This window comes from Antedon mediterranea, chromosome 9, assembly GCF_964355755.1.
Source record: "Antedon mediterranea chromosome 9, ecAntMedi1.1, whole genome shotgun sequence".
NCBI lineage: Eukaryota > Metazoa > Echinodermata > Crinoidea > Comatulida > Antedonidae > Antedon > Antedon mediterranea.
Genome location: NC_092678.1, coordinates 20,637,362 through 20,692,172, shown reverse-complemented (window position 1 = coordinate 20,692,172; position 54,811 = coordinate 20,637,362). Strand labels below are relative to the sequence as shown.

At 34.4% G+C, this 54,811-nt stretch overlaps 4 protein-coding genes across 8 annotated transcripts; all 4 read right to left on the bottom strand.

Annotated features, from left to right (window-relative positions):
- Positions 1-527: 527 nt before the first annotated feature.
- On the bottom strand, positions 528-8,452 carry LOC140058608 (interleukin-1 receptor-associated kinase 4-like). The gene is made up of 10 exons (XM_072104291.1): positions 8,265-8,452; positions 7,679-7,868; positions 5,653-5,798; positions 4,822-5,094; positions 4,132-4,277; positions 3,786-3,838; positions 3,393-3,617; positions 3,110-3,287; positions 2,181-2,405; positions 528-1,618 (listed from the first exon to the last, which is right to left on the bottom strand). The coding sequence occupies exons 2-10, from the start codon at positions 7,855-7,857 to the stop codon at positions 1,577-1,579; spliced, it is 1,467 nt and encodes a 488-aa protein (XP_071960392.1). The 5' UTR covers positions 7,858-7,868; positions 8,265-8,452; the 3' UTR covers positions 528-1,576.
- Positions 8,453-8,945: 493 nt separating this feature from the next.
- On the bottom strand, positions 8,946-12,348 carry LOC140059239 (uncharacterized). Of its 3 annotated transcripts, none has more exons than XM_072105104.1 (5): positions 12,151-12,348; positions 11,301-11,488; positions 10,500-10,645; positions 9,867-10,079; positions 8,946-9,276 (listed from the first exon to the last, which is right to left on the bottom strand). In XM_072105104.1, the coding sequence occupies exons 2-5, from the start codon at positions 11,477-11,479 to the stop codon at positions 9,200-9,202; spliced, it is 615 nt and encodes a 204-aa protein (XP_071961205.1). In that variant the 5' UTR covers positions 11,480-11,488; positions 12,151-12,348; the 3' UTR covers positions 8,946-9,199. The 3 variants fall into 3 exon arrangements, with proteins under 3 accessions (XP_071961205.1, XP_071961207.1, XP_071961206.1); XM_072105106.1 differs by having other exon boundaries at positions 12,155-12,348; XM_072105105.1 differs by lacking the exon at positions 12,151-12,348 and adding an exon at positions 12,069-12,147.
- Positions 12,349-13,433: 1,085 nt separating this feature from the next.
- Positions 13,434-46,273, bottom strand: LOC140059613 (uncharacterized). 3 transcript variants are annotated; one of them, XR_011847235.1, is made up of 25 exons: positions 46,124-46,273; positions 40,845-41,016; positions 35,239-35,353; positions 33,520-33,692; positions 32,354-32,541; positions 31,378-31,550; positions 29,030-29,118; positions 28,305-28,571; positions 27,593-27,713; positions 26,761-26,870; positions 26,011-26,224; positions 24,137-24,421; positions 23,544-23,644; positions 23,236-23,268; positions 21,959-22,202; positions 21,638-21,838; positions 21,173-21,293; positions 20,363-20,718; positions 19,922-19,993; positions 18,124-19,431; positions 17,270-17,556; positions 16,985-17,178; positions 16,415-16,533; positions 15,501-16,188; positions 13,434-15,374 (listed from the first exon to the last, which is right to left on the bottom strand). XR_011847235.1 is itself a non-coding variant. In XM_072105591.1 (24 exons), exons 2-24 carry the CDS (start codon positions 40,934-40,936, stop codon positions 15,829-15,831), a joined length of 5,223 nt encoding a protein of 1,740 aa, XP_071961692.1. In that variant the 5' UTR covers positions 40,937-41,016; positions 46,124-46,273; the 3' UTR covers positions 13,434-15,828. The 3 variants fall into 3 exon arrangements, 2 of the variants coding, with proteins under 2 accessions (XP_071961692.1, XP_071961693.1); XM_072105591.1 differs by having other exon boundaries at positions 13,434-16,188; XM_072105592.1 differs by lacking the exon at positions 19,922-19,993 and having other exon boundaries at positions 13,434-16,188.
- Positions 46,274-48,289: 2,016 nt separating this feature from the next.
- Positions 48,290-49,916, bottom strand: LOC140058308 (caveolin-3-like). Its single transcript, XM_072103871.1, has 2 exons — positions 49,731-49,916; positions 48,290-48,628 (listed from the first exon to the last, which is right to left on the bottom strand). Exons 1-2 carry the CDS (start codon positions 49,914-49,916, stop codon positions 48,290-48,292), a joined length of 525 nt encoding a protein of 174 aa, XP_071959972.1.
- Between the last annotated feature and the right edge of the window lie 4,895 nt (positions 49,917-54,811).

Below are 54,811 nucleotides of genomic sequence, written 5' to 3'. Positions count from 1 at the left end.
TATCGAAAAATAAAAAGGTCGAAATTTGGCCATTTTTTGATAAAATCTCTGTAGGCCTACTCTAGTTCTAGTACAGGGAAATTTTCGAAAAATTGCCATTTTTCGACCCTTTTATTTTATAACATAAATGGTTACTATAGCACAATAAACATGCGCAGAGTCAAATAATGGGTTCTGCGCATGTCAACTATGCTATAGTAACCAGTTTTATCGAAAAATAAAAAGGTCGAAATTTGGCCATTTTTTGATAAAATAGCTGTACTCTAGTACAGGGAAATTTTCGAAAAATAGCCATTTTTTCGACCATATTATTTTATGACATAAATGGTTACTATAGCACAATAAACATGCGCAGAGTCGAACAATGGGTTCTGCGCATGTCAACTATGCTATAGTAACCAGTTTTATCGAAAAATTAAATGGTCGAATTTGTTTGTTTTTTTCAATCCCTATACTATTCGAAAAATGTTTTTAAAATTCAATTTAAAGATGTATGACCATATTGCCTTATCATCATCTTGTAGAGCTATAGAAACCAGTTTTGTCAAACAATAAAATGATCGAACTTTGCTATTTTAAAAAATTCAATTATTATGCTGTATGTTACATCGTCTTATACTACTATAGAAACCAGTTATGTTGAAAAATATAATGGTCTAAAATTGGCTATTTAAAAAAAAAATTATTTTTTAAAAAAATTCAATTATTTTGCGATATTATTGCTGTATATGACCATATATTGCCTTATCATCATCTTATTATGCCATAGAAACCATGTTGAATTTTATCAAAAATTAAAAGGTCGATAATTGGTAATTAAATTTTTTTTTTAAATTTTGACATTGCTATTTTTCAACATAACTGGTTACTATATCATAATTGACATGCGCAGAACCAAAAAAGGGTTGAAATTTGGCCATTTTTTTTTTATTCATGAAAATATCTGTGATGGCCAAATTTCGACTTTCTATTTTTTGACATAACTGGTTTTGGATAAAAATCCCTTTAATATTAGTACACAGATATTTTTTTAAAATGGCCAAATTTCGACTTTCTATTTTTTGACATAACTGGTTACGATATCATTATTGACATGCGCAGAACACAATATATATGATATGATATAATATCAATTATGATTCAATTGGATTGATAAAATAAAATATATTATACATTTTTATATTTAGATTTTAAGATAAATTTACATACAGCATCCCACTTTTGGATTTGGTACCTCAATTAATTGTCCAGAATTGATTACAACATGGGACGGGGTTCACTGTATTCAGGATAATGAACCAGTTGATTCTACTCCACCTCTGTAGCTAATAATTTCCTTGCTAGTCATTTTATTTCATTTTATTTATTTCGTCTATTGAGTGACTCTCTTCCATTTGTTTGTGAATTTTAGGTTTAGCTACTGTTAAACTTAACCAAAAATATACTTTAGTTTAAAATGCTTTTCTTCTGAAGATTTGATGTGCTTACTGTTGGACAGGCAGACAGACATCCTAATGAGTTAATGAATCTAGATAGTTTAAACATCCCACATGTTATTGTCCTATTGAAGTTTCCATCATCCTTCGTATTTCGATATTTGTTTTATTTCACTCAATAGCTGTGTAAAGAAGATGAGAAAACTATATTAAATATTAAATATTAATCTGTTATGTTCATTATTATATTATATATAGATTACAGATAAAGGCCAATTTACACAGATGAGTGGTAACAGTAATTCAAATTCTATGTTATTCCTTATGGCCATTTACCCAAAGCGCGGAGCGGACGGGCGGTTTCCACTGAGGATAGATACAGATTCTACTAAAGACAAGCTCATTTTCATTTGTGAAATATAAGGGGGAGGGGTTTCCACCTCCGAAACTTACAAATAATGACCATCTTGGAAAGTCACAGTTTCAACACTACTAAAACAAACGTCAAGGAATGGTGTACAAGGAATTAAACAGTACTTTAAGGTATCCAGATTCTTTGCGTGGGTGCTGTGATGAGATTAGGCTGGGTAGGAAAACCTTAAAATAACCTTCAGACTGGGCTGTGGTCGTTGATGGTGGTGGTGTTACTGCTCAGCACAATTAGTACTGTAGAAGCTGGCTGGCAAGTTGAACTTTGACATTTGGCAAAGTTACATATACTTATAGACTTATATAAACACATACCCTTTCCATTGTTATCCTTTTAACTTTTCTATGCTCTAGACAGTCTTCCGCTAATTTGTAAAGGCTATCCAAATCTGCTGTACAATATTCCACTAAAGACTTATCTATAATGCTGTATAACTCGTCTCGACACACGTCGACTTTCGTTTGGCAATATGTTATGATGTCTTCTTGTGTCTCTGGCACCTCAGAGGCCGGAAGGCCGGTTATTAACTCGAGCAGAATCTAACGGAAGACAGACAATTAATATTATGAGTTTAAAGATAAACTGGTGTTTTTTAAAAGACCAGTATACCACTAAATGTACACAAAACCTGAAATAATGCATGGCGGCATTCAATACATATTTAATTCGAGCAGATCAGGGGGCCCAAGAAAAAAACAGCAATCACCCATCGGGGACCCAGAAAAACACACACTAATGACTCACCAGATAAACACACAACAATGCCCCACCAGGGGTCCCCAGAAAAACACATTAATGACCCACTGGGGGTCAGAAAACACACAAATGACCCACTAAGGACTCCAGAAGATCACAACAGAAATAGGTCTGTTTTTTGCTCTGGGTTGTTACTGTCCATGTGTGTACGTGCCCTGAATATTCACAATAGATGCAACATGATCAAATAGCAACCAAACATTACAACAATACTTTTGCAAGGTTATCGAATGCATGTACGAAAACGTGCAATTAATGGGAAGATCAAGATTTGTTGTAGAATTTATGCAGTGTCAAAAGGATATAAGTCGTATATAATCGACTATATATACAGACTACAACCTACATTCACTATACTTGTTCTGTTTCACGGATTGGAAGACGGCACCATGTTGTTAAATAATGAAAAACCATATACAGGATTGAACGGCGGCATCTTTGTTTTGTGAAACTAAACAAACGTGAACATAGCTTTAATCAAACCTACCACTCCATAGCTGTAGACGTCAACGGTGGGTGATACGTCTCCCTGGAAGGCTTCCCGACACATGTACACCGGACTACCAATGATCACCTTTGTCACATGTGTTTTGTTACCAATGTTTCGTACCAAACCAAAGTCAGCGACCTTCCCAACAAAATTCGCATCCAATAAGACATTTGCACTAGATAAAATACATTAACAACATATAAAAGATTAATGATAATAACAATCACCCATGCGGGAAAATATATTAAAACTCTCGGAGTAGAAAAGTTTATATACTAACCTTTTTATATCTCTATGGATAATGTGTTTACTGTGTAAATATTCTATTCCGAGAGCAATATCCGTAGCAATGGAAAGTCTTAACTTCCACGGGAGACATTTATCTGGTGTGGAGTTCCTAAGGCAGTCTTCCAGGGAACCATTTGGCATGAAGTGATACACAAGACAGTATGCAGGCCCATCAAATGAGTAACCCATTGGGGGAAGAATATTTTTGTGGCTAAGACTGAAAAAAAAAAGATAAGATAAGATAAAACTTTATTGTCATGACCACAAAACAAGGAGAACAAGAAATTGGTTAAAACAAGTGAGTGAGTGGCTAAACGGTTAAGACAATGGAACCGTAGTAGCCATAACATCGGCAATAATTTGGCATGATCCTTAATGAACATACCTTGATAAATGTTTTAATTCATTTTTGAACTGACTTTTATGCTTTTCTTCTTTCTGAAAATAAATTAAACAAACAAATTCGTCACACAATAAACACGGTACCTAGTAATGGTATTGTGGTATTTTGACTTTGAAAGATTTGAACTAATGATATTAGGGTTATCAGGTAAATAACGATGTAAAGTTGACACAACCACAGGAATGCTAGTATGGTCCGATGTGGCACCACCATGGACTGCTTTATACTGGATAGTGTAACAACCCGGGATCTAAACCCAGAACCTTGAGATTGACAAGCAAACATGTTAACCACTGACACACCAATATCACAATTAATTATTTCTTACTTCTTTTAAAACTTTAACTGCAACATCTTCGCCATTTTTTGGTAACCTTCCTAGATACACCGACCCAAAACCACCCTCTCCAAGTTTCCTTCTTTCATTAAAGTTAGATGTTATGGTTTTCAACGAAAAATAACAGATATCCATCACTAGAAAAATAATTTAGCACTCAGAAACAGAGCAAAAAAACAGAGGGTACGCTATTTAATATTCCAGACCATATTGCAGATTATTTATTTATTTTAGTTTAATCAATTTTCAGACACAAACATATATAACAAAAAACAGCAGTGCAGCACCCTGAAGATTGCCATGAGTGCAAAGCACTATCAAGATGGCTCTCCATATAGAAGTGAAACAATGAAAATACAAAGATATAAAAATTGAACAATCAATAAAATTTAATAAAAAATATATATACAGCAGTACTGTAGTCATGAGAAATAAAGTGGTGCAGTGGTTGAAAGAAAAAGGGAAAAATCTCTGTGCGGGCTGTATGACTGTCAAAGGCCTTTATGAAAAGGCCACAGTCTATGGCGTAATGAGTGCTTACTGGCAATTTTATTCTCTGCAAAATGTTGAATTTGTGCGATTTATATGGTGTTAATATCAATATTGATTGAACAAGTTGTACTGCACGTCAGTCTTGTGAATAAATTAAGTTTATATAAATTATATATATGTTACATATACCTCCTTCTTCACTTGCTTTAAGCATTATCTGTACAGTTTCGGACGATTTGACTACGGTTGTAGTCCCTTGCGGTTGTTCCGCTGTGCTTGATTGACTTGGAGTAAGCTGACTGGTAGTATTATCTATCTTCACATCTGCAATGCCCTTTTCAATGCTACTGGTTGTGACGTCGTCCACATCCTTGCCGATTGGTGGCTCTCCGTGCTCCCCGACAATCTCAAAGCTTGCATGGGGATTACTGGCTATTTCAACTGTCTTCGGTTCCAAATACTCTGAAATTAAAAAGTTGTTCAGTATACTAATAAATTATGTGTGGTGTAAACTTTGTCCAAATCAGGGTCAGAGTTCAATTACAATGGAGAGGAATCAGTTAAACGAAATGATCCGACCTAAATATCTGGAAGACTAGCTTTCTGGCATTCCTCAAGATGAACATTTTTAAATATAGAATAATAATGGCTTGCCTAACATTTTTCGGAGTTAGTTTTAGATTATCAAACGCAGATTCTCTGTACTGTACAGTATCTCAACATGATTTGTTCTGTATCATTGGCAAATACAGTGTCACATGTGCTTATACTATGCTAGTTAGGTTAGATTTATGACCTATGACACAGGCGTTTCTAAAAAAATATCACAGCATATTCTAAAAAATCAATCAAACATTTTAGATGATGTTTATTCACAAAAATATCACAATCATTATAAAAATCTACAAGATCAGGATTATACCTCGCTGGGCCATAGGGCACGTGTTGCCTACAGTATGACACTAAACAAAATGATACTATTCATTTAGTCCTTGCTGGGTCACCATATTTATACCTTACCAGGCATGATATCTGAGATCACATCATGTCTGCCAAGCTCAAAGAGAACCTCCAAAAGTTGTTCAACTGTTGTTTCTTGTGTTCCCCAATCTCGCAAAACTGCTTCTGTAATACTATTGCCTTTTCTCAATTCTAAGCGAAAATTTCTTAAAAGAGAAAAAAGGGCCATAGAAATTAATTTTAAACAAAACTTCATTCATATCAGTTAAAATAATTTTTTGTTGTTGAAATAACTAGGCTAACTTGTTGAGAAGAGATGTAAAAGTATTGAAATAACACAGCGATATCTTTCTAATGTGTTTTTTACACAGTATTATAAAACATTACTCTGGGAAAAACTAAGCGTGTGTTAAAACTTGTAACAATATAAACATAAACAAATATTTATCTAGTTATCGTCCATCGTTATTGTATTAGTGTGAATGGGCCTTTAAGCTTGACAGATGTGCACTGCAAATAATGGATCACCTGAATTGTAACTTGTGTTGCGTCAAGTAGGAACCAAGTGTTATTTGACAAATTTTGCGTACATAGGCTTTTACCTGTTTGTATTTCATTCTTCTTCAGATATTTCTGATGAGTGTATACAGTACTTCACACTAAATAGACCGGGCGCCCGGAAGATTTATTCATGTGAAAAGATACAAAAGGTTTGATGATGTAGTTAGGTGCGTATTAGGGTGAGATGCAATATTCGACATTGCTGCCGGGTCACAGCCTGTACATAGGGCCTGCTGGGATCATAACATAGGGGGGTAAAAATGCATTTATTTATGTGAAGCGATACAAGGATAAACTTTTTTGGATATCATTCGCAGTGGGCTACTAATTATGTTGAATTCGAACTATTATTTACTTTACTATTATGTTATGTTATGTTAAAAAATGTTGCAAATTTAAATTTCGTTGCCTTCTTTCATATAGACATATCACTATAGTGTCTAGTGTGTAATTAAAACAATATTTAAATCGAGTTATAATAATAATGTACAATAATAGGTACCGGTGTCGATCATTATGAGTGTAATTATTTAGTTTATCTGAAAAATATTCTTAAATTATATTATTTTGATCGAAATAATGATTTTGATATAAAATTGATTGTTCAAAATGTTACCCTAAAATACAAATCTGCTGTTAGTTAAGTGTTTGTTGGTGTTATTTATTATTCCAAAATAAAGATATATTTCAATTATAAAATAAAAGTCACTCGTTATCGTGAATGTGTTTGTATTATCGACATTGTTGATCACGAATGGAGCCTCGGGCATTTGAGCTGCTGTGTACCGGATAAAGTGAAAAAAACAACATTTTTTTTAAAAATGATTCATACTTCATGGATAAACACATTTTGGGCGAGTTCCTAAGAGTTTGATGTTTGATGATTTGGTACAGCAAACAACTGCTCTCTTTATTTATTGTTTTATCATTCTACTGTGTATTTATTGTCAGTCCGAGTCCGTATCACGTATTTCTAACTCAGCTGAACGCCATAAGACGACATACGCGCCGAGTATATAGCCGAATAGGGGGAAACTGCGGACCTTTAGGGCTGCTGTCTGAGCTTATGTACAGAATAAAGTTGCTGTCATTGGTGTTTTTGTCATCCCCAATATGTACTGCTGCCATTAAAAAAAGATTCAACCTTGTATCGCTTCACATGAATAAACCCATTTGGGCGTGACCCTCAAATGTTGCTGTTTGGCGCCCCGTACAGGATAAAGTTGCTGTCATTGGTGATGTAATCATTAGTAGCCCACTGCGAATGATATCCAAAAAAGTTTATCCTTGTATTGCTTCACATGAATAAATGCATTTTTACCCCCCTATGTTATGATCCCCACAGGCCCTATGTACAGGCTGTGACCCGGCAGCAATGTCGAATATTGCATCTCACCCTAATACGCACCTAACTACATCATCAAACCTTTTGTATCTTTTCACATGAATAAATCTTCCGGGCGCCCGGTCTAAAAGGATATAAAACGCTATATTATACACTACCAATAATTATTTTAAAACTCACTCAATATCATTCATTGAATATCTGTTGGAATTGGTTCTGGGGTCAATTATCGACCCTGCTAAAGCCTCCCAGTTGTTAGTGTTTGAGTCTATGTCCATATGCCGGCAGATGGTCCGGCGTGGACCAAACGGCATCTTCCGTATCAACATGTCCGGCAACAATTTATTTTTTAGAGGCATAATGACGTCGGCTAATAAAAATGATAAATCAAGATTTATTTTTTATCAAATTAAACTGATCATTTTAAAACAAAATGTCTGTTAATACATTTGAAGGAAAATGTATAATATAATTTAAAAATATAAGATGGTTCTCAGTTTAAATGAAAAATGAAGAGCAAATAAATGAATTTAACCTTAATGGATTTACAAAGAATATTACAAAATATTATTACATAGCCCGTACACAGGTAATGACAGCAAGCCTCGGAGAGTTAGGCCCGCTATTATTTTCAAAGCCCTGTGGTCGTGGGGAGGTATGATAGTTTTTTAGGGTACGAAAAATGTTTACAGCTGCTGTAGGCCTAGCTATACTGCTAGGCCTATGTATAGCCTGCCGCTACTACTACTTGAAATAAACAACTTACATGGAGAATGTAACACGCACAACGTATCTTCTGCTGGTTTCAACAGCGCATTAAAGAATGACAACCTTTGTTGGATCAACAAATATGATGAGTAGCTAGGCCTAAAGTAGCAGCATCATAAGCACCGCACATACTTAGTTTAGCGGACGTGTGTGAGGAAAAAACACAAACTTCCGGGTTTTATCCCTTTGTAAATAAAAAACAACTGTACAATGACGTAATCAATGTACGAAGGCCCAGAATTGACGTAATCATAATTTATTACATTTTCCATCCATACGGCAAGTGTCAGCATGACGCATGCGCGGATCAGTAAGCAAAGCACATGCTTTTCGATTGGTAAAAAGTTTACATAGTATAGGCCGCATTTTTTCCACAACAAATTTGGTAAATCTTTCCACCCACAATTTAAAATATATATATAAATATCCAATCTGCAGACAGTACTGTTTCGATCTTATTAGATCTTGTTGTGCGTAGCTCAGGTTTCAAGTTAAATGTACCGCAGAACTAACACAATATATAGGCTGAGCCAGTTATGCGGGACATTGTACACTGATTATGAACACAAAGAGTGCAAAAACTCAACGAACGTTCTTTGCAAAATACTATAATATTATTCACAACAAAATTCACTGTTTGAACAGAGTTCGAATCATAATATTCAACTTTATTGTCAGAAAACAAGTACTGTATATAAAAAATATAAAATGATCACAACAGGTTAAAAAATAGATTTACTTCAAAAAATGATATAAGCATTTACAAGCATAGATGGAATTCTAAGCCACTTTGTTATATACTAAAAATAATTAATTTTTAAACGATAAATATGAGGAAATCTGTGAGAAACAAAGATTGCTATTGTGTGCATGTCGGTTGATGATACTGCTTTAACTTGACACTGACGATTGCTTCGTACTAGGCATGGTTATTTAAATGCTCATGCTATAAGTTGCGCAATGTCCTTGCCACGTACTTTTCTTTCGTAGATTCTGTGTTTCCAGTTGCTCTGTAAATTTGATTTATTATAGAAATGAATATTTAATTATTTGTCTTTTAGAATGCTACTGAAAAAGTACACTATATTTAATTAAGACTTTTTGTAGTTACATTTACAATCAATAACATTAAACCTTTTCTTATCAAACAAACTCTGAATAAAATTAAAGATATTTTTTTGTGGTTGTGTATTTAAGTAAATCTACCATATGATTCATAATAGATGGCTCACTAATAAGTTTGATTACATGATTTGAAAGTTTTTTCTATACTACTTTATAATAATACTAATAATAAATTTTGAGGTAAATCCTACTTGTATTACTGAGTACAGTATTTGTTGTCTACCTGTTGACAGACCGTATTAGGTTGCTAGATCTTTTCAAATTTGGCCACAAGTTAAGCTTGGTTCCCACTAGAACGTAAAGCAAGGACGTAAACGCAACGCAAGCGTTTTAACCAATGACAAGCGAAGTTATGGACAGTTAGCAATCACAAGCGAATAAGCCATCGCTTGTGATTGGTCAATTCACTTGCGTTGCGTTACGTCCTTGCGTTGCGTCGCTAGTGGGAACCACCTTTACATCTACTATACAGTACCTTGTTTTGTGTCCATAGTTTGTATTTTTTCTGCCTTCACTGTGGCTGTTGTTACCATGCTCAAGGGGCTTTGAGTGTCACCGCTAATAGTCATCTCTTTCAGGCCTGCTTCAATGCTTGTAGTGTGGATCTTATTCCTGCCAACTTGAGGCTCACCTAGCAGATGATGTGGATTCTGCTTCACCAGTTGTTTTTGGGTTTTCTGGTTGTAATCTATACCGTATATATATATAAAAAATATTAAGAAAATAATCTCCAGAAAACTTTACAATATATACTGCAGTAGATTACTCCTGTTTCTTAGAGTACAAAGTATGGTCAACTCACTCGCAAGTAAAAACGAAACAGGCAACATTCCTTTTCATAATTGCACGTAACAAATTGCTAAAATCAAAACCCTTCCTATACAATACAATTCTGCCCTTGATATCTTTAAAATTAGAAATTATCTATTCTTAGTTTTCTGTTCTTTGTTAACAGTCCTCCATATTACTCTGTGTGTTGACATTTTGGAATTCTTTCAACCTTGCTAAATGTTATGATTTTCTAGCAAACATTATATAAAAAAGGCTATTCACAACCTGTTATACAAGATATTTTCACTCTTAGTACTCTAACCTTTATGTTACTTACCAGGCATAATTTCTGTAATCACATCTTTTCTGCCAATTTCTACGAGAACCTCAAACAGTTGCTGAACAGTTGTTTCTTGAGTTCCCCAGTTTGTCAACACTGCCCTTGTCATGCTCTTATCCCGTTTCAACTCCAAACCAAAATGTCTAATAAAAAAAACCTTGAAAGTTATTCAAGATATGTCTCTTCTTTGGTTGCAGTTTTAACACATTCAGTGGTTATGATAAAATCACAACATTAATTTATCATGATCATCAACATTAAAACATTGTTTTTCTTTTACTTGCAAATACTAGGCACTTACTTTTAATGAAAAATACAAATACCCAATTATCATTTGTTCATAGGCTTACAGTTAAAAGTGTTTAATAAATGTTTTTAATATCATAAAATGTTGTGCAACATTTTCCATTCATGCCTTTCAGATTGGTTTTTGAAATTGGAGATTTAAAACAGAAATGGTCATACTTAAGGATGTACTGAATAATGAAGATTATAAAATCAGACTTTGAATAAGCAATTTTGTAGTTTTAATAAAGTTAATCACTTTAATAGCAAAAAAAATCAAAACAAATGTTTCACTTATAAAATAATGGTTAAATTGAACAAAAAACTGAATTCTAGTCAATGGGGTTTTCAGGTAAATATGTTTTTTTTTGTGAATTCAATAACTATTGTAACATTAAAATGTCATATTTAACAAAAACATTAATGATATTAAGTTACGTAGTTGATTTTTTGACAAACCAACTCAACAAGCAAATGGTGTGCTCAAACATCAAATGAATTAGTGAAACTTACTGTATATCTAATAGTGAATATCTGTTTTCTTTTGTTTTTGGGTCTTTAATTGATCCTGCTAAAGCCTCCCAGTTGTTTTTGTCAGAACCTACATCCATCATGTCACAGATTATTTTCTGTGAAGAATATGGCATACATCTGATCAACATGTCCAGCGACAATGCGCTTTTTGAAGCCATGATGATTAGCTAAAATAAAAGAAACGTAAACTCTAATAAGCATTTTAAATTGTTAAAGTGACAGATCCAGGATTTTGAAATAGAGGATGGCTTTCCCCCCTTGAATCCACCTATACTCTAGTAGTCGAGCATAATACATTTTTACTAGAGTTAATTTTCAACCTTTTTTGGTGGAAATTCCATGGCATTTGAATAGTTAATATAATGTTTTCTTCAATTATATTTTAATAAAAGGCATGACTTTCTATGCCTGGTTAATATTTTAAGAAAATTTATTTGTACTGTACTATGAATAACTCTTATCATTAAGCATAATGGAACTATAAGTGTCTAATAATTGTATTTTTCTCCCCATGTTACACCACTGTAGCCAGCCCTATAGGAGTGCATGCAGTGTGATTGAAAACAAACCCTGAAAGTTATTCAAGATGTTTTTATACAATGAAATGAACATGGCTAGAAAAGTGCATAGGCCTACATGTTCTATGCTAAAGTATATTATACAGGTAGGCCTCAATTAATACATAATAATTTAATTAAGTTACGCATGTTATTAGAGAAACAAATTCTTTATCAAAAAATGCCTTACTTTTTACTCCCTACAATACAGTAAGCCTTCAAATCAACCTATTCTCATAAAGTTGAAATTACATAAAAAAATATCAAATTACCTACTTCAAAAAGTACCACCCTGATTGCTGCTGCAATTAAATGTGGGTAAAACCCGTAATGGGAAGAATATGAATGTGGTATATATAATTATATAAACACAATAGGCATATTAAGGATTTCCCCTCTAAAGGTGTATGATGTAATTAATGTATAAAGGCCCAAAGTGGACAATGTGGATAGTAAAAACAGAGGAAGTCATATTCCATTTAGAACTTTCATGTGTCTCCCTACACTTTTTTAGATCCCTAAGGTGTCCATTTTTTTTGCCTTTGATTTTTAAGTTATGCACAGATATTCAAAAATGATTTAACAAAACTTGGCAAACAAATTGTTTTTTTCACAGAATTAACTTTAAAACCTTTTGTTTTCCATAGGCTATTAAAAAAAACCGGTGAAATACATATAACAACACACCTGAGTGTATTCTCTTTCCATTTGATTGGTTAATCATATATCCTGCCTGTGACCTCCATCCACCCACATTTAATATATGTTGTGTAAATTATATATATATATATATGTGAGTGGAAAAAATAAATAAACAAAAACGAAACGAAAACGATATAATGGTACTAATGAATGATCAGATTGTTGAAAGTATTCAGAATTTTTCTTCTTGAAACATATCTGTATTGAAATATTGTTCTGTTTGACTCGTAAATATTTTCCCCTTTCAACTCAAACACTTGTTTAAATTTTATAACACACTTGATTGTATTCTTGCCATTTCATTGGTTAATTACGCATCATGTGCTGTTCATTATTTTGCACTAATGAACAATAAACGTATACTATTGAACATCCAGCTTGATTGATGTATTTTTAATGTTATTTATTGAGATGCCAAATAAATGAAAGAAAGAAAGCTTTTTGACAATGTTGACTGATCCATGTTTGAAAACCTGTAGCGCGTGAAGACCATAACTACCCTGGAGTCCAACGATGACAACGATTCAAGATGGATTCATTTGAATTGGTTATGTTAGGTATGTAATAAAACAAATATTTTCATCATTCTACTCATAAAGCGTGGTTCCCACTAGCGACGCAACGCAAAGACGTAACGCAACGCAAGTGAATTGATCAATCACAAGCGATGGCTTATTCGCTTGTGCTTGCCAACTGCCTATAACTTCGCTTGTCATTGGTTAAAACGCTTGCGTTGCGTTTACGTCCTTGCGTTACGTTCTAGTGGGAACCAAGCTTAAACAATTCATCATTTGTACAAGTATACAACTAAAATTGTTAAAGATTATACCACAAAACAAACACAACATACATGCCTAGTGCTATTGTATTTAATCAAGCTTAATTTTTAAATACATTTACAATTGGTTTTGGTATCAAATATTGAATAGGCTAACGGCCCAACTCATTCCTGTATTCTGACCTAACAGAATTTAATATTTAACCCCATATAAATGATACTATGTTTATGAAATTAAAATGCATGAAAAGACAATCTATCCAGTCACAGAACGATTAAATAAAAATATACATAAAATCATGAAATTAAACAAAGTATAATTGATTCAATTTCAAGTATTAGATGTTCAGATTAAATTAACACCTCTATTTAGGGGACAACCTCTATTAAAGGAACTTTTATTTTAACACCTCTATTAAAGTAACATTTTGTTAAGTCTCTGTTAATATGGTTCTAATCATTATGTTTGTAATCTGAACCATAAAATGCATGAATTATTGTTCTCATTTGAAGCCTAATTCTTTACTGACATTTCCTGCACCCAAAATATGGTTAAATATTCTTAAAATAAATTTCCCATTTTAATAAAATTGATTTCAGTTTTCCTATTATTATTATTCCCTAAACTTTTTCCATTAAATTTGTTTTTATCTTTATACTCTCTCCACTTTTTCCCACCCTTAAATATTTATCCCAACACCCTCTTTTCCCAACCCCAATCCCCCAGTCCCCTAAATTACCCACAAACCCCTACATCAAAGAGGCAATGGAACAATTAAAAAGACAATACAAACGAAGTTTATTTACAGGCAATCAGAATACAAAGGCTACAGCTATTCTTTTATTTATACTAACGTCACTACAACTATGCAATACAAAAATGGAATTTAGCTAACTATGCACAAACGGACTAAATTTATCATCATCATCCTATTTGAATACGCAATCATTATTCAACAAGACTTAAAATAGTAGATTTCTCCGCAAAGCTTTTTAACCGCACGCTTCACCAATCTGAATTGAACTCTAACCTGGCCGAAAAACGCTAACATTTACGCAAAAGCCTTATGCGAAGGAAAAATTAGCGTTGTACAAGATACTGTACATGAAACAACACTGGTTTGTTTGTAAAGTTGCTTCGTTCTTCAAAGATAAAATAAAATTCCCACAATTGTGACCATGGTTTAGTGTTATTTAAATATACATTTTTTTATTGCATATATACGAATTACGAATAGTTCACTCAATTTAACCTATCAAATAAAATCATTTAAAACTATGCACAAATAAATCTCTATAAAACTACAATGTAAAAGTTTATCTAAGATTCAACAAAAGAAAATTACAAAAACATGATGAAAATAATACTACAGAAATAAAAACATGAATACAAATTACACTAAAAACCTGATCACCAGTAACAGGGGAAAACAAATTATTTATACTAATTTATGAACAAATATAGTGTTAGTAGTACAGTACTGTATTACTGTATAAATACCGGTGCCAATCATTTATCATTGTTTTTATTGTGTATTAGATGGAAGTACAGCATTGCTGTTCAAATACCGGTGCCAATCTTAACAGTTTCAAATACTGTACAGTAACAACTTCCAGTTTTTAACACCATACTGTAAATTAAAAGTATTTAAACACCAGTATTGTACAGTATTATTATTGTACACATACTGGTGACAATCTTTAGCAAGGTCCAGTTTTTTTTACAGTATTATTGCTGTACACATACTAGTGGCGATCTTTGCAGTATCCAGTTTTGAAAGCCAGTATTACACAGTGCTACTACTGTACACATACTGGTGACAATCTTGGCAGTATCCAGTTTTGAAAGCCAGTATTACACAGTGCTACTACTGTACACATACTGGTGACAATCTTGGCAGTATCCAGTTTTGAAAGCCAGTATTGTACAGTATTATTACTGTACACATACTGGTGACAATCTTAGCAGTGTCCAGTTTTGTATAGTATTATTACTGTACAAATACTGGTGGCGATCTTAGTAGTATCCAGTTTTGAAAGCTAGTATTGTAAAGTATTATTACCTTACACGTACCAGTGACAATTTTAGCAGTGTCTAGTTTTGTACAGTATTATTATTACTGTACAAATACTGGTGACAACCTTAGCAGTATCCAGCTTTGAAAGCCTGTATTGTACAGTATTATTACTGTATACATACTGGTGACAACCTTAGCAGTATCCAGCTTTGAAAGCCTGTATTGTACAGTATTATTACTGTATACATACTGGTGACAACCTTAGCAGTATCCAGCTTTGAAAGCCTGTATTGTACAGTATTATTACTGTATACATACTGGTGACAACCTTAGCAGTATCCAGCTTTGAAAGCCTGTATTGTACAGTATTATTACTGTACATACAGGTGCCATTCTTAGTTGCGAGAATATTCTGGTCAGCTGCAGTGAGACAAAGATACACAAACCGTTTCCTACGATTTGTAATACCCACGTCGTGGAGAGTAACTATGGCCGTAGGCTTGCTTTGGAAACGGTGGCTTTGCGAGTTGAGGACGCTGTTGCTGTTGAAAGTTCACACCCTGAGGAGCAGCTGGTGGTGGCGGTACGTTTGACGTCTGCTGCGGATACAACTGATAACCATCACCATAGTACTGCTGTGAAGGGGGATGACCTGGGTGTTTTGGTGTGGGAGTGCCTTGCTCGTGGTAGCCCGGGTATGTGCTAGGCTGGGTCGAGTTGACTGGGCTTGGATGAGATGGCTTTACAGGAAAATTCAAGCTGGTCTGGTGGCCTCTGGGTGATGAGGATGATGCTGCGTGAAACTGTTGACCCTACAAAATAGAAAAAACATTACAATATACAAATATCATTCTGCTTATTACAAAAAGAAAGCTTTTTAAATTTCAACCAGCAGTATACATATCAGTCTTTTGAAACAGGACTTTTCCTTTAGTAGTTTTACACCGGGCAAGTACTAAACATACCAGCTTATGCCTTGGGCTAGTACAAAATCAACAAGCTCAAGCCCTGGGCTAGTGAGATAATACATTTACTAACCTGTTGTTGATACATTTGAATCACTGGATTGTTCCGCGTCGCAGCAGACGCCACTGGACTAGCTTGATAACTGTTATGTCTGCCAAATGGAGGTGTAGAATCTGCACTATTAAAGGCAACTGTATGATGACAAAATGTTTACAAATTAAAATGATGCAAAAACTCTGACAATACGCAGTTTTCACGATACGGAGAACATCTTCGATCGGTTCAATGCTGTGCAGCGAAATAACATAAATCAATTTTTATATGAAAAAAAATCATTTAGTGCTTTTAAGAAAATTTTACAGTGAAAATAATGTCCATACGACCGTCCGTTTAAGAAAAGAATAACTTGTCCTCCGAAAATATGTTCGCCGCGCTATGTTATTTCGTTTGGTTATGTCTCCCTGCACAGCATTAATTGAAGATGTCTTTTATATCGAGAAATAGGCGTAAGCCTATCATGATTATCACAAGCTACACTGAATACATAAAGAAAAACGCAATAAATACTGTATTTTGTCACTGTGGTGCAATATGTTTGTTTAGCCCTATCCGACTCACCCATTATTAAATAATCATTCTTACCTCTTGGATCTGCCTTCGTTTTTGGAGGAGGAGGGGGCGGTATGTGCAGCTGCAATGTAGGCTTCTTGTTTGGCGGTGGAGGCGGAGGCTCAGGTGAACGTGCACGCTTTAAACTGTGGTTAGGACCGATACGAGACATTTTCTCGCTCAACCCCTTATACTGACTAACAGCACTCTCTGCAGGTGCAGATGGCCTAAGTAAACAAGAAAAAAATATAGGAGTATTTATTTTGTCTAACTGATAAATTTCTGCTTAAAATCGTGTAATAGTTGAATGTTACCCACCTCTTGGTCTCAACCTCGCCGGTATCTTTCAATAACGATGTGAACGAAGAAATAGCCTTTTCGGCTTCCGTGCTTAAGCGTAGTCCCTTCCCCGTCATGTCCTTTTCCACTGGCGGAGGTGTATCAAACAGAGGTAAGGTGGGCAGTGTCGCTGGTGCCTTTACAGGTGTACTATCAGACGATTTGCTTAAAGATGACGTTATAGATTTGACCGGCGTTGAAGGCTCGGAGGATGTTTGCATCGGCTTTGTCGTTATCTTGCGTTTTCGATACTCACACAGTGACACCTGTAGTACAATAAAGTAATATTAAAACAAATGATGCTTCCGTTTCGAACATAACAGTGTGTTGCGATTGGTAATAAATAAAAAACTTGTTTGGTACTATGACAAGACCCGAACCCAGTCACTTGTTGTATGTAAGCATGTCAACTAATGTGCCACATCAACTACAAGCAAAAAGTTCAGATATCACAATAAAATATACAGTCTACAATCCTTATTAAACAGGGGTACAAAAATGTAAGTTAATCTCATTCGAACTGAATTTAGTAGTAATAGAATTCAATTTAAAATTATGAGATAAATTATTTTCTTTACCAAAGCATTGGCCCTACCCATCATTGCATGGACAGGCAAGAATTTGACTACTTTGGAAGATGTCAGTGTAATCTTGTAATACGCTAAACAAGGGGTAGACACCTTTAATTAATACAGTATAGAACATAGCCTCAAACTACAGAACTTCTATGTACGCAAATATTCTAATACAGTATAGAAAGTATAGACACAGAATTATACAGCTGTTTCTAACAGAGTTACTTATAAGACTTAGAACTCATAGTGTATACAAACCTTTTTCTTCACAGCAGGTACTGCTACTGGTGATTGGCCACCAGTTGGCAGTACACCATCCGTTGATGTCAGTCCACCAGCCTGCACCAATGGGGGAGTGTTAGAACTCCCTAGAGGTTGTGGCGATGTCTGTGCTAGCATTCCACTATTAATGGTTTGCTGGAGTCCTAGCATACCAGGAGTCTGTAAACCAGTGGTGGCTGGTGTTACTTGTCCAGCGTTTTGTTGTGGAGCACTGCCTGTAGAATGGAGTGCAGGTTGTGGTCCATGAACAGTTTCAGAAGGTACAGTTTGCGGTACAATAACACTTCCCGCGGGATTAGATACCGGAAGCGGCACACTGCCTGCAGTTAGGCCTGAAGACTGACCACTTGGCAATCTAGGTCCAGTACTAGCGTCCAGAGAAGCACCAGTTGTTGATAAAAGCTTACCACTATTCTCTTTCTCGCCTAAATTATTTGTTAGCATTTTATTTTCATTTTCTGTTGCATCCGACAAGCTATCGCGCCATCCAGCTGAAAATTGCGTCAGCAAGTTCTCCGAATCCCGCATTAAAAGGAGAGCACGTTTTTTAGGAGAAGCGTAACTCTGTGGTCCTATTTGGTCATCAAGAGAACTTCGTGCAGATTCCGTCCCAATCCTTTGTGCCGATTCAAAATTTAACGTCCTGATCGTATTGGGGCAGCTGACTGCACTGGAGCTGGACAAATGGCGTGCTCTTTGCGAAGCAATTGTAAAGTCTAATCCATGGATTGTTTTTCCAATGTTATCAGAGTTCAAATGGTCCTTTTCCATAAGATTCAGACTTTTAATGCTATTACTAGATTGTGCAAATTCTGATACAGAACTCCAAGACTGCTGGAGGTCCGATAAACCTGAAGCGGATCTACCAAGAGGATCAGTTTGTGAAGCATCTCCAGACGCTATTGAACACATGGTTGTGTGTGAAGAAGACGTCGATTTATCAAGTTCAACTTTGGCTACAGTCCTGCCTTCAGAGAGATCTGATGTCTCTAGTGTTATAGGTTCATTTGGCCTGTTTTGGTCATATTTGGAATGCATGTGGAGAGCTTCAGTTAAAGGCTTTTTCTCCGTAAGGAGTTCATTATTCACGGCAGACTCAAGCTGCGTTGTTGAGGGTTTGCCGTCAATTGGCACATTAACAACCTTATTCTCAGAGCTGCTAACAACTTTATTTTGGTCAATACTATATACACTATCAGAGTTAAAATAATTCAGATTTTCAGATATTTCCATCGGAGTTGTAACAGACAATCCACTATCTATTGACGAATTCTTCCGACAATCCTGAAATAAAAATTAGAATTTAATTAAAAAATATAGCTGACAACAGTTTAAAAAAAAAAAAAATTTTTACACAAACTCGCCAATTACACGATGGATAAACTATTTCATAATTTATCGTGCTTATAAACTAAGTCTCATTTGAGGCTTAGGGAGTGGAGTTAAAAGAGTTACAACCCTGGCACTAGGTCAGGATTACAATACTGGACCTTGGGATTGGAAGGCAAGTACGTTAACCACCAAGGTACAGCCCCACTATTGAACAAACTATAATTGTAAAATTATCAGCAGTAATAATACAGAAAAAAAAAATTTAAGGAAGGATTTTTCACTATTTATAAGCTAAGATGATGCCATGGACCCTAGATTATCAATTGTTATTGTTATTTATAGCAGATTTTTTGAATACAAATATGTTGGTGCATGATCATGAATCATATTAAATTGTTAGTAATTAATGTTAGAGAGAGAAAATTTAATTTGATCTGCTAACCTTTTTAGCTGGCAATGCAAGGGGGTGGGGCCTAAAAGGGTCACAGGCATCTTGAGTGGTAGATAGAATGAGCTAGAGACAAAAACAAGCACATTAAAACACAGCACACAATCAGTTATATAAACATAAGCTCAATCACATTAGTAGTTTTAACATGTATAGGTAATAGATAAATGTTATGATTACGGACAAAAAGCAAAAGATTAATGGGAGGCAACAAAATTGTGAAAATTTACAACTGGTTTCAGCTCAGAGGCATATACAAGCTAAGTTAATGTTTGGCTTTGTGAAATGGGTGCAAGGTTTTCGTTAAGGATTAAGGGGGCCTGTTGAAAAAGAGCGGAGACTTTTTGGTACGAAAGCATCTAGATTTGGATTAGATAACCGCGAAAAAACTGTCTGTGATTGAATTATGTCTCAGTGACGCAAATATGAACTTACTTGATGAGGTCGTTGACACACTTCCTGTAATTCACACTTTGGCTGTACGGTACCTTCAATTTCATTTACAACATCTAACTGGCTATTAATTTCTTTTGGCTCTTCCTTTGGTTCTCCTGAAACTGTTTCCGTCAATGAAGAAGATGAAACGGTCGTAAGCAGATTATCTGCCACGCTTATGTCGGGTTTGATATCGACGTTAAGCACTGCTGATGTAGAGGGTGGTACATAATCGGTTTCCGAGGATGGGTGCAAGGGGGAAGACGACGCTGATGTTGCGGCACTGCCAACTGTACCAGACTGCTCATCATTTACTGATATTCTTAGCCATCGTTTTTTCAATGGTGTGATTGTATCTAAAGAAAATTTATAAATTAAAATTATAGTATAAATCTACGATAGTTTAAAGCTAGGCCCAAGTGACTTTGGAGGGTACAAAGTGTGCCCTGGGATGCTATAAACTGCACCAACCCGGAGTGATCATTTTTAAACGAAATAATTTTTTTTAATCGTGTAATTGTATCCAAGAGAAATAAGAAAAATACCATAGTATAAATCTACGATAGTTTAAAGCTAGGCCCAAGTGACTTTGGAGGGTACAAAGTGTGCCCTAGGATGCTATAAACTGCACCAACCCGGAGTGATCATTTTTAAACGAAATAATTTTTTTTAATCGTGTAATTGTATCCAAGAGAAATAAGAAAAATACCATAGTATAAATCTATGATAGTTTAAAGCTAGGCCAAAGTGATTTCGGAGACTGCAAAGTGCCCCCTGGAAGGTTGGTGTACTTGTCTAAACACTACTTACCATTCTTAGGTGATATTGCTGAGCCTGCCACTATGCCACTAGGACTAAGTGCTCCACTGCCCACAGGCGAGTCACCTCCTCCCACTCCCCCAGCCTCGTTCATAGCTAGCCGAAGCCATCTCTACAATTAGAACAAAGGTGAATATTAAACTACATTGCTGAATAAATATGCAAGGTCAGTAATGTAGCCACCAAAAAAAAAAAGTGGTAACAATTTCTGTTTAAGCCACTGGGTTGTCAAAGGCCTCTGAAAAATTGGTCGGATTGAAACCTTACCAACCACAATTGTGGCTACAGCCCTGAATGTTGTTATGCTACACCTTACTTCTACAACCCAATTCTTCAGAAGTTTACAGAAAATTAACTTTACTAGCGTTCATTTGCCATGCAAACCTTTAATATAAAGTCTGTTGTTGGCACCTACCTAACTATAAAATTATTTTTAATGTTCTAAACAAATCGTACCTTTTTTGCAGACCCTAAACTTGCTTCCGGACCAGACTTGGCAGCGAGGGCAGATAGACTATTGGATCGCGCCAAATGAGAATGCGCATACGAATTCGGTGAGGCCGAGTCGACCATATCGACAAGATCCGTGGATATTGAAAGAGGATTATCCGCACAAGCTTCTTGGGCTTTCTCGTTTAACCATTCATTTAAAAACAACTGCAAGACAAAAAACAAATTTGTTTCATTGGTCTTTAAAAAAAAATGTAATACACTATATTATTGGATTTATTTCTCAAAAGTGAAGAATGGAAATAAATGGATAGTTTAATTGATTACCTTTTTAGTCTTTGGAAACTTAAAATGTTTGCTGTTGCAAGTAACCGGTGATATTAACGGTAACAGACGATCGTTGTTATTGTTATGTACAGTAGTGACGCCATGCGTCCTGGCTGGACTACTGATGCTTGGGAACAGTGGTGGCGTACTTGCTACAGGTGCGGCCGAGAAACTTGAAAACGACTGTTCCAAAGGTTTAATCTCTGTACTGATAATTGATGCAGCACTGTTGTTTCTTGTTCTCCTATAAAAAAATGTTTTATTGTTTACTCAACTTTTTACTTGTTTGTTACATTGGTTACTTCACTGTTTTTGATTGTATGTTTGTTAAATTGTTTCCTCCACTGTTTGTTTGTTACATTGTTTACTAAACTGTTTTTGTTTGTATGTTTGTTAAATTGTTTCCTCCACTGTGTGTTTGCTATATTGTTTTCTCCAGTTTTTGTTTGTATGTTTGTTAAATTGTTTCCTCCATTGTTTGTTTGCTATATTGTTTTCTCCAGTTTTTGTTTGTATGTTTGTTAAATTGTTTCCTCCATTGTTTGTTTGCTATATTGTTTTCTCCAGTTTTTGTTTGTTTGTTAAACTGTTTCCTCCATTGTTTGTTTGCTATATTGTTTTCTCCACTATTTTTGTTTGTTGGTTACATTGTTTTCTCCACTGTTTTTGTTTTATTCACTGTTTGTATGTGTTACTGTAAATCCATGGTTTTATTATTAAATTAAATTACCAAAATTTTTAAATACAGTAGAACCTCCATTTTACGTACGGTACGGGACCGAAAGGCGTACGTAAAACAAGGGATTCGTAAAATCAAGGTTGACCTTAAATTGACCCCAAATACGTAGAGATCGTAGGTAGCCGTATTTGCCTACTTCTGTACAGTATGCAGGTGGTCACTAGCTAGGCCTTGCCTAGAATATTCAGGCTAGGCTAGCAGGCCTAGCAAGATGTGAGGCCTAACTAGACAAGTACAGTATATACAGGCTGTACGATGTTTAAATAAAGTGTAAAATATAATTGTTATCTATCAATAAAAACAGTCGCTGCTTTAGGGGGAATGCACGTGCGTAGCTTGTCCCACAGACAACAACAACAGCAGAATAGACACAGCCATGATTGTGACTTTGTGTGCTTTGTTGTTGTTAAATTGCGCCCTCAATGTAAGAAAATGATGACGTCATCGGTTATTTTAAGCGTACGTAAAATCGAGGGAACGTAAAATCAGGGTACGTAAAACACAGGTTCTACTGTAATTAAATAAACATTTGACATACCTCCTTGGTGTGCTATTATACCTCTTCTTTCGTCTGAAATAAAATAATAATTCAAAGATAAAATTGGATACAAGACCTGTCTGTTTGCATACAATCAATGTATTTTGCTTAAGTATATTGCTGTTAAGCCCTGTCTAAACTATCAAAATAGTTTGACAAAAAAGTGTGATGTGCCCAAATACGGTAGTGACATGACATCATCATGTCAATATATGGGTACATCAAATTGTTTTTTGTCACATAAAGTTTGATAGTGTAGACAAGGCTTTAGTTGGTATAAAAAGACACTATACATATCAAAATGATACCTTTTGGGAGCTGGAAGTTTGGCTACTAAATTGATTGATTGTGTTTCTACTGTTTGTTGTGGTAGATTTGATTTAGCGATGTCATCTGTAGGTTGATCAACCTAGAAAAGACAAAAATATATATAAAGTTCTTACATTTACGTGATCTTACCTTTAAGTGAATCAGGAGATAATACTCGTATTTGACGGCTTCCGCTCTTGAATATGTTAATGTCATATGATTGTTTGAAATTATTTATAGTGGTACTGTCTATAGCGGTAGTGCGTTCCATTTGTCTATTTGTATCAAAAAATTTTCTCTTCCGTTGGTGTTGTGCCTCGATTTTGATGTTCTCGATAGTGTTTGAGAGAGTGGCCTCTGAGAAAGGTATCAAACCTTGAATTGTTATCACTACCACACCAATTAAAATGTTCAAACGATTGGGGCAACCCCTTCCCTCCCCAAAAGAAAGTGAAACACAATCTATCTATAAGTACACACCCATTGTACTTTGGTTACCCAGGTTTTAAACTACATTTAAAAACTGGGGTGGAGAAAAAAAAATGGGAAGGTTGGAGTGATGATTTTTAACCATCAAAGCAATCAAACTAACCTGTAAAATTAGATTACTATCTGTACTTTCTTCTTCCAATGTCTTTGTCTTCGCTTGACTGCTCTCGGTGTCTTTCGCAACCGCTAGCCTGTCCAGCGCCTGCTGCCGTCGCTTTTGGGTCCTTTCCATTTTCTCAAACGCTTTCATGATTGCCTCCATCTTGCGTTCCTCCCGCGTCAGCTTACGACTGCTTTCCGGTTGGTTCTCCTCCGTCTCGACATCCACGTCCGCCTGCGTCTCCTCTTCCGTCATCTTAGTTGGAGTGATGTCTTCAATAACCGAATTCTGAAATTTAAAATTTAATACACAGAAACATTAATTTTTACATTTTTTTAAATGAATTTAGCCACATGTGGCCAAGGATTACCAATAGTAAATTAATCACTGTCCTATCAGATAGACATCATCATGTCCATATATGGACACATTACATTTTTTTTTATCACAAACATTTTGATAGAGTAGACAGAGGTTAATAGCAATACAACTTATTTGTATAGAACTATACTTTATTAATGTACTAACAAATAGCTAATGAATTAACGCTTTTTACAACTTTTATATTTTACTCTACTCTACCTGTTTATTATTATTATTATCTCATTTTCTTACATATTCAGAATGTTTTGGCCTTTAGCATTGAAGCTAAGCTATGTGTCAATAGTTCATTAATAACTATACATATATGATTATTGCTTTCCGTTTCACGTCCACAAAATGAAAGTGAACGGACATAAAGATCACATGAGAAGCTCATATTGCAACACAGCTGAAATTCATTTTGAAAAATCAAAGGCCAAGTATTCACAATACAAATAGAACTGGATGTTTAAGCTGTTTTGAAAATAAAATTAATTTAGGATCTAGGTTATTATATAATATGGACACAAAAATAAGTATGGTATATACTCTATCTTTTTCAGTCATCCATTCAATCTTTTATTCAGATTCTCTGGTCCATAGAAAGTAAAATTACTTATAAATTAATTTTTAAAAAAAAGAAAACTGTACTTATTAGTACTACTACTCATCTCAGGATGGCATTCCACCTGGAGAGCATCTTTGACTGAAATAGTCGTTAAGACTAAAACATTTTTACTTGAATTAAGCCAACAAATAATTGATAACAAAGTATTGATTGTTTTTTTTCCTATTAGCATTTTGAAATAAAATTCTAAATCAATTTGGTGCTTCACAATACTACTGTTTCAGTAATTGACAAGTATTGTACTATTAAATAACGTTGCTATGGCAGCATAATATATTGCCATGGCAACACAGTAATATAATAAAGTACTATCTCAATATGCAGCCAACCTCTTTTAGGTGATAATTTTATTACGTGAAAACTCACCTATTTCAATAGTAATATTTTTCATATTGCGCTGTGAGACTCTGGTAAAGAGCGCTTTATAAATGTTCAATATTATTATTATTATAAGCCTAGTTTTGTGTTACAGTGGAACACCTATTAAGGGGACATCATCAGGACCAAATAAAGTGTAAATGGGCCACAGTGTAAACATGTCTTGCTCGTATTCTTTTCACAGGAAAGTGTCTGCTTAATAAGATATCCACTTCATTGTATAAAGGCTTGTCTACACTATCAAACTTTATGTGACAAAAAAATGTGACGTGCCTATATATGGACATGATGGTGTCATAACACAACCATATTTAAGCATATCACTACCATATTTAAGCATATCACTACCATATTTAAGCATATCACTACCATATTTAAGCATATCACTACCAATATTTAAGTATATCACTAGCATATTTAAGCATATCACTAGCATATTTAAGCATATCACTAGCATATTTAAACATATTACTAGCATATTTAAGCATATCAAGTTTCGGGCACTTGCCTGAAGTTGGTTTGACAGGGACACCCTCAGAGGAGAGACGGTCCTCCTACGTCCAGACACAGGAGCAGATTGGGTACCGCACGAGTTTGAATCATCCTTCTTTATATGGTTATTCTTTTGATTCTTCCGTTTGCCATCGCTATCATGTCGATGTTTTTGGTATTTCCGTATGGGGCAGTTCTTTTTACCACATGCACACTCTACAGGGAAAGGGCTGAAAAATGCAAAATATTTTAGAATATCTTAGATGTACACTTTAATTAATTTATTAAAAGAAATGAAACGGAGATGAAAAATACACATAAAAAGAACGACAATAAATGGAAAAAACAAATGGCAATAAAAGAACTGGAAGACAAAAAAAAGAGGATAGATATATAGGAATCAAGAGATTCCAAGTACTGCAAAACGGTAAAATAACTTCAGAAAATAGGAATTGGAAAATGCGCAAGGACTATCTCCAGCAGTGAACATTTTGCCTACAAATATTGGCTAGGTCAAAGGGCAATTATGGCCTAAGGTAACTACTTCATTAACAAATGACGCTTGGTGTTTATATGCAGCTCATCGAAAAAACTTTTGAGGGCACCAGCCTACAAGCTCATTTGTATTCCATTGAAATGTATTTATTCCGAGAACAATTTACCCAGACAATAATCAACTCACAAAAATTTTGCGCAACAGTGTACCTAATCATATCAAATAAAAGACTATCAATTTAAAGAATATGTGCTAGATGATATTTCTTACCATTCTTTATAATTAAAATCAAACGCTATTGTAACCTCAGAATCTTTAGATATTTCTTGACTGGAGACTAGAAACAGTCTGATCAGTTCACCCTCTGTCGTATGAAGAACCTACGACAAGTAAAAAGAATTAATAATTACAATTGAATATTCATTTATTACGTCATTCGTAAAATATATAGATATGCTATAGATCAAAAGGCCAAACTTTATAATTAAAAAAACAGTGACTAATTGAACAATAAACATTAATTAAAAGAAAAAAAGTTTTTGGTAATCACAACAAAAATTGTTGTGTGGATATAAACATAAAGTTTTCCAAAGCTTTAAAGCTCTTTAAAACTAGTTTTACAATAAAAGTGTGATGTGTCCAAATATGGTAGTGACATGACATCAGTATGTGCCGATATATAGACATTATGTCATATCACTACCGTATTTAGGTATATTACTACCATAAATTTGGGCACATTAAACTAGTTTGATAGTGTAGACAGAGCTTTACACTAGGTAATTTACTAGCACAACTATGTAGGACCAAGGCAATCCTAACAGCAGGATGCTGAGCTCCGGAGATCAAAGGGTTTATCTGTGGCTGTGACACGATTAATTCCACACCCTTAACAGACACCGCGGGCCATGGAAAAAATGTACATTGTACAGTAAATTGTACAGTAACTGTTGGTATTTGTCGCAGCCAGACATAAGATCAAAGGACTGTTACGAGTTCCCATCGTAACAAAGCGAGCTCAATGTCCTGTTGTTAGATTGCCTTTGTACTAATTACATAACTACTTTACCAGGAACAAAAAATAATGTTGAATCAATTTTACCTGTGAGTTGGGGGAACACGACCTCCTCACGTATCTTGCTTTGTTTCCGCTAACTCTCGAATCGATACAAATATCAACATTAGCAAAGTGCGAGTAGTTGAGTATATACCTATAGAATGCCCTAAGAATTAAAGAAAAATGACATCCTAATTGAAGTACTGAAGTGGATTTAAAAGAACGTTTGTTGCGGACAAATGCATAGGAGTCTAAACATAAAGCTCTGTCTACAATATCAAACTAGTTTGACACAAAACAAACGTGATGTGCCCAAATATGGGGTAGTGATATGACATCATCATATTTATGGGCACATCACACGTTTTTTGTCGCATAAAGTTTGATAGTGTAGACAGGGCTTAAGGCTAGGCTAACAAAAAGTAGATATCACATTTTTGTTTATGGTACCACTTATACACTTTACTCATAAATAATAATTATTATTTTACCAATGAAAACAAACCAAGAGTGAGAATAGACTTAAGCTCTGTCTACACATCAAACTAGTTTGACGAAAAAAAAGTGTGATGTGTCCAATATGTGTCGTATATATGTATGTGTGTACTATAATCTGGTAGTGATACGCTTAAATATGGTAGTGATATGACACCATCATGTCCATATATGGGCACATCACAATTTTTTATCGCATACAGTTTGATAGTGTAGACAAGGCTTAAAGTACTCGCTCCTCATTACAAATGAGAAAACTCACCCTCTAAAGAACGTATTCTGCGCCAGGAGTTGCTTCTTAAACATGACTTTGCCATGATACTCTAGTATTGTCTGCCTGTCCGTTATCCGTTCCTTGGCAACAAGCCCCTTCCTGCCGTTGTTTACCGTAGCGACGGCAGTGATGTTTGCTCGTAGCCTGTTGTTCGGGATGGTTGCGCCAATATCCGGCTTATGGGTGACAACAAACTGTTGCAATTCAGCTGTGTATTCATTTCTTGATACCTCTTCGTACTCTTCATTATTTTCACTGCAAAAACGAAAAATATTTTAAACAATGATATTTTTCCTCTAGAAAAAAATCATAGTGTATGTTCGAACTTTAAACTCAATTACATGTGTAATCTATGGGTATGTTCAGATCCATTGAGTTATGCTTTCGTATCGCCAGCAATGTCATATTATAATTACATCGTAACAGCAATGTGTTCAGATTTGCTTAACCTAAGCTTTCATTTGAAACTGAAGTGTCACTGATTTGGGAGGAGTAAATTTGATTGGTTAGGTCAAAATCCTGCAACAGAACAATTTCAACATGGTCCCTAATTAGAAACATAAATTACTAATCAACATGCAATGTAATGTTGTAAGAAAATGGTGTAGGTCACAGGAGCTGTTAAACACAACTTGCTTTGTACACATGTGCAGATGTTGGGACCATGTTATGGATTTTAATTACAAAAAAAAATAAATAAAATGGTAGCTTACCTCTGATGCCAGGCTGCTTGTGTGTCCTCATCGAAAAAGTTCAGCTCGGACGATAAAGATCTGGATCTTGATTTCTTATCATGTTTTTTCTAAAAAAAGATAAAAAAACCACCATGAATAAGTAAATAAAAATACAACTCTTGTAATACCGGACACCTTCGGGCTGGCCTCACATGTCTTGTTTTCCAGAAAACCTGACTTCAGAATGTATTATTAATGGTAAAAACGAATTTGGGACCTTTTGGAAAGTGTGGTTTTAGTGTCCGGGATTCAGAGAGTCCGGTATTGGAAGATTTGACTGTATGGTGGTATAGATTTATTTGGCCATTCATAGTGACTCTATACACGGTTGTATATTAATATTATTCAATAATCTTTTAATACTAAAGCACAGTAGTCAATATCTACTATAAAGCCATCTTTATACTTGATAAAATAGTGACAAATTAGTTTCCATTAGGGAGGTTTCGCAACGCTACGAATACGATAACGAAAATCGGATACGTCACGCACACGTATTCGTTTTCGTAAGCCAGTAAAAATCTGTTTCGCATGGCAACGAATATTGAGGGCGTCGTCCAAAATATGACTGCGGTAAAATTGAGCGAAGCGCAGGTACGTGTTGCTTGGCTGCCTAGGCCTAGCGTTATGTCAAAGCGAGGGAGGACTTTAACAACTGCTAATTATCAAAATTTACCTGGCATTTTAGTAAATTACTTTAGTAAATTACTTTCAATAAATCTATAATTATATTATAATCATGAATAATTCCTGATTCAAATGCAAAATATGCAAAATAGATCAAAAACTATACTCGTTTTGTAGTTACGAATATGACTGATAATATTCATAAACACGAAAATGCTTTACGAATATTAAAGGGGGATCAGCACAAAAGTTTTACAAATGTGTGACGTAACAGTTTTCGTCATCGTATTCGTAAGGTTGCGAAACCTCCCTATTAACTGGCTTATTTAACAATATGACTAAACATGTGTATACTGTATGCATTTAGTTTAGTAAAATTTAGCCAGCAAAATTGTATGTGGGTATTTTTAATTAAACATAGCCTTCTATTAATTATAATCCATTAAGACAAAAATTATAATTGTGTAGAGTTTGTTTTTAAAAGAAAAGAGAATGTTTTTATAATTTGTTTTCTTTTTATTAAACAAAATTTCTAAAAATAAAAAAAATATTGAGTCAAATATGGGCGTGGCATTTCAAATATCTAAAGACTTCTCATAGCATTAAGCTATGTGTACACTATCATCAAACTTTATGTGAAAAAAAATGTGATGTGCCCATATATGGACATGATGATGTCATACCCCAGTCATATTTGGGTATATCACTACCATATTTGGGCACATCAAACTAGTTTGATAGTGTAGACAGAGCTTTAGTAAAACAGCTTTATAATATTACTCTGGTTAATCTCACCATTGAGGATATTTATAGTCTATGGTTTATATAATACAACATTGATTGCTTTTAAACAAAAACAAAATACTGAAATTTTAAGACGATCCCTTAATGAGAATTCAAAGGAAGTACTGGCTCTGAAAATTTCTGAGAACAGGAAATGGGATATATTTTAAATCCACAGCAAACTATTTAAAAAAAATTCAATTGAAACATTACAAAGCTCTGTCTACACTATCAAGCCAAATATGGCAGTGATATGCCCAAATATGGTAGCGATATGACATCATCATGTCCATATATGGGCACATTACATTTTTTGTCACATAAAGTTTGATAGTGTAGACGGAGCTTTATACCTCAACAAATCAAGCAATTGAATTTTAGCATATTTAATCAAAAGTAATGAATGCATATTGAAAGATTCAATGCTGAAAGTTAAATGTCACAATATAACACCCACATTTTGGAAGATGGTTCCAAATTGAAGAAAGCATGTGAAATGGTGTTCTGTGTGCTCTAGCATGGGCCAGCAACTAGTCTAATATAAATTCCTGATGCTTTTGGCATTTTATAGCTTATAACAAGCAGCAAATTAGTCAGTATGTTGTCGAGGAAATGTCACAACAACTTTATTTTGGTTCAACAAAAATAATAAAATGCAACACTTGAAAAAATACTGATAAATAGTTGTTACAATTATTCACTAGCCCATGAACACATTTTTTTACAAACTTTAGTAAAGCTATTTCCATATAACTTTATGTTTGATATGTGATGCCCATATATGAACATGATGATGTCATATCACTACCATATTTGGGCATATCACTACCACATTTGGGCATATCACTACCACATTTGGGCACATCACACACTAGTTTGATCAAACTTTAGTAAATAACCAAAACAGTAACTGATACCTTCTTTTTCTTGTGACTTCGTTCAGAGTGTTCACGTTTTCGCTTCTTCTTTTTCGATTTCTTATTCTTATGATGCGTGGTTAGCGTAAGCCTTGTCGGGGAATTAGAGATTGCTGTATACGTCGTCGGATTGACAGCATTGCTCTCCTCGCTGTCCGAACTACTTGAATCATCTGAAAATAAAACGATAAAACAAAAATAATTTGCATTATTAACAGATTATTGTATCATATTCTAAAATCAAATAAAAATCAGACATACACATCAAAAACCAAAAATAGCAGATAAAACAAGTTTTTTTTTTTTTCTGCCTTGGCATGATATTTTTTTGGTTAAACATTACCTTCCGTTTTCAGAAATTATTCTAAAATTATAATGTCTTTACATGCAACAGGCAGTGTTTTTTTATGGGCAGTAGGCAGTATAATTAGTAATGTATTCAACTTAACAATGTTTGATGAGTTTTAAGTCAGCCAAATTCAGAGAAATTACTCTATTTTTTGGTGAGAATTTCTTTAAAAACATTGACGTCGGCCTAGCTAGCTACAGTAGGCCTAGGCCCACCTCTGGCCTAATATTAAATTATACACTGGGACTTTACCCGGGGATATGCTTGCGTGCGAAGGTAATCGTAAAGTCGGGGGTGGGATTATACCCGAGGTGGGATTATACCCGAGGAACTACGGTATTAGTATTATCTAGACCATGGCTTCAAGTATTATACTTAATCAATAATTACATCTTCGAATACTTTAATTACCAAGAAGGCCTCTGGTTTTTATTTTTTTCATTGAAGTGTCGGGTCATAGGGCATAACAATAGAAAAGGTTTTACATATCTAAAACATTGAGGGTGCTCTACTCCACTGGTTCCCACAATGCATTTCGTTATGTTACACATTTTGAATGATGAAGAACTTTTTAATTTTATTTAATAAGTTCTTTGGTTATCGTATGAAATGAAATTGCATAATTACTTGATATCTGTTCCCGTTTTTTCGTTTGTAGTGCGATGGCTTTCTGGACATCAACAGGCCGTGGTTGACAGCGTTCGCAGAAGTAGCAGTCGGGGATGTTGTTGCGTTCGAGTCCCATGCACTCCACATGTTGCCACGTCAAACATTTATCGCAACTTATCATATAACCGTCATCATGTTCAAAATTACTATTTAAATAAAAAGTGCATATTAATACTATTCTATAAAGTGATCTGTTATCAAACTTTATGTAACAAAAAAATGTGATGTGCCTATATATGGACATATCACCACCATATTTGGGCATATTACCACTACCGTATTTATAAGGATTGTACCTGCTAATTTGTGGGTGGGTTTATATCTATATAAGGTAATAAAGGAACCATATCACATTTGTTTATTCACCAATATTACTATTATTATTTTTATGCGCATATTTAACGATAATAATGTTATTGTACAATAGGGTAAAGCATAAGTGTTGCAACAAACAGGAATAGGAAATTGAGGGTTGTATTTAACATCATATAGATAATAATAACAATAATGATAATAAATGGGACTTATATTCAATATAACGATTTTACAATATTTTTATGCGCATATTTAACGATAATAATGTTATTGTACAATAGGGTAAAGCATAAGTGTTGCAACATTTAACAGGAATAGGAAATTGAGGGTTGTATTTAACATCATGCACGATAATAGCAATAATATTAATAAATGGGACTTATATAGCCTCAATGCGCTGAACAAAAGAAATAGAAAGTGGAAAACTAAGAGAGAAAAAAAGAGTTAAAAAGGTGACTTTTCCAAGAAGCCTTAAAATATGGGACGGATAGTGGTTGGTAAATTGTTCCAAAGAGCGACAGGGGCCCAAGAAAAGAAATGGAAACCATAATGCTTTGTTGACGGACGGATGGAATGAGCAAGAGACTCTGAACTAGATCGCAAAAAAAAAAAAATGAATTAATTCTAACTGAAAAATTATTAGCATTACAAAAAAAGCACATTTATAACCATTGTTTCAATTAACTACAGTATATATTTTCGGTATCTTTATTCAATCATAAAAAAAATAATTGCTGCATAAAACGCTGAATTTTAATATTTGTACAAAAATATTGATTACACTGATATTTACATTAATATTTACTTACCATATGCAGCGTGTAACGCTGTCATCAGCACAGTTTGGTGAGGTACTCAACGTGCTTATGTTTAAATTATCATCTAGAAATCCGTTCAGTTTATTTGTTGGTGAAACAGGCCGCAATTTGGGAGGGGGTGACGCAGGAGGGGTGGGTGGTGGTGGCGCTCCGTAATTATGATCCTAATAACAACAAATTTAATTGGAATCAATCAGTTTGTTATGTTTATAATTAATAATAAAAAAAATTTAATATCATTTTCAATAAATCTTAAAATAAAATACACATTTTGATGGTTAGTTGAAATATGATAAATTATTACAAACTGGATAAGAGATAATGTCAAAATTATTCTGATTATTCCACATGATTTTAATTTGATTAATAAAGATGTAGAGATTTGAGGCAGTCGCTGAAATGAACAGTGTGTGGGATTATATAAGGAAAATTGGCTAAACAATTGCATAAACAGGTTAAGGAATAAACAAAACTTTAGTTACTGCAGTAACTTAGTAGAGTAATTTTAACATGATCCCTAATTAATAGTGGATTATGAGGTAGTCACTGTCATAAACAGTGTATATGATGTCGTGAGGTAATTTCCCGATTGATCGTAATCAAAACGGTACTGGGTTTGGTCTACTAGCGTTCCTGCTCCCAACTAGTACATCCATTCATAGAAGCCTTGATGAAGTAAGCCTACCTGGTGGTAACCATAGAACGGTTCCGAGATAACGACTATACTTCGGCTTTAGTCGATAGAAGATCGAAAAAATTGTTAGAGATAGAGTATACGATGTTTGATTATGTGTAGATGTGTGCTCTGTTCTTTTATTCAAATGATGTTATTTATTTAATAGGCTACATTTTTTATATCAATTAATTAAATTATCGTAGATTGTATATTATGCGATAAATATTATTTAATAAATTTTTGATATGATTAAGAAAAACTTGGTAAATAATTACATATAAAAGAATTTAAAAAAAATGTAGTTACTGAAGTAACTGCATTAGAATAATTGACAATAATAATTTTGACACGATCTTAATAATAAGTACTGTAAGTTACTGAATTACTGCAGTAACTCCAGTAGAATAATTGACAATAATAATTTTGACACGATCTTAATAATTAGTGCTGTAAGTTACTGAATTACTGCAGTAACTCCAGTAGAATAATTGACAATAATAATTTTGACACGATCTTAATAATTAGTACTGTAAGTTACTGAATTACTGCAGTAACTCCAGTAGAATAATTGACAATAATAATTTTGACACGATCTCAATAATTAGTACTGTAAGTTACTGAATTACTGCAGTAACAAACTCCAGTAGAATAATTGACAATAATAATTTTGACACGATCCATAAATTTATTAACTCTAAGTTACTGAAGTAACTCCAGTAGAATTATTGACAATAATAATTTTGACACGATCCCTTAATTTATTAACTGTACGTTACTGAAGTAACTGTAGTAGAATATTGGTAAAAGTTTGCGGTACACCACGTTTATTATATTAGTTCTGCAAAGAACTGATTGACTTTCTCGACGTTTCGATCAATATGCTTTGATCGTCCTCAGGAGTGAAAATGCGAATGAGGTAGAATACTTGACAATAATAATTTTGACACGATCCTTAAATTTATTACTGTAAGTTACTGAAGTTGCTGCGGTAGAACAATTTTAACACGATCCCTAAATCAAGTTTATTACTGTACCTGATATGGCAGACCAATGTAATGGGAGTGGTGTAGGTTGGCTGGAGTGTGGTTTGACGGTTGACTTTGGCATTTCACATCTCCAGTGGCGACAGGGTCTTCAACGGCTTCAGGACTAACAAAATTAAACAAAATAACTTTTTTTATACATAAAACCTAGAACTATTCAAAAGAAAAAAAAATGATCTTAAATTTCTTCATTGGACAAAATTCATTTTTCACCGTTAAAACACATTCCAAATACCAGACTTTCCATAAAACCAGACATATTAGGTCAGGCCAAAACTGGTACTGGTACTGGTTCAAATAACCGTCTCACAGAGACATCTGGTAGCCATTGACTTGAAGTTGGCATTTGGATGTGTTACTTTTAAATGTAGGCCTACAGTATGAGAGTGACTACTACCAAATTACACAGTCACAAAACAACTTATAAAACAGTTCATATATACAGTTAAAACATTGCTGGGAATTATAAATTTCTGTTGAAGCAGGCTCTAATGAAGTTGCATCTAGTAAGTTGACTTTGTTGTACAACTCTATCAAGTACTGATGGTATCTTCCGACCTCTTCGTTTACTTTGTGTTGTGTGAAAAGTAAGAATTTTTGTAGGATCTTCGTTTTCTTTTCTAATTACATGTCCGATCCAGTTGAATTGTTGCTTGTAGACATATTCTTCTAGCGGTTGACAGCCAGTAATTTTGTAGAGATCGTCATTATCAATTACGTAACGCCAGTCTATATAGTTTTCATCTGTTTCTTCATCTGAGGATATGTCTACATGGTTTGGTGGGCAGACTCTTTGAAAGCCATTCACTAGCATTCTTCTTAGGAAGGTTTTGTATGTTGTGCTAAGTTTGGACATTTCACTTCCTGTTGCCCTCCAAGCATGGCAACCATAGGTGTCCAGTATTTGGTTAGTTGACTGTAGTACTGTACAGTACAGGACAGAATTATTGCAAAAATCCCAACGCATTCAACACGTTGTCGTTGCGTTGTGTTTGCGTTGCGTTGAACGGCTTTCAACGTTTAGTTGTTTATTCAACGAAAGTCATTATCAGCATGTCAAGTAAACAATTAGTTATTTCAACGCTAGCTGCTGCAGCACTAGACTGGCCGATTGCACGCCTGAACGATCAGTAACAACAACAGGCAAAATACCCATCGGCAGTCACTACCAGATATTTTAATATAAATAAAATATATTTGAAGCTTAGATATATTTTTAAGTAATAGTATTGAACGGACAGTTACCAAATAAAACACACAGTGATATTTCCCAGTGTTTAGTGAAGGAAAACATCGAATAATAAGGTCGATGCCAAGTCTAACAGTTAACACTGTACTGTAGGCCTTCCGGGGGAAAACACGATCTCACGTCGTAAAATCAAACAACGTGGAAATTACTGACATCAACACACGAGGCCGCCACCCTGGTTTCCTCGAGAAAAACACCACGTGTGTTATGACGTATTTAACGATCGTTAATGACGACGAAGTAATTAATTTTATTTAGGCCTACATTTTTTAGCTGTTCGAGATTCAAGAGATAAAGTTAAAATATTGTTTCTCTATTTTGGTTTTTATTTTATAATTGTCCCATTGTTTGTTGTAATGTAATTTGAAAGAACTAAAAAATTTGACGTGTCCGACACCCATCCATGAACCAATTTAAATCTTTATAAATCGAACAACATTACATTTTTAAGTACAACAAGCGTTTTGAATACATTAACAATAGAGCGTGTTGAATGTGTTGAACCCGTTGACCGTTCATTGACGACGTTAAACAATTGAATCCCATAGCGTTGAACGCGTTGAAAACGTTGCGCGTTTTGAAAAGCATCACACTGTAAACTGATTAAAATGTTGGCTGTTCGCTCGCATATTCTCGCAACTCCCATCCCATTCATACAGTTTCAGGAGGAGGCCAATATAATTATATTAAGAAACAATAGTATGTTAAAGAGAAAACGCCTAAACCTCGCGCCTGTAATAATATATTGTCTTGCATCAGAATAAAGTGGTTCTTTATTCTGAATTGTTTGGTTATTCAAATATTTGTGGGTTACACCTTGGCGTGAATAATATGGTATGGCACAGGTTTTGATTTTAAAGAAAACGCCTAACATTGCCTATTGTCATCAAATTGGTCATTCCTATTTCTTGGTTATTATATTTAACGCTTTTCTCTGCATGGGGTTACGTTAGGCACCACAATAATTAATTTATAATATAATACATGATAATGATATATTTATGGATAATAATAAAACTAAACGATTTTTTCCCTTTTAATTATTACGCGTAATATTTCATAATGAATGAACTCTTCACCTTTCGATCAGTTCGTCCCTCACGTCACGAAAAGCATGCGTGAAAAGGACGACGTCCGACGACCATGCTGGATCGTTATGTTGGTGGTGTATTGTTGCCTTCCATGGCGGCGGGTGTAGGCTACGTTGTTTTTATAAATAATCGAGAAAAATGTAGTACAGTACTGCGAAGTTTTTAGTTTGGAAATAATTAATTACGATGTGACCTAGCCTCCAAGATTCACCGCCGCCTTAACTTTGGTATTTAATACTCCAGTTAATATAGGCACACAGTAATTGAGGACATGACCACTACTTTTAACTGAGATGGCAGACGCGGCTCAGGGCATCACGTATGCAAAACCCAGGAGAGCAACAAATCGCTCTCCTCAAATCACCGAGGAGAGCAATTCGCTCTCCTTGCAAAAATTTTAAATCGCTCTCCTCAAATATTTATGTTGAAGTTGAAGGATGGTCGCCCTTATTAAAAATGGCTGGCCCTTATTAATTTTTTGTACACATTTTTTTTTTTGCCCGGCAGGGGATAACCCCCCCCGGGAACAACAAATGTATACTGTACCTCTCCCCTAAAATCCCCCACACCCACCTTTACACACAATATTTTCCGTGGGGATCGTATTATTCTACAGTACAAAAAACTCAAGCCAATTTTTTTTTTATGGCCTGCCTGGGTAGATTGGGTTTCAGGAGCCTGGAGAATCCTGTCCTGGCCAACTATATGCCTTTAGCCTAGCTTTTCTAGCCTAGCTTGTTGGCCTAGAAATCAGACAGAAAACCTGAAAAGTATTTACCTTCAATTCATAAATTATACAATTCTAACATGCAACAGCCATTAAGATATTGATAATAAGTTACAAAGTGTCATTCTAAAATAATTAAGAAAGATATTTGATCATGTTTACATGTGTCACACATGGGCGCACGCACAATAGGGGAGGGCTGAGAGAGAGCTTCTAGAAGATGCTGACGTCACACATCAGCACGTGTTTTGAGGAGGATTTGAGTGACCAAAATTGGTTAGAACTTTCGAAGAAATAATCCATCTTCAAAATGACATAATTAAAGCAACCAGCAGCTAAGCTTTTTTAAATAATAAACATTATATTTAGGCCTCCTATATTAATGTTTCCTATATTAATGTTTCCTTTTAAAATTAAATATATTTTATTAACTCGTTCCATAAAAACATAAAGGGAAAAATTATTGGTTGGGACATGATCTTCCTGTAAAGGAGGTGTTTCTATGACACCGTACTGGTTGCACTATGAGGCGATGAAGTAAACTCGCCCTTGTTGAATGCGCGCAGGCAGGGGAATCAAAGATTGTATAGCGCCGCTACGCGGCGCAAGATAGGTAACTGGGTGAGACCTTTGTAATCCATGGACGCCATTCCGGCGGACAAGTTTGAACCGGAATAAAGTCGTTGTCAAGGCAATATCCACGATGTTTCGGTTAAAGAACGAAGTTGTCTAACCAAACATATCAATGTAAACACACAGAATTAATCGGAAAGTGTCCAGATCCCAAAGAAACTTTTATTTTACTTTGTTTACATAATTTCTTCCCTTTTCCATGAATCAATCATAAAGATGGTTAACCACAGATACTTCGAGGCGGACCGCCAAATTTAAACCATTTACATTTAAATCACAATAATAACCTGTCCGCCCGAATGGCGTCCATGGATTTACTGGGCGCGTAGTGTTATAAGATAGGAGCTTGGCAACAGTTACCTATCTTGCGCCGCGTAGCGGCGCTATATAATCTTTGGGGGAATCCCCTTTGTTGGTACCTCGCACTGTGAGATGGAGCGCGATGAATTGCTCTCCTTTTCGAAGGTTGTTGATTGCGATCGCGCTCGCGATCCTTAAAAACGAGGGACTGCCATTAGGCTTGTAGCTTTATAACTTAGCTTATATATTATTAGCCTAGGCCTAGATTGGTTTTAACTTTTAAAAATCCACGTGTTTTTAGGCCTCTTGACAGAAAAATCAACACTGTCAAAAGCTAGGCTCTATTTTGAAAATTAAGGAGCGCGATAAATTGCTCTCCTCGAAGCCTGTTGAGGAGCGCGGAGGAGCGCGGTCGCGCAGGCGCTCCTTATAAATGATGCCCTGGCGGCTCATATACACACGGGGCCTACTCGTTAGTAGTAGGCCTAGCCTAGTGTAATATATTAAGCTAGGTTTCCGCGGAAAAATACACATTATGTTTGTTTTCTTAAATATTTGTAATACTGTATTTTATACTATTACTACTACTACTAATACACACTGGCAATCTGTAAATACCATACGAATCCGATTGTTCGTTATTTCAACGCAAACTCAACGCAACACATTGTGTTGGTTGAATAAACAGTTCAACGAACTCAACACTTTCAACGCCAACGGACAACGCAGTTTCAACGCGTTGTCAACACTTTAACAATGCGTTGAATGCGTTCAAAATCTGCAATAATTCTGTCCGGTACTGTATAATACTTACCGTATATTTCGGTGTATAAGTCGCACCTGTGTATAAGACGCACCCCCAACTGAGAGTAAAATATCGGTATTTTTTATATCGTCGATGTATAAGACGCACCTTATATTTCATCAAAACAATGTTTTTTTAAATTGTAATCAATATTATTGTAATAATATATTTTGTTATATCTACAACGGCATCCTTTATTTATGTTTTTTCTTACCTAGGCTCGGCCGCGCCCAGCCTCAACAAGTTCTTTCTAACTTGTTATTCATGAGTTTCGCCGCAACATCGAGTGCATGACCGTGTGTGCAACACGCACGTGTGTGGGCTAGCCTCGCTTGATCATCACTAGCCTACTCAGGCCTAGCAAACGAGGTGATAGCCTAGGCCTATGTACAATCTGTGTGGTGAGGCATTTATGTTCGGTGTATAAGACGCACCCTTAATTTAGAGGTCAAATTTGCGTGTCAAAAGTGCGACTTATACACCGAAATATACGGTACATTTAACAGATTTGATGGACCCAAATTGTATATACTAATGCCAATGGTACCCCAAATTAGGAACAGGGGAATAATAAACACCTCCCCTTCCTCCCTTTGAATCAATATAACATGTCTGCTGGCATATTGAAAATTATTTACTGTACTGTTCTGCTAACATCAACTTAAGTAAAGTATGATTTATGACCTCAGCACTAGAACAAAACATGAGAAATCTACAGTATTTGTGTTCAAAACATTAAAGAATTACAGAGCAGCATTGTAAAAATATAAAAAAATGTAAACAAATTCTTACTCTGATCCTGCAGCCATCGTAACATAGGGGGCGCTGTCTGCAGCTGTTGCTAGTAAGTTCAGTGTAATACTCATTACGCATTTATTGACCATTGTTGAACTGGCGCTGGGGTAAGGTTGCTAGACTTTACCCCCGGGTCAAAGGACATGGCTACCTTTGCAGGTGGGTGTGTCTGTGAAAATACAAAAATAGTCTAAATTAGAACATAAGAGACTCAACATGGGCAATTGTTGGTTTATCCGAGTAAGCTAGGCACGAATAAAATAAATACACTGTAGTAATACCTCCATAATATATTAATGATACAGCTATGCCATGGAGGTATGCTTGCAGTGATAAAGTAATTTAGACTACCAATTACCAAAAGTAAAAACTATAAACAGACTGACTATTAACAACATTGTCTTATCATGGTAAGGACGGTATGATAAAGTATTTGTATCACTTCGTCTAGGTGTAGATGGATAGCGGACCAATTTATGCCAATGTTCTATTCAATGTTAATATCAGACAATGTAAATTGTTGATGTGAGCCTTGAATAGCAGAATATTAATTATAAATCTATTTCACCACAGCCTACTGTACAGTAGTTACGGATTCTGTATAATTATTTATTAATTATTAATTTAGTTATAATAATATTGAATATTTAATGCATTATTTATTATTTTTATTTTGATTATTCAATGCATTAAAATTCACCATTTGTATAAATTAATGCAAATGTATTGCTGTATACACAATTTACAGTGAAAATTCTACAGAATAGTTAAAACCATGAATGGTGGTAGATTCACAGTAATTTCTTTGTGGTGAATGGTGGTAGATTCACAGTAATTTCTTTGTGGTGAATGGCGGTAGATTCACAGTAATTTCTTTGTGGTGAATGGTGGTAGATTCACAGTAATTTCTTTGTGGTGAATGGTGGTAGATTCACAGTAATTTCTTTGTGGTGAATGGTGGTAGATTCACAGTAATTTCTTTGTGGTGAATGGTGGTAGATTCACAGTAATTTCTTTGTGGTGAATGGTGGTAGATTCACAGTATCTACTAGTCTGTACTATACCCATTAGCTGTCATACAGTAGGTAAATTTTGAAGTTTAAATGCCAACAAAGGGAATTATTGAGCTACAGTTCAATACAAATTCTTTGTTAGCATTATAATAGGCCCATTGAAATGCAGATGAACAAGCGGTCACGCTTCACTGCTCACCTATTCTACTCATTAAAGATAGATCCTGCTGTATTGTACAACTTAGCATTCATTCAATACTAGACCACAGCATATTTTCGAGTACTTTAATATTTACAGTTAATAAATGTCTGTGTGTGTATCCATACATTTATTATTTCTGTGCAATACTTAATATTAAATTTTAATACAAAAATGTTATTATACACTAAAAAATTAAGCATCTAGAATTATATTTTCATTGTAAATTCTATAGTATAGTACAGTATACACTATATTATACAGTGTCAAATCTAAAAATTATTAGCCTGGAAAATAAACATCCTCTGTACTGTAGTAAACACACAACTGTGATGAGTCATACAATTGTTGCATTGTGGGAAGTAAAGTCAACCTGACCTCTAAAATATATTATAGAGTGAATTACTGAACAGCATCCAGTAGCATGTTTAAATCATTATTTAATCAACTCTACAGTAACAAATGGACATTTTAAAAACAAAAGTTTGATGGATCCAAAACCATTACACTAAAAATATTTAAAAAGAAAATCAATGTACTTTTAATGTAAAATTCAAGTGTAGCCCCTATTAGTGTTCATGTACATGTTGTGGTTTCCAAATTAAAATGATTTACAGTACTTACCTACTACAGTAAATATTGCTGATGAAATAACACTGTGTATATGTATAAACAATTGCTTGCAGCTTCTATAAATAATATTGTCGGTGAAAACCATCAGCCCAAAAATCATTATTACTGTATACTGTATATGAGAATTGTGATGAAAGAGAACAAATATGCTGGCTCTACCATTGGTAACTAACAAGATTTTATGTTGGATTTCAAGAAAATAATCATTTTTATTTCAACAAATGAACACCTAATTAATTGATTAGGCTTAAAGCCCCTAACTTGGTAACATTTTTAACTGGACCCGTTATCATGGTGACATTATTAACTGTGGCAGTGTTTGGATTCGAACTTAGTACTTGGTTATATTAAGCAAACTTGTTAACCACATATTCTACCTCTTATTATTACCATTAACAGTACACACTATACATTGTTAATTTATTTATTTATTTTATTATGTCTGAAGAATGAATGCTATAAAACTAATGCTATAACACTAACAGTTGTGGACATACTGAGTCTGTATTGTAATGTATTTCTTTGCTTTGATCGACTAAAATTTTGCAATTGAAGGACATTAGTGGATGTTTTTGGTTATGATACTGTAGTGTAACTACTCCAGGCTTGTACAGTTACTGGGAGCATTCACATTAAGTGCCTATACATAATATTCTACTTCAATTACATCATTGCAACTCCCATTCTTACAGTACATCAGATGACTAGTATTATTAATGAGAACCCTTGACCAGGCCAGTCATAAGAGACCCCCTAAGTCTATGGAGGTTAGTCTTTAATTTAAACCAGCAGTTTACAGACTGAACTGCTACAGCACTAGCAAAAACTAATTGTTTACATTTAATACATGTTAAAGAACACACACAAAAAAAAAGATTTTTTTAAATGATGAAACAGCAGAGAAATATTGGATATCTGAAATAAATATGTAAAGTTCCCATTTTAACATAAGGTGGACATTACATAACAGCAAAATCGTAACAAATGTTTGTCTGGTCTGGCGGTAATTAACACACTCCTTGTGCATACTTGAAAAAGGTCTGATAATATAATAATTGTACTTAGTATTAAGCAAAATTTACTGTCTGGAGTGTGTCAAACGCAACCAAAAAACCACTGTCTTTTTGTTAGTTTTTAGTACAGTATGTTGACTACTTCATAATATAATATAAATATAATTATAGATTACATTCATTTAATTTTCCTTATTCCTTATATAAACTAGATGGGTTACAGTTAAGTTATTTTTTTTATACTATAAAACTGAACAAATTGAAAACCCATGCATCATAACAAATTGACAAACAGTCAATGTTTGTTCTCATACTTAAGTCAAATTTGTACCAGGTACTTCTAAATTCACATTGGATATATACTTAAGTTAAAACAATTAAAAAAATCATAAGCCAATTTGTGCTTGGTTGGATGAGGAAAAGCGAACAAATATTAACAAAAATAAAAACTTGTGTTTTATTTTTCTAGTGACAGCAAAAAAGCAGATTGGATTATCTGTCAAAAATAAATCATATAACTAATTAAATAATTCACCCTGCAAATAATACTATAATTAGATTTGATAATCAAAACATAATTTTTGCTTTAATAAAATTTACTAATAACACCGATTGTGTTTATAAAGCTCTGTCTCTACACTATCAAACTAGTGTGATGTGCCCAAATATGGTAGTGATGACATCATTATGTCCATATACAGTACATGGGCACATCACCCTTTTTTCCACATAAAGTTTGATAGTGTAGAGATAGCTTTACTTTCTGCAACAGTGTTTCCAGGTTTGTTCAACAACTTCCTGCCTTGGTCATGTGGTTAACTAAAGTAGCAAAGTTACATGGAAGGAGGATCATTAAATATTCTGGGCTTTTGATTCGATTTTAAATTCAATATCGTCTTTATTACAATTACAACAGAATACATAAAAATACAAAAAGAAACAAAAAGTCAGGATTGCCAAAAGCGAACCCAATCAGTGTGTAAAGACTTTCCTTTACAGAAATAAAATATAATATAAATATAATATAAATGGTAAAAAAAAAAAATTAAAATAGCAAAATTAAGAAAAAAAATGGTTAGATAAATTAATATCTAAGACGTTATGTAAAAAATACAGCAGACCAGGGAAAATCAAAAGGAAGAGAAGCAAGGAGAGGAGAAATTAGAAATGGAAATAGTGTTGGCGAAGACTAGTCTCAAATTCCCGAAACTTGCCAAGGAAGACCATTCCAAACGTAACAGAATCTAGGAAAGAGTGAAGATTGAAAACAGACAGTTCGAGCATAGATCAAATTTGTGACGAGAAATAGGAGGAAAAAAGGAAAAAACATCGAGATCAATAATAGTGTATAAACATTTGACAACAAAGATAATTGTGGTTTCCATCAAACTAAAGCTTTTTTATGATTGGATGATTGGCATTTGTTTACTGTTTAACAAAGATTTAATACTGTAGCTGATTATATAATGTGTTTGTTAGTCGGTGTATAATTGTCCAATGATATAAATTTGAAGGACATGCTATAAATAACATTAGTTATATCTATTGTAGAAGGGATCGTGGGGGAATCGGACCACTACTAGGCCTAATACTTTACTTCAGCGAGATAAATTTAATAATTAATCTGTAGCCTTGTATTCATTGGGTATTATTATCTAGATGATGTGATGTTGCACAGTAAATATACAAAATGCATTAGGGCCTATACTACCCCTGGGAGAGGTGGGTCATTTACCAATAATTAATGATGCAGGAGTGTGTCAAAAAACCTAAATGATACGTCACCAATGGTGTGTCAATGTCAGTCACTTTATCACCTACCACCATTAACAACACTGTCACAAACACAATCAATGCGTCAAAAGAAAATGGGTACGTAAATGATTGTCACCTAAAAGTAAAGTCACCTTTTTTATGCAGGGGTGCGTCATGGTATTCATAAGGTATGACCTGCATTGGACAAATGACACACCTCTCCTGAGTGGGGGTAGTCTGAGTAGGTAAAACAAACAATGCATGCAAAATGACGGTAAGACCGTACCACCTCCATTCTCCACTCCAGCAGCAGTGGAATAATAACAATAACTTTTTTACCATTCAATGCACAATGCACTACTACTACTAGCCTAGGCCTATATACAGGTCGCTTCTAATCAACTCGGCCCTCATCCCTAGATCTTAGGCTAGGCATATGTATACCAACACCCACTCCTCTCTGGCAGTGGTCTGGATAGGTACACAGCAGTAGGAAACAAACAACTACCACCAGCCTAGGCCTACTACTATGTACTAGGCCTACGCGGTAAGCCGGTCAACATTTGAAATGTTTCGTGAGAAAGTCAAAACTAAATCACTCCAGTAGATAATGCACACGCTTAAATACCATTCATTTTCATATTTAACAAAACGATAACCTACCGATATTATATTCTACGTGTTTTCGTGGCGGTACATAATTTATTTCAGTGCTAATTTTAATTTCATCCAAGTTTCGTACCAATCAGTTATTCCAAAGCCTACATACACATTACAGTTTTCTCCTTGGCGGCCATCATAAAAATTCGCGACGGGTTTTGATTCTGTTTTGAAGGGCGCCTCGAGTTTAAAAAAAAAATCGGCTCTCTCGGATGACGTCATGTAAGGTCATAGGTGACAACACACACTACTAATAAACTAGAAATTAGCGGATACTCTGCATAATTTCTTTCTTTTATTCACTAAATGTGGTTTTGTTCATCGATTACAAAAATTCACATAAATGTTGTGAATTTTACATCCTGTTTGTATTTGTCAACAAGCCAGAAGGGGCGCAGGAGACACTTAGAGGCTTTTCGTACCAAAAATGTATTTAAAAATTGTTAGATACTTTGATTCAATTACGAAACTATTTTAACGATATTTTAACAAAAATTATTAATTCTGAATACCTATAGTAGGCTTATATCTAAAAATTACCTATTTGACAAATTCGATTTTGAAGGCGTTATTGCTTAATCATACAGACGAGACGGTCCGAACATAGAGTTGATAATTAATATTATTAGATGTTCTGAAAAAAAGGGCACCGATGTTTGTGTCTTATAGCTCTCTCTAAAATAAAGATTATTTTCTATATCTTTTGTTCTTACACCAAATTAACAGAGTTTGATTCGAGTAACGTAATACTTTTTGTTTGTAGGTATTTGTATGCCGCCCTCTATGTTTTTCTAATATTGGTAACTGCAATATTTTATGGGCAAGAGACGTTTATCTTCGATTTGTTAACATTTTTTTCTAATAAAACAAGCTATCCAGTCTGGCAAATGCAGCTGAGCGTCACTGTTTTGGTTTTTCAGTGCACAATATACATATTATAATATTAATATGATAGACAGTGTGGAGAAAAGGAGGGCAGTATTTAAATAATAGCTCTGTGTATTGAGTTTGTATTTACCGCCCTCTGTCGTTTGGGACGCGCTACGGGTTTCTATTTACGTTGTGCTTCATGTGGTTAAAAATATTTTAGTTTTTATCATGGAAAAACAAGTTTGTTGTTCACCTGATTATCCTCGCTTTTGCGAAAACAGTGCGAAGGTTTGGATTCATGACGCTTAAGCATTTCTTGTGTTGAGTATAGAAAGCATAACACTGAGTTGACGCACCAGAGTTGTGTCATTGATCTCCCATTTTCTCGCGAATCTGAAGTGCTCACTAATGCGCATGCGTATTAATATATTCATCTACTTTTGTGAAAAAACTGCGCAACTATAACTCAGGAATGTTCGATTCGCGTGAATATTCGCTAATGAAAGAGAAATTACATAAATAGCATTTCCTGCACTGTTATTTCAGAACCATTAACTGTCACATGCTATCGTGCAAACAAACAACAAACAAACGAACAAATGTATTATATACTTGAGCAAATTTTATTTTGCCAAGCAAAGAAGTTATTTCACCTGCCATAGACATTTTAGCAAAATTTGTGCAAAAGCTGTGGTGTGGGCACAATCCCAAAATATCTCTCATACACTGTGCATTGGTTTCTTTTTTTATTTACATTTTAAAAAAACGTACGTGCTTTTGAAATTATAGATACGGATGACAGTAATTAATAGTTCTTACAACATAATTGAAAGGGTACTGTGTATTAAACGGTTATTATTTTATACCTAATTCAATTGTAGAATTCTGATCGATATTTCTCTACTTTACCGCAGTTCAATCAGTAACATAAGTCATATTGTAGATACAAAGTCACAGTGAACATAACTATTATTTAGTAAATCATTATCCGAAATTAAAATGATAATGCCATGCCATGATTGTAAGCAGGAGATTGGAAAAAATGTGATTGTGGGAAATATATTTCCATTTTTCTAAAAACATGCAATTCATTATATATATCATGAGCATTTCTTGTATCAAGAAAATATAACACCAGGATGGTGAGCTCCGGAGATCAAAGAGTATATCCCTATATTGTTTAATTGGTTAATTATTATAATTAATTATAAATAATAAATTACGTAATGGTAGTGTGATTATGATTAATTCATTGTTTTTAAAGATTGTGTGCTCTGCTTTCCGGAACAATTCTTTCTGTCAGGCTTGATGAAAATCCACATTAATTCTTGAAAACGTCAAAGCGACAGAAGAATAGCATGGATCAAAGAAGGTGTGTATACAGATAGACCAGATCTCACCAGTACACTTCAAGAAAATCTTGAAGTCATGGAGACACGGGACGGCACACCAGATGTGATAGAAACTCAGACAAGCAAATTCAAGACCCCAACAGAACGCAGCTGGTATGGCGCAGATCGATGTCAGACAGTTGTAACACCAGGATTTTGTTCCTCGGAATGTCTGATAGCTTTTCAGCCAAGTCTTGTCTTGACTGTGGAGGTCTTCTGGCTCGGCGAATATATCTTCGAAAGCAACCTACAAGAAAACATGTATTCATTTTATCAAAGTTATTTTGATGTATTAAAGACTTTGAATTTTGTATGGTGGTGATATGAGGTCATCATATTTTGTTGTCACATAAAGTTTGATAGTGTAGACAGAGCTTAAGCGTTCTAATGTTGTTCTATTAACACTTTTGTAAGTAAGACAAACCCTACAATATTGAACAATGTCAGTATTCTTTCTGACACTCCCCTTTTTATAATTGTACAAGTATTGGAAAGTGTCAAGTGTTGTTTATTTGTCAAACGTGTATACTTTTTATCTTAGCTATTGATAAGTTCATCAGATAAGACCATTGGAACCAATATTGTTTTATATTATATTATCCACTCACTTTAACACAATAGGGTCAGTTAGTAATGTAAATAATAAAAAAACATGTATAAAAGCAAGTAGGCCTATACTATTTTAATCGATAGTAATACATCTTGTCATGTTGTATCGACTAAGTGTCCATCTGATGTGGAAGATCAGTATTAGTTTTTTGTAAATGTGTTGTCATGAATGAATTTAATCCTAATCTGTATCGCTAAATATTAGTTTAGTGTGGACCCACCCCTATCTACGGTGATAGCTAAGGTTGAAGTTGTGATTAGGTTTGAATGTTTGGCATTTCACAATGATGATTATTTTTTACCACATTCCGGCACGTCCGTTAACGTTATTATTAAAAGAAGTGGTTCACATGCATTGTTAATAAGGCAAGGCCTACTCAATTACAACTTAAGACCCTATACAATTAATGTTCACAGTTAAGAGAGCAAAACACCCGCCTCTGTTATGGATTATGTTGTTGATGAATTTCAAATTTCACGATAGTAGGCCTACCGGGAGGCCTACATAAATACAAAGCATTAAAGAACAGTGGCCGTATTCACCAAATCACAAAAGCGTTTCCCTTAGCCGATGAGTGTGGATGGTGAATATGGCCACCGGAGTATACAGCTGCAGTCTACATAATTGCAATATGTGCCTATATATGGACATGAAGATATCATATCACTACCATATCTGGGCATATCACTACCATATTTGGGCACATCAAACTGGTTTGATAGTGTAGACAAAACTTTACCTTAACATCTTCATTAATGTGCTCAGGATCTCTATCGTTCATGTCTATGTGGACGTCATCAGGAATCACCAGTTCAGTTTGTTCTTTCTCTTTTTTCTCTTTTTTCTGCTTCTTCTGCTTCTTCTTTTCTGATTTATCTTTTGAAGACGAAGTGCTTTCGTCTGTGTACTCAGGTTGGTCAGCCATGTTTGAACGTTTCGCGCTCTGTTCTTGCAACGACAACGTCCACCTAGTATACTAATAACTAATGGAGCTAGCCAGTTATGTTTGAATAGCTTTTTATCTCAAATCTGATATCTTTAAATTGTCACATGATACGGTGTATTTACATTGGTGTGTTTATTAATTTGCACGCTGTTATCACATAGTAGTACACCACACGTTATAATCATATAGCTGTCGTTTACCAGTAACCGAATGTAAATAAAATTACGTTTTGCCTCTTTCCTCTACCACATCTCCTCTCATGGGTGTATATTTTAAATGTCTGTAAATTTCTGCAAGAATCAGTCATTTTCTTTTCAGGTGAGCGAGTGCGTACACCTAACACACTCCTAAACTGCCCTTGAGTAATGTGTGATTTACAACACACTTACATTTTGTAAACTTCTACACACCAAAATACAAACGGCACACCTACCGCACCACTGAATGTATTGAGGAGTGCAATATGTAGCACACCTACATTTTTAAAAAGACAAGGCCTGAAGGATAGCTTCATAAAGCAACAAATAAACAAGTTTCTCGTCTTTCTTGCGAGAAATGTGAAGTGTTTTTATTACCGTATGCAATATTATCATATATGATAATATACAGAAGTACCAACGAATCATCGTGTAAGAAAACAGAAAAAAAAAAGCCAATAATCATGAAACAAAAACAGGGAAGAATATAGAGCCAAGTTTAACATACGCTAACTATAAAATCTACAGTAACAGAATACAGATGTTGAATACAACCTTTACGTTGATTTTCTTTTGTAGGCCGACGACGTATTTTAATTTTAGTTTTAGTCTCTCCTTGTTTTCCTTAATTTTTTTTATTATTCTGTGATCAAATTTTCTAGTAGGCCTATTTTCAGTAGGCCTACTAGATCGCCCATACATTGAAGTAAAATGTCAGTTATTTAAAACGTATTGCGTTAATTTATACTGATTTTGTTTCTTATAGACCTACGAACAATTTCAAGCTTTAGCGTTAAACAAAAACATGTATTATTCTGTTTATGGTTCAGTTAATTGAAGGTAATTGTCTAGTAATGTAAAATGGTCATAGTCATATAGTTAAATATACATTTATTGTCCATTAAAAATACATGCGTGAGCTATAAAAAAAAGCGGTTACATTTTATCTTTGTACTCTGGAGTTATATAAGTGTATAGCATTAGGTACAAATGAGCACCTAAACCGCCGTTTTGTTTTGGTATTAAGTGCACGTAGTCCTATGCCAGAATTCATGAGAGCAAATTGTTTGTGAAGAAGATGTGTTTCATCATCAATGATACTTTTTACTTTTTTTAACATAATTTCTTTATTCAACATCAGGTAAGTGCTCTCCTACTAATCTAATTGCTCTATTTCCTATTCGATTTTTTTGCATTGTATTACCATTAAAACAAACACTGAGAATTACAGAGTTATAAAACAATTTAAGTATAGTTTTGTCAATTTGTATGTACTTCATTTTTCTTAAAATAAACATCCTTTGGTTGGCTTTGCATGTGGCTTTATTTACATTATTTATCCAATTTAGCTTATTGTCAATTATGCAACCCAGATATTTGTACTCATTTACTACTTCAATCTCATTTTCATTTATAATCAGAGGTTCTAAGGGTTCTGTAATTTTCCTAAAATCAATTTGCATTTCTTTTGTTTTCTTTATGTTTAGTTTCAGGTTGTTATTGCAGAACCAGTGATAAAAATAACACCCTAGTTGTCTATAGCTTGTTTCATCATTGCCAGTAATGTATCCAGTGATGACTGTGTCATCTGCATATTTTACTATACTGTACAACATTCATTTGAATTGGCTCTGAAACTGCTGGTGAACAGTGAAAACAACATTGGGGAGATAACAGACCCTTGTGGCGTGCCAATGGTAACAGTTCTTTTATCAGATAAAATACCGTTTAGTTTAACATACTGGAACCATATTGTTAAAAAAATATATATCCATGAAGTCAATGTGTCGCTTATGTTCTTTTCTTTAAGTTTGCGTACTAATGAACCAGGTTCAACGGTATTAAAAGCACTAGAAAAATCTATATACAAACATCTTACATATGATTTAGGCACATCTAAATGTTGGTAAATATTATGTAAGTGGAAGAGCACAGCATCTTCAACACTTCTATTACTCTGATAGGCAAATTGGAGAGGATCGAGAAAAAATTTGGTCTGATCAAGCAACTGCCTGAGTACAATCTTTTCTAGGCACTTACCAACATTGGATGTGATAGCTATTGGCCTATAGTCATTAAGTTCCTTGGGATTTTTTATCTTAGGAATTGGTGAGATACAGGCCGTTTTCCATTGATTGGGCACTGTACCACTTGCTAAACTCTCATTAAAAAGTTTGGTATATATCGGTGCCAACTCTTGGTTGCAGTATTTAATAACACGATTTCCAATTCCATCAGGGCCAGTACTTTTACTAGGCTTTACTTTGGCGAATACATTACGCACATCAACTACATTTATGACTGCATTGTTTACTAATGAAGTCTCATTGTATCTTTTACGCGTGTATTTTCCAATTACTTTTTGTACTTCATTTAAACCACATACTCTGATACTATCACAATACAGCCAAGGAAATCTAACAAAGGAAAATGAACTCACATTGCCAAGATAGGAACTCGTAACATCTTATGTCTGGCTGCAACAAATACACGCGGTGTCGTGGAACTGAATGTGTCACAGCCACAGATAAACATTGGAGGTCAGCATCCTATTTTTAGATTGCCTTGATACAAGACATGCTCACGATGTTTAATTATTTTAGAAAATGGAAATATATTTCTCACCATCACATTAAAAAAAAATCGCCTTCTTACAATCATGAATTATAATGTTACTAATTGAACATTGGTAAAAAGTATAAATATCGATCAGACTTCTACAAAATTGAATTGGGTATAAACCGTTTGAAGGCGCTAATTTCTTTGTTTATCAGTATCTTCAGAAAAAAAACTCAAACTAATGCCCAGTGTGTGAGAGATTTTGGCATTGTGGCCACCGCCAAAGCTTTTGTACTAGCTGCCAGGCTAAATTTCTATGGCATGTAAAATATTTTTTTTACTTGGGAAATGTGTTTGTTGTTGTTTGCACGATAGCATCACCAGTTATCGTCCAGAAATTGTAGGAATTTTTAGGTCTATACTTACAGTGCAGACAATGCTATTTTTTTAGGGTCTATTTTTCCAACTAACAAATTAAATAAATAGAAACGTTAGTGACATTACAATTTACACTACGTTTCTATACTGCAAAAAAACTGTCTGCAGGCCGAATTGCTTGGTGTTCTGAATACATTATGACAAAGAATTTCAAGAGCTCTGATTGGTTGAGAATGGAGAAACTCACGGAACAGTAGAAAAAGAAAGAAATATTTATACAGATGCGCAGCCCACACACTCACGATTGTCGTGAATAAATTCACCGGGCAAACCGACTTGGCTTTTTGTTTAAACTCGTCACTAAATTGTCTGTTTTGTTGCTTATACGTATGTTCCTGATAACCTCCTACTAATCAGGTACAGTATAATAAAAATGTGTTCAATTAAACACATTTTAATAAATGTTGTTTTATTTACTGTTCTAACATACAAATATTTTTATGTTATAGGTATTTAAGATGATTTATAAATTAATATTGGATATCTTTTTGAGTAAAGAAAAATGTGGTTTATGATATTTTCGGTAATTGTATTTGATTACTGTTACCGGTACCTTCCTTATTTTTGGAAAACTGTTGCCAGGATTATGAGTATGATGAAGATGGATCCTACGTTTATAATCACGTTTGCGACGCTTATGACGTCTTATGCAATCGGTAAGTACGTATTTATCTTATTTTATTTAAATTTATATGGAACGGAAAAACCCGATAAAGTCAAAAGAAAAGTCATGCTTAACAATTTTGACGAAAGAGGGTTAAAAATTCCCCATATTAAGAGTTACTGTACATCTCTCAAATCATGTTGGGTGAAAAGATATCTTGATGGAAATCAATCCAAGTGGAAAGTGTTTTTAAAAAGTAAGATTAAAGAGGTTGGAGGAAATATTGTTTTCGAATCCAACTTTTCTAAATCTTCAAAAATATTTAAACAATTTGAAAGGTTCTATAAAGATATACTCTCTGCGTGGAGTGAATACAATTTTGTAGAACCGTATACGATAGAGGACATCTTAAATCAATCTTTATGGAACAACTCATGTTTTGATAAAAGAGAATTTAAAGTTGAAAAAAATTGGTTGGTTAAAAATGTAAACTATGTAAAAGATATCGTGAACAAAGAAGGGAAAATATTAGAACTAGACGAATTTAACCAAAAATATAATTTTAAACCAGACTTCTTATTATATCACCAGATTGTAAATTCAATTCCAAAGCTCTGGAAACAGAAATTAATTGAACAAGGTGAAAACACAACTAATGAAGTTGAATCCAAATTACAGACATTTATTTCTGTTAAAACGAGAAATTGTCATTATATCTATAAACACATTACATTAAAAAATGTTGAAGAGCCAATTGGAATTGAATCCAAATGAGAAAAGAAGTTTGACAACAAACTTGATTGGAAAAACCTTTTGTCAAATTTACATGACGCCTGTACAAATGACACCAAGCTAAAAAATGTTCAATTTTAATTTATTCATCGTATAATTTATACAAATACAATGCTCTTTAAGATGTCAAAGGTCGATTCACCAATGTGTAGTTTTTGCAAGGAAAAGCAGGAAACACTGCTACATATGTTCTTTGAATGTGATCTGGTAAAGAAAATTTGGGAAAATGTAAAACAATATATGTATCGAAAATCAACAATAACTTAATTATCACCAAAGAAAGT

Coding starts and splice junctions, on each gene's coding strand:
- LOC140058608 (XM_072104291.1), bottom strand. CDS start 7,857: ATGCCTCTAAAAAATAAATTGTTGCCGGACATGTTGATACGGAAGATG. Junction 5,799..7,678: donor TATTCAATGAATGATATTGA/GTGAGTTTTAAA, acceptor TTCTCTTTTAAG/AAATTTTCGCTTAGAATTGA. Junction 5,095..5,652: donor GATCTCAGATATCATGCCTG/GTAAGGTATAAA, acceptor TTTTAATTTCAG/AGTATTTGGAACCGAAGACA.
- LOC140059239 (XM_072105104.1), bottom strand. CDS start 11,479: ATGGCTTCAAAAAGCGCATTGTCGCTGGACATGTTGATCAGATGTATG. Junction 10,646..11,300: donor TATTCACTATTAGATATACA/GTAAGTTTCACT, acceptor TTTTTTTATTAG/ACATTTTGGTTTGGAGTTGA. Junction 10,080..10,499: donor GATTACAGAAATTATGCCTG/GTAAGTAACATA, acceptor TATACGGTATAG/ATTACAACCAGAAAACCCAA.
- LOC140059613 (XM_072105591.1), bottom strand. CDS start 40,936: ATGGTCAATAAATGCGTAATGAGTATTACACTGAACTTACTAGCAACA. Junction 32,542..33,519: donor AGCGTTACACGCTGCATATG/GTAAGTAAATAT, acceptor TTATTTAAATAG/TAATTTTGAACATGATGACG. Junction 26,225..26,760: donor GATTTTAATTATAAAGAATG/GTAAGAAATATC, acceptor TGCATTTTTCAG/CCCTTTCCCTGTAGAGTGTG.
- LOC140058308 (XM_072103871.1), bottom strand. CDS start 49,916: ATGGCTGACCAACCTGAGTACACAGACGAAAGCACTTCGTCTTCAAAA. Junction 48,629..49,730: donor ACATTAATGAAGATGTTAAG/GTAAAGTTTTGT, acceptor GTTTTCTTGTAG/GTTGCTTTCGAAGATATATT.